The following is a 68804-nucleotide window of genomic DNA, read 5'->3' as shown; positions in this document are numbered from 1 at the left end:
GTGGTCGCCGAGATCTTCTGCAAAGGAAACAAAACACCTTTTCCTGCACCTCCCTAACTTATCATGTTTGGGACTCTTTAATCAAAAACATGATCCTAATTATGTCCTTGACTCATTGACTTGTATTTATATAAATTCTTCAACGTTACTCATCATTTTAAAACTCTTAAAGCGCTGCTTTCACGTCCCTGCATACGTTTCCTGTCGTCTTATCTGATCATCAACATCCTGTACACAAAACTGTCGCTGCTGCAAGTTCCTCCACTCTGATCTAAAGTCACCTTTCACAAGAAAATCATTATAAGAGCCTATTCTAATAAAAGATCCAAAAGAAAACAACCACTTTAATCAATTAAGTTTAAACATATAAGCAGTGAAATTTGAGCAGCTACCAAAGCAAATCATTGGTACTGTACAAATAATGTAAATATGACGGTGTATCACAAAAGATTGATATCAAGAGGTTTCATGAATTCATTAATAGCTGAGATTAAAGGAATGTTTGGAGCTCTGTTTGTCATCCTGGCTACAGACTCAAGATTAGGGATGGGTATCGTTTAGGTTTTATCCGATACCAGTGCCAAACTGGTACTTTTGAAACGGTGCCGGTGCTTAAAGAATGGAGAACACAAACTTTGTCCTAAACCTCTCATGTTTAGCTGTTTCCCACTTTTTCTTTGGTCATTTTAGCCTTTTTGGCCAGGGTGAAGGGAGTATCTGCCATCAAACAAGAAGACAGCCGCATGTAGCTATGATGATGTTTGCTAGTTCACCTTACATGCATTAATGTAATAACGTGGTTAGCCTACTCAACGTAAATTACACACGAACAACATGAAGCTACTCACGCAGAGAAGAACGGCTGCTGCTGCATCATCATCCTCATCATTTCTGCTACACTGGCAGGGCTAGGGGCCAGGACTCTCCTCTTCGGGTTCTTGGGGGATGTTGCTAACTCCGGGTCCAATAACAGGCACCACACCTGCAGTAGATGTGCTCGGTGTGAGGTCTCGCAGCAAGCTATCAAATACGGTTCATTTCTTGGCTTTTAACAAAACGCTATGCGTCGCCAGGTGTTTCATTGGATTCGAGGTGTTACCTCCTTTGACAGTATCACAGTATCAGCTTAAAGCACTTGTTGCTGCTGAGTTTGCATCTTTTGCTGTGAAGTACAGCAGGACTTTGACCGCTTCGCCTTGGTCATTTTTAATCTGTAGCTCTGCTCTAAAAGAACGGACGTACCTGGGCCCGCCTACTACGCTCGCAAAGGTAAAATGATTGGCTAGAATCTAAAGTGTATGACATCTCAGGGAAAAAAAGCACCGAAATGTGCGCTGCTTTTCGGTCTGGTTACTACCGTTTATGTCAGAACCGATACCGGGACCCATCCCAACTCAAGTTTGTTCTTATTTTCTTAAAAATCAGTGATGAATAGTGAAATGTTCTAGCTTTACTGAGAGCCTTTTTTAATAGAGTCACTTGGAGTGATTATTTTTCCAGGATAAATGATGATCATCTAAATTAGTAAGATGCCATTTCCTTTCACCATTAAAACCCAGAATCCAGGATGTCAGGCTTGAACTGAAGACTCATCTTCTATTGTTGGAAACTCACATGTTAAGCATGACAATCACATAACAGGGCAGGAGTGAAGCAAATCGAATACGAGGACTGTCTGAGACCACACAGAGGAGAGAACAGTATTGAGGGACAACACGAAATTAAGAAATGAAATGAAATTAGGCAATGTGTGTTGCAACCGTATCCTGTGCTGCTCAGCCTGAAGCAGAGCCTTACAGCAAACCAGAATATTTCACCAGAAATGAAATCAGGGACACGCCGGCCATGATGTGCCCACATCCCCCTTCACCAAACACACCCACGGTTGGATCACGTGACCCTGAATCCTCCCTTAGATAAGCTGCAATAGGGATTGCTTATCTAAGGGAGGATGATGCTGCACTGAATGTTTCTTCTTCAGTCACTATGTGTTTGTACACCTCTCTTTATTAGGTGTTATTAATCTCTGTCTCTCTTCCACAGCATGTCTTTATCCTGTCTTCCTTCTCTCACCCCAACCGGTCGCAGCAGATGGCCCCGCCCCTCCCTGAGCCTGGCTCTGTGTCAAGAGATGTATTCTAAAACACTTCTTGTTGCTTAGCAAGGGCAGCTCTGAGCTCTCGCACGAGAGTGAGCGCTCAGGGACTCGCAGCTCTGAGACTGCCCTGGTCTTTATTTATACATCAGTGGGTGTTTGTTCCTTACATTGGAATGTGGATGTTTATGTGTGTGTGTGTGTGTGTAGGTGTGGAGTCAGAGTGTGACCCCATAACCGACTTCCCTAAATGTGCTGGTCTGGAAGTCCAACAGTTCATCTAAGCACTTAGACTAAAACTTGACATAGCTACGTTTATCCTACCATAAAACAATAAGACAAGGTACGACCTCTCCCATACTCCCAGGGTGTGGGTGTGAATGCCAGAGCACTCTGGAATGCACATAGGGCCTTTGCAGACTATTAAGGATCGCACATCCTATCACTACCATATGCAAAGTTATATAATTAAAAGATTATACTGACTACTAAGTACAATTTTGTATTGACACTCTGCCAGAGGTTTCTTCCTGTTAAAAGGGAGTTTTTCCTTCCCACTGTCGCCAATGTGCTTGCTCATAGGGGGTCATATGATTCTTGGGATTTTCTCTTTTTACCATAGGATCTACTTTACAATATAAATTGCCTTGAGACGACTGCTGTTGTGATTTGGCGCTGTATAAATAAAATGTATTCAAACTCAACTGAATTGAAAGCTGAAGGCTCTGCTTCCCATTGTATGGAGCAATCACATGTGAACCAGCAGTCTGAGAGCGAAGTGCTCTATTTGTCGTACGGCACTGTAAGGTCATTAGGATAAGATGGGGCCAGATTATTCAGGACCCACAAAGTCACTTGGAGGGATTATTTTTCCTGGTTAAATGATGATCTTCTAAATGAGTGAGATGCCATTTCCTGTGCAGCTTTTTCCAAGACTCCTTTTAGTTGTCGTGCAATGTTTAAATCCTGTGATCTACATGCAAACCCATTGCCAGCTGACGGTAATAGACAGGGTGCGGCAGGAGTACAGCTGGGAACACATTTATATGGAAAATATTCTGATTTGCATTGAAAATCTTTGTTCTAACTCACAAAGGTGAAAGTGTTTCGGTCCATGGGTCGAAAGGTGACCTTCCTGAGTGCAAACATATGCAAACATCTGTTAAAGAGTGGACTCAGGCGCGGAGCTCAGAAATAAAGACAGTGCGTTTATTTACAGTGCAGCAAGGTGACAACAGTTCAAATGTGCAACAATGGTGATAGTGCGTCCTTCCTTCCGTGTAAGCCCGTGCGTGGTAGTGAGTGCTTCCTTTGTGTCCGTGAATCCTCCGTCAATCCCTGGGTGAACACACACACGACAGCAGAATGAGTACGTAGCTCAGACACGCTAGCGGCTCGAAAACACTACCAGGCTTAGTGCAATACTCCAGCGCTGTCTGTCGCTCAGCCACACCATCAAGTAGCCCTGCCGAAGGTGGTAGTAGATTGGCAACAGCCGGTGGATTGATTGCAGGTGCGGCAGCTCCGGGCGACAGCACTTCCGGGTCGGAGGTAGCCTGTTGCTAGGTTACCTCCTAACACATAAGAGCGGAGAGACACATACACACGCACACAAATATACACACTGGCAGGTCCACCGGTCAGGGCGCCGTCAGAGCCTGACAACATCAGTAACCAAAGCTGGGTTCCAAGAAAAATTTGAAGTGTTTAGAAAAAGTTATCAGTCATCAGCTGTGACTGATTTGAATAGTTTTAATCAAACCTGTGATCTGATACAGGGAGTGCAGAATTATTAGGCAAATGAGTATTTTGTCCACATCATCCTCTTCATGCATGTTGTCTTACTCCAAGCTGTATAGGCTCGAAAGCCTACTACCAATTAAGCATATTAGGTGATGTGCATCTCTGTAATGAGAAGGGGTGTGGTCTAATGACATCAACACCCTATATCAGGTGTGCATAATTATTAGGCAACGTCCTTTCCTTTGGCAAAATGGGTCAAAAGAAGGACTTGACAGGCTCAGAAAAGTCAAAAATAGTGAGATATCTTGCAGAGGGATGCAGCAGTCTCAAAATTGCAAAGCTTCTGAAGCGTGATCATCGAACAATCAAGCGTTTCATTCAAAATAGTCAACAGGGTCGCAAGAAGCGTGTGGAAAAACCAAGGCGCAAAATAACTGCCCATGAACTGAGAAAAGTCAAGCGTGCAGCTGCCAAGATGCCACTTGCCACCAGTTTGGCCATATTTCAGAGCTGCAACATCACTGGAGTGCCCAAAAGCACAAGGTGTGCAATACTCAGAGACATGGCCAAGGTAAGAAAGGCTGAAAGACGACCACCACTGAACAAGACACACAAGCTGAAACGTCAAGACTGGGCCAAGAAATATCTCAAGACTGGTTTTTCTAAGGTTTTATGGACTGATGAAATGAGAGTGAGTCTTGATGGGCCAGATGGATGGGCCCGTGGCTGGATTGGTAAAGGGCAGAGAGCTCCAGTCCCACTCAGACGCCAGCAAGGTGGAGGTGGAGTACTGGTTTGGGCTGGTATCATCAAAGATGAGCTTGTGGGGCCTTTTCGGGTTGAGGATGGAGTCAAGCTCAACTCCCAGTCCTACTGTCAGTTTCTGGAAGACACCTTCTTCAAGCAGTGGTACAGGAAGAAGTCTGCATCCTTCAAGAAAAACATGATTTTCATGCAGGACAATGCTCCATCACACGCGTCCAAGTACTCCACAGCGTGGCTGGCAAGAAAGGGTATAAAAGAAGAAAAACTAATGACATGGCCTCCTTGTTCACCTGATCTGAACCCCATTGAGAACCTGTGGTCCAATGTGTGCTGTCAGCTCATTGGTCACAAAGCAGGACAGGGGCTGGGAATTATGTTTTCAAACAAAGCGTTAATTCCATTAAAAGTTATAGACTACTTTTGATTCTCACTGTATTACGGGACTAAGTGCGTCCCTTATTAGCTCAATACGGGACGTGTACTTTTGTTTCTAAATACGGGACGATTCCGTTTTTTAAGGGACGGTTGGCAACCCTAACCATCATTCATCCACGTCAGAGAGCAACTTAGGGTTAGCATCTTAGCATGAGGGTTAGCATCAGGTGACCTGCTCTACCACCTGAGCTACAGCCACCTTATTCACAAAACACTCAAACATTGGTGTAAAGCCTTTTTCAGCTTCAGGTTTCCTGTATGATGATTTGGGTGTTTATGACAGGCCCTGCCCTGTGTGTGGGTAAAATCATTTGCATGATGGTGTAGCTGCTGTACAGTGGCATGTTGTGCTTCTCAAAAATCTCTTCAACAGTCTTTCACACAGTTCAGTTTGATGGAAACCTCCTTCTAAACTCTTCCAGTGTCGTTCGAAACTGAGCTTTACTGAGTATTACTGATCCCCGTGAATAAATTTCATTCCACATTTTGAGCCACAGTCCCAAACACTGTCTCCTCTGTGGTCTCTAACCAGTGAGACATGAGGAGATTTTCTATGCAAATCAGAATATTTTCCATAACAATTCTTTTCCCAGCTGGACCCTGTTTATGACTATTCATCTTTTCAACCTGTTTTTTGTTCTTATTGTTTGATCATTGAAAAATGTGAACTCTATCACTAAAAAGGTGACTGCTTCATTTAACCAGGGGTATGTTGAGGAATGGGATGGGTCCGGGCAGCTCATGGTGAGTGTGTTTCCCAATTTTATTTCTTATTAAATATTCTGGTTTCCTGTGGCGCTGCTTTGTTCTTGCAGTAATTTGCATCATGTCAAGATCAGCTGAGCCAGGTTTACGTAACCTTTCATTTATAGTAGTTTTAGTTGCACCATATAAGGAAGATATTCTGCTTTTCGAATTTTATGTGTTTTGCATATCAGATCACAGGTTTGATTAAAACTATTCAAATCAGTCACAGCTGATGACTGATAACTTTTTCTAAACACTTCAAATTTTTCTTGGAACCCAGCTTTGGTTACTGATGTTGACAGGCTCTGACGGCGCCCTGACCGGTGGACCTGCCAGTGTGTATATTTGTGTGCGTGTGTATGTGTCTCTCCGCTCTTATGTGTTAGGAGGTAACCTAGCAACAGGCTACCTCCGACCCGGAAGTGCTGTCGCCCGGAGCTGCCGCACCTGCAATCAATCCACCGGCTGTTGCCAATCTACTACCACCTTCGGCAGGGCTACTTGATGGTGTGGCTGAGCGACAGACAGCGCTGGAGTATTGCACTAAGCCTGGTAGTGTTTTCGAGCCGCTAGCGTGTCTGAGCTACGTACTCATTCTGCTGTCGTGTGTGTGTTCACCCAGGGATTGACGGAGGATTCACGGACACAAAGGAAGCACTCACTACCACGCACGGGCTTACACGGAAGGAAGGACGCACTATCACCATTGTTGCACATTTGAACTGTTGTCACCTTGCTGCACTGTAAATAAACGCACTGTCTTTATTTCTGAGCTCCGCGCCTGAGTCCACTCTTTAACAGATGTTTGCATATGTTTGCACTCAGGAAGGTCACCTTTCGACCCATGGACCGAAACACTTTCACCTTTGTGAGTTAGAACAAAGATCTTCAATGCAAATCAGAATATTTTCCATATAAATGTGTTCCCAGCTGTACTCCTGCCGCACCCTGTCTATTACCATCAGCTGGCAATGGGTTTGCATGTAGATCACAGGATTTAAACATTGCACGACAACTAAAAGGAGTCTTGGAAAAAGCTGCACAGGAAATGGCATCTCACTCATTTAGAAGATCATCATTTAACCAGGAAAAATAATCCCTCCAAGTGACTTTGTGGGTCCTGAATAATCTGGCTCCATCTTATCCTAATGACCTTACAGTGCCGTATGACAAATAGAGCACTTCGCTCTCAGACTGCTGGTTCACATGTGATTGCTCCATACAATGGGAAGCAGAGCCTTCAGCTTTCAATTCAGTTGAGTTTGAATACATTTTATTTATACAGCGCCAAATCACAACAGCAGTCGTCTCAAGGCAATTTATATTGTAAAGTAGATCCTATGGTAAAAAGAGAAAATCCCAAGAATCATATGACCCCCTATGAGCAAGCACATTGGCGACAGTGGGAAGGAAAAACTCCCTTTTAACAGGAAGAAACCTCTGGAGGAGCCAGGCTCAGGGAGGGGCGGGGCCATCTGCTGCGACCGGTTGGGGTGAGAGAAGGAAGACAGGATAAAGACATGCTGTGGAAGAGAGACAGAGGTTAATAACACCTAATATTGCAGCTTATCTAAGGGAGGATTCAGGGTCTCGTGATCCAACCGTGGGTGTGTTTGGTGAAGGGGGATGTGGGCACATCATGGCCGGCGTGTCCCTGATTTCATTTCTGGTGAAATATTCTGGTTTCCTGTAAGGCTCTGCTCCTTTGTTCTTCAGGTAATTTGCATCATGTTAAAGTGAGCAGAGCCAAGTTTATGTAACCTTTCATTTAGTGCTGTTAACTCTATGTTTGATCTGCAAAGGAAAATGTTCTCATTGTTGTGTTTTGCATGTTTTTAAAATAAATTACAGCTTTAATCCAAACAGTGTAAACAGAGTCCTCCTCACTGGAATCCAGATATTCTAACATGCTGCTCTGCTTCAGGCTGAGCAGCACAGGATACGGTTGCAACACACATGAAATTTCATTTTGTTTCTTAATTTCGTGTTGTCCCTCAATACTGTTCTCTCCTCTGTGTGGTCTCAGACAGTCCTCGTATTCGATTTGCTTCACTCCTGCCCTGTTATGTGATTGTCATGCTTAACATGTGAGTTTCCAACAATAGAAGATGAGTCTTCAGTTCAAGCCTGACATCCTGGATTCTGGGTTTTAATGGTGAAAGGAAATAGAATAGAATAGAATAGAATTCAACTTTATTGTCATTGCACATGCACAGGTACAGGGCAATGAAATGCCGTTTGCATCCATCCAGAAGTGCTTTAGTGATATAGATATATTACAATATATATTAGCAATAATATAGATATGTGAGTATATTACAGAAATGGGTCTATTATGGTATGTTATAATGTACACGGTATGAAGTATGTTATGAATATGGGATTCATGTGGGATTAGAGCTCTGGGTAGCTCCCCAACTGGGTCTAGAGAGTATTTTAAATTCAGGGAATTTAAAATAGAAAGTAGCTCGTCCACAGAAGGACTGGTAGCTCCCCTTACGATAAGGGTTCAGATCGCGCGAACAGGTGTGAAATGTGTGTGTTTAGTTAGTTTGTTTGTTTGCTTGTTTTAATCAATTTTAAATCATGCTTTTTATTTGTTTTTGTTTCTAATGTCTCTGTAAAGCACTTTGAATCACCTTGTTGTTGAATTGTGCTATACAAATAAATTTGCCTTGCCTTGCCTATAACTATAAGTATGTACAGGCTGTAGTGAGTACAGGCTATGAACAGGATATAAATATGAAATAAAAAACTATACAGAAATCTGAGATATACAGCTATACAGAAATGTGAACTATGCAGGTTATAAACAGTTGTAGGATTAAAGATTATTGAATGTACAGAATGATTATTTACACAGAGCTATACAGTAGTGCAGTTAAGATAAGTGAGGGTGTAGATAGTTTCTACAGAGGCTATATAAAGTGCTGGTGGTTGTGAGTGGTGGTTCAGTCCATGTTATTATTGTGTGTTTGAGGGTACAGTTGTCCATTGTGGGTCTGTGTATGTTCAGTCCATGAGTTTAACGTGGGTCAGATGTCAGGAGGCAGAGTTCAGGAGTCTGACAGCTGTGGGGAAGAAGCTGGTCCGGTACCTGGTGGTCTTAGTCCGGAGGCTCCTGTAGCGCCTCCCAGAGGGCAGGGGGGGTGAAGAGTCCATGTGAGTCCATGTCACATGGGTGACTGGGGTCTTTGATGATTTTCCCAGCCCTTTTCAGACATCGCTTCCTGTAGATGTCTTTTATGGCAGGAAGTGGTGCTCCGGCGATGCGCTGGGCAGTTTTCACGACCCTCTGCAACGCCTTCCGGTCCGAGGCAGAGCAGTTCCCGTACCAGACTGTTATACAGTTGGTCAGGATGCTCTCGATGGTGCAGCGATAGAAGTTCACCAGGATGTCTGAGGACAGGTGGTTCTTCCTCAGAGTCCTCAAGAAGAAGAGGCGCTGGTGAGCCTTCTTGACCAGCTTGGAGCAGTTGGTCATCCAGATGAGATCCTCGGAGATGTGGACTCCCAGGAACTTGAAGCTGCTCACACGCTCCACAGCTGTCCCCTTAATGTGGATGGGTGGATGTGGGTCAGCATTCCTCCTGTAGTCCACGATGAGCTCCTTGGTCTCCTTGGCAGCAGGTTGTTTCTGTCGGACCACTCAGCCAGACGATCCACCTCCTCCCTGTAGGCGGCCTCATCGTTGTCACTGATGAGGCCAATCACCGTGGTGTCATCTGCAAACTTAATGATGGTGTTGGAACCATCAGCAGGTCTGCAGTCGTGGGTGAAGAGGGAGTAGAGGAAAGGGCTCATCACACAGCCTTGTGGTACACCGGTGTTCATCGTGATTGTAGATGAGCAGCGGTTATCCAGCCGGACATGTTGGGGGTGGTTCAATTCAATTCAATTCAATTTTATTTATGTAGCGCCAAATCACAACATAAGTCGCCTCAAGGCGCTTCATAGATACAGAGAAAAAAACCCAACAATTATATGACCCCCTATGAGCAGCACTTTGGCAACAGTGGGAAGGAAAAACTCCCTTTTAACAGGAAGAAACCTCCGGCAGAACCAGGCTCAGGGAGGGGCGGGGCCATCTGCTGTGATTGGTTGGGGTGAGAGAAGGAAGACAGGATAAAGACATGCTGTGGAAGAGAGACAGAGGTTAATAACAGATATGATTCAATGCAGAGAGGTCTGTTAATACATAGTGAGTGAGGAAGGTGACTGGAAAGGAAAAACTCAGTGCATCATGGGAATCCCCGGCAGCCTACGTCTATTGCAGCATAACTAAGGGAGGATTCAGGGTCACCTGGTCCAGCCCTAACTATATGCTTTAGCAAAAAGGAAAGTTTGAAGCCTAATCTTGAAAGTAGAGATAGTGTCTGTCTCCTGAATCCAAACTGGAAGCTGGTTCCACAGAAGAGGGGCCTGAAAACTGAAGGCTCTGCCTCCCATTCTACTTTTAAATACTCCAGGAACAACAAGTAGGCCTGCAGAGCGAGAGCGAAGTGCTCTAATAGGCTGATATGGTACTACAAGGTCATTAAGATAAGATGGGGCCTGATTATTTAAGAGCTTGTATGTGAGGAGCAGGATTTTGAATTCAATTCTGGATTTAACAGGAAGCCAATGAAGGGAAGCCAAAACAGGAGAAATCTGCTCTCTCTTTCTAGTCCCTGTCAGGACTCTTGCTGCAGCATTTTGGATTAGCTGAAGGCTTTTCAGGGAGTTTTTAGGACTTCCTGATACTAATGAATTACAGTCGTCCAGCCTGGAAGTAATAAATGCATGAACTAGTTTTTCAGCGTCACTCTGAGACAGGCTATTTCTAACTTTAGAGATGTTGCACAAATGGAAGAAAGCAGTCTTACATATTTGTTTAATATGTGCGTTGAAGCACATGTCCTGGTCAAACATGACTCCAAGGTTCCTCACAGTGTTACTGGAGGCCAAGGTAATGCCATCCAGAGTAAGAATCTGGTTAGATACCATATTTCTAAGATTTTCAGGGCCGAGTACAATAACCTCAGTTTGATCTGAATTAAGAAGCAGAAAGTTAGCGGCCATCCAGGTCTTTATGTCTTTAAGACATTCCTGCAGTTTAACTCATTGGTGTGTGTTATCTGGCTTCATGGACAGATAGAGCTGGGTGTCATCTGCATAGCAGTGTAAATGTATGCTATGTCTTCTAATGATACTGACTAAGGGAAGCATATATAATGTAAACAGAATTGGTCCTAGCACTGAACCCTGTGGAACTCCATAATTAACCTCAGTGTGTGAAGAGGACTCTCCATTTACATGCACAAACTGGAGTCTATTAGATAGATATGATACAAACCACTGCAGTGCAGTACCTGTAATACCTACAGCATGTTCTAATCGCTCTAATAGGATATTATGGTCGACAGTATCGAACGCTGCACTGAGGTCTAGCAGGACAAGCACAGAGATGAGTCCACTGTCAGAGGCCATAAGAAGATCATTTGTAACCTTCACTAAAGCTGTTTCTGTGCTGTGATGAGCTCTGAAACCTGACTGAAACTCTTCAAATAAACCTCTGCAGATGATCTGTTAGCTGTTTGACAACTACTCTTTCAAGGATGTTTGATATGAAAGGAAGGTTGGAGATTGGCCTATAATTAGCTAAGACTGCTGGGTCTAGAGATGCTTTTTGAGTAAAAGTGTAACTACAGCCAGCTTGAAGGCCTGTGGTACATAGCTGATTATTAGAGATAGGTTGATCATATTTAAGATCGAAGAATTAATTAATGGCAGGACTTCTTTGAGCAGTTTTGTAGGAATGGGGTCTAAAAGACACGTTGATGGTTTGGAGGAAGTAATTATTGAAGTTAACTCAGAAAGATCAATTAGAGAAAAAGAGTCTAACTTAACATCAATGGTACTAAGAGTAGCTGTAGATAATATTACATCTGTGGGATGATTACTGGTAATTTTTTCTCTAATGATAAAAATTTTATTTGTGAAGAAGTTCATGAAGTCATTACTAGTTAACGTTAAAGGGATGGTTGGTCAGGAAGTCCAGAAATGGCATCTTACTAATTTAGAAGATCATCATTTAGCTGGAAAAATAATCACTCCAAGTGACTCTATTAAAAAAGGCTCTCAGTAAAGCTAGAACATTTCACTATTCATCACTGATTTTTAAGAAAATAAGAACAAACTTGAGTTGGGATGGGTCCCGGTATCAGTTCTGACATAAACGGTAGTAACCAGACCGAAAAGCAGCGCACATTTCGGTGCTTTTTTCCCCCCTGAGATGTCAGACACTTTAGATTCTAGCCAATCATTTTACCTTTGCGAGCGTAGTAGGCGGGCCCAGGTACGAACGTTCTTTTAGAGCAGAGCTACAGATTAAAAATGTCCAAGGCGAAGCGGTCAAAGTCCTGCTGTACTTCACAACAAAAGATGCAAACTCAGCAGCAACAAGTGCTTTAAGCTGATACTGTGATACTGTCAAAGGAGGTAACACCTCGAATCCAATGAAACACCTGGCGACGCATAGCGTTTTTTTTAAAAGCCGAGAAATGCGCCCTATTTGATAGCTTGCTGCCAGACCTCACACCGAGCACATCTACTGCAGGTGTGGTGCCTGTTATCGGACCTGGAGTTAGCAACATCCCCCAAGAACCCGAAGAGGAGAGTCCTGGCCCCTAGCCCTGCCAGTGTAGCAGAAATGATGAGGATGATGATGCAGCAGCAGCCGTTCTTCTCTGCGTGAGTAGCTTCATGTTGTTCGTGTGTAATTTACGTTGAGTAGGCTAACCACGTTATTACATTAATGCATGTAAGGTGAACTAGCAAACATCATCATAGCTACATGCGGCTGTCTTCTTGTTTGATGGCAGATACTCCCTTCACCCTGGCCAAAAAGGCTAAAATGACCAAAGAAAAAGTGGGAAACAGCTGAACATGAGAGGTTTAGGACAAAGTTTGTGTTCTCCATTCTTTAAGCACCGGCACCGTTTCAAAAGTACCGGTTTGGCACTGGTATCGGATAAAACCTAAACGATACCCATCCCTAAACTTGAGTCTGTAGCCAGGATGACAAACAGAGCTCCAAACATTCCTTTAATCTCAGCTATTAACGAATTCATGAATTTCTTCACAAATAAAATCTTAACTATTAGAGTGAAAAAATACTGATACCAATACTGATGACCATGAACTTTTACTACAGAGATCAGAGCATGCAGCAGGTATTAAAGTTTCTGCACCGCAGTGACTTCAGTGATGTCTGTCTAACAGACTCCAATTTGCCTTCTTCACATTCTCAGGTTAATAATGGAGTTCCTCAGGGTTCCACGCTGGGACCAGTTCTGTTTATATTTTAAATGCTTCTTCAAGGTATCGTTACAAGGCATCGCATACTTCTTGGGTATGCAGATCAACCTAGCTCTTTGTAGCCAATTAAATTGCAGGAATGTCTTTAAGACAACACTGAGTCAGGAGTCAGAACAGACTCTACCTGCTGAGGAGACTGAGATCTTTTGGAGTGCAGGGGGAACTCCTGAAGACCTTTTTAGACTCTCTGGTGCTGTCGGCCATCTTCTATGTTGTTGTTTGTTGGAACAGCAGCTTATCTACAGCTGAGAGGAAGCGGGTGGATAAGCTCTGTTCCAGGATGTTCCTCGACCCAGTTCAGGTAGTAGGAGACAGAAGAACTCTTAGACTATGTCTCCCTCTCCATGCACGAAGCAGATTAACTGAAAAGCCTTCAGTTAATCCAAAATGCTGTATTTCTCCTGTATTGGCTTCCCTTCATTGGCTCCCTGTTAAATCCAGAATTGAATGTAAAATCCTGCTCCTCACATACAAGGTCTTAAATAATCAGGCCCCATCTTATCTTAATGACCTTGTGGTACCATATCACCCTATTAGAGCACTTCGCTCTCGCTCTGCAGGCCTACTTGTTGTTCCTGGAGTGTTTGGTCCCAACTATATGCTTTAGCAAAAAGGAAAGTTAAAAGTAGAGATAGTGTACAATGGTGCAGCTGCCATACAATGGCATGTTGTGTTGTTCAGGAACTTTCAACAGTTCTTCACACAGTCACAGTCAATGGAAACCTCTCTTTAAACACTTACAATATAATACTGTTGACTCAGCATCACAAACACTGTCTCGTTTGTGGTCTCTGACCAGAGAGACATGTGGAGATGTTCCATGTAAATATGAAAATTTTCCATACAAATATATTCCTGCTGTGTTCCTGCTGCACCCTGTTTTACATGTTGTTTATTCACATCCTGGTTTTTTCTTTTTCTCATACTTTTTCCATTCCAAACATCCAACATCCTGCACGTGAGAAGGAGGATACTCTGCTTTTCCATTGGCTGTGCTTTGCATGTACATCACAGGTGTTACTGAAACAGAGTGAATCCAGCAGCTCTGTGTTTGATCCTCCATCAGCTCTTCACTGTAATCCAGATCTCCTAACATGATGCTCTGCTCCGGACTCAGCAGCACACTGTGTGAGTACAACACACTGATCATCCTTTATTTATACATGAAATCAGCTGCACATGTTCAGTCTAATCCTTTTCTAGCTTTCCACTGTGCTGTACTGTGACATGCTTTTCTTTCTGCTTTATTGGATCAGTTCATCTAACATCCTAAATACATGTTTGCATCACCTCAGCAGGACAGTTAGGCTTCACAGAGTCCTGAGAGCAATTCATGGCTGATCATTTACTTTGAAGAGTTGAAGTCAAACTGTCAACACAAATAAGTTTATTGACAAAAGTTGGAAAGATGAAGAGAATAAATGTGTCATTGAAATCTGCTGTTTAGAAAGAGTTTCCAAAGAATCCAGGTGTGAATGAAAGCAGCAGCTTTCTCCTGTTTGCTTTTCATTTCTGTTTCATGTTTTGAGGTGAATTCAACTTGATATCAAACACACAGTCTGACACTGAGCTTTCTTTCTGTCTCTTTCAGTGCTGGCAGCAACCTGTTCACTCATCACTTCAGGTAAATGCTGTTTTACTGCTTCTTATATTCTGGTCACAAAGAGCCTTTCTGTGAACTTTCTCATTATTAGAGCTCACCTCTTCTTCTTCTGTCTGTAACTACTAAATATTGTATTTGTGTGATCTAAAATCTAAACTCTATCCTTCACACACACCTTTTTAAAATCTTATTTCTGTTCCCAGTGAAAATGAAATGAACCCTGTCTGGTGGCTGCTGGGCGGGTGGGGGGGGGGGGGGGGGGGGGGGTTCTGGATGTTGTGGGGCTCCTTGTTGACATGTGAGGAAATCAGGGATAGAGGCTTTGGATTGCAATCCTTTAAATCAATTTTGATTTAAAGCAGACCTTCTCAAAGTGTGGGGTCCGCCCCCTAGGGGGGCGCAGAGCCATTGCAGGGGGGTATGAAAAGGGGGGGGGGGGGGACGGGGACAAAACCACTGCTAGCACGGGGCGGCCACAGAAACGCAAAGCAGGAGATGAAGCGTCGCTGAATAAGTTTCCAAACCAACTTCATTCTGAGCCAAAGACGAGAAAATATGGTGAAGCAAATCTGCCCTTTGGCTTCACCTGCACAGGTGCTGAGGTCAGTCTCCCTGCAGAACTGGTTTCCCTGCGTCGGGAGCAGCGCTGGGCTCTTCAAATCACAGACAAACAGGATCCCACATTCTTGATCTTTAGTTCAAACACTTGTTGTAATGACTAACTACTCCTGACATGTTGGAGATGTTTGCTCTTTATACAGTAAAGTTACAGCAGGATACAAATAACATCAGGCTGATCCTGCCACGATTTGTTCCCTCGGTTCAAATCACGGACTAACAGGATCCCACAGCTGTTTATGTTTTTGAACCCATTTTGCTCAGAGAGACATTTTTTGACAAATGTATTGATGCAATGTTGAATATAGATATATAATAACATGATAGATATTATGTCTCTGCACTCTTTACAAAATGTGATCTTTGTTGTCCACCCTGGAGCTAAATCAGCCAGCAGCTTCAGCAGACAGAGGTTACTGTAAGCTTCGCTGACACTAACCGTGTTTCACGTCCATCAGGGAAAACTAAAGTAAGATGAGGGACCAGCTGTAGCTTCACCTTCAGCAAGAAAATGATCAACACATTCCCCATTAATTTATCAGAAATGTACAATTTATTTTTTATTTCAGGCTTTATCAGAGCTCAAGTTTCCTTTCCTTCCAAGGTGACCCCCATATCCACAGGGAGAGTGGTCACCTCTAACGGCCTCAGTGTTCATCGCCTGAGCTGTGGTAAGATGGAAAATAGTGTCCAAGAATTCACTGCAGATCAAATTCAGACTCTCAGGCTAAATTCAACAAACTTAACAAGTATTGGATGAACTGTTTATAGTTTACAGCCTTTTTATGCACAGCTGCTTATTTTCAGTTTAAATTGTATTTTCCTGATCAACAAACCAACAGTGCATTTATTCTTTAAAAAAGCTCTGAGGATGTTGGACTGTGTATAAAAGTTCAGAAACATTTGATGTAGATTAGAAACAAAAACACTGACTTAAAGTTTCCTCCTTGATCAGAGTTAATGTAATATCCACTGTGGTGGTGTACAGAGGTACAATCCTCATTATTTATGGATCTGCAGCATCTGAGTCTGAAACTGAAGCCTGAAACCTGGATTATTGCATGTTGTGTTGAGTTGTTCCTTTTCTCTCATACTGTGTCTGTATAACAGTGGGTGGAATGATCATTGTGAGGTCAGCTGAGTACAGATGTGGAGGTGAAGTAATCTGCTCTCACGGTGACGCTGTGAACAACGTGAGGAACAGGTGAGCACTGTGGGATGGTAGAAGTGAGCCTTTGATTCAAAAGAAGAAACAAACTAAAACCTGTTGAACAGCTTTACTCAAACTAACAGGAAGTAAATGATTACCTGAAAGTAACTTGTTTCATATCTTTGAGCTGAAAACCAGCTGTTTCTGTCTCCCTGCAGCTGTGATGGAAAAACCGAGTGTGACATACAGTCAAACATTACTTATGATCCTGGAGTCTGCAAATACCTGGAGACCACCTACGACTGCTTCCCACGTAACGACTCTGTTAAACCTGTGATTAGAAATGACTGATGAACCCAATCTGTACATGAATGATTACAGTTTCTATGGGATCTGTGTCTGTTTCAGGCCAAAGTGTAATATGTCAAAACTTCCAGTCAAACCTTCAGTGTGGTGAGAACACAGCTTCTATGTCTTTCTACATTTAATGCAGTTAAAAATATCACCATGGTTACAGTTTGACTCTATGAACTCTTCCTCAGATGAAGGACAGGTTATAGTCGTCTCCTGGGCGAATTATGGTCGCCGTGACACGACCACGTGCCCTGGCACATATACTATCGTAAATCTCAACAACGTTAACTGCGCCTGGCCAGGAAGCATGAACTATGTAACTACCAGGTACAGATGCTGACTCTGTTTCTTCAGCTCTCCATCTTCTCTCAGATGATGCAGTGAATTTTTGCTGATTCACCTTTGACCTGCATTCACAGGTGCAATGGGAAAAACAGCTGTACTGTTGATGCAAATATCTCAGAAGACCCGTGTGTAAACATTTATAAGTACCTGGAGGTGTTTTACACTTGTAAGGGTAAGTAACTCAAATAATAAACTTCTAAAGATAATCTTTTAGGGTCGGTACATTCAGACTTGTTTTTGAAGTGAATGAAAATGAAAATTCTTCATCATTTTTAAAAGATGAACCTTTCTGTGCTGAAAAGAATCATCAGAAAATCATCAGTCACGAAGATTTCGTCAGTTTGTTTTAGATCCTGAGTGAACACCTCGTGATTTTATCATCAAATAAATACAAATATTATAAAATAATGATAAAATAAAAATAAAACCAGTCAAAGTGACATTTAAAATGAAAATCAGCTGACATTTAAAAACAGAATTCAAAAAGTGTTTACAAAGTCATTTGAACGAACAAAAGGTACTTTTGTATAAGTCGAACAGAAAATCAAGCAGGACAGAAAACATTATAATGTGGAGACAGAAAGAAAAAGATTCGATGAAAAACAGAAAATGACAATAACAAAGACGAAGAAAACATCACAAAGTTGATTCTGTTCATCTGGACGAGCTTGTACTCGCCACAATATTACTCATCGAGTGAATAACTTAATTATAAAAAAGTCCTGACACGTTTTGTGCCTCATTGCTTCGTTTAACGCTCAGCTCTGTCATCACGATAGAAATGCAACTGTTTCTCCCAGATTTGCCACTAAAAACAGGCCCGCAGCAGAAACCTCACTGGGAGCAGCGTTTGAATAAAACGTATGACGACATTATGTCAGGGCTCTGTGTGCGGGCAGGCGGAGAGGAGGATCCAAGCGCAGGACTCGAACACAGAATTGTGAATCAGAACCTTAGCTTTATTGCTGACATGAAAACCAAACGTGAAGTGACTACTGAAACCGGAGACCAGGAACACACAGGCATAACCTGAAGGTACGACGCGACACCGAGCATGGGAAAACACAGGGCTTAAATACACAGGGTAGTAATGAGGGAATGGGCCACAGAAGGGGGACACAGCTGGGGGAGATCAGGGCTAATGAGACGGGGGAAACAAAGCTGCACACACTAACATAAGACAGACTTTCACAATAAAACAGGAAACATGAATCACAACTCAGAGACACGGACTCAACACAGAGAGACAGAAAATGACACATGGAACTGAACTATACATGAAACGACAATTCCTAAAAAATGGATAACAGAAACATGAAACTCTAATAATAATAATAATCATCACAACCACAAGAGAACAAGAAAACAATCCATGATGCAAAATTACACCAAAACATAATAAACTCAAAATACTGGGTCCAACGGACCCAGAACCGTGACAGTACCCCCCCCCCCTCCAAGGGCTGGCTCCCGACAGCCCAAACAAAAAAAGCACAAAGCACCAGGCCAGGATAGAGGGACAGAGACCAAACAAAAAACAAGGAGCACCAGAGTCCAAAAACGCAGGAAAGCACATCAAAAACAAAAACCAGAGCTCAACAAGAGTCCACAAAAAGTTCAGGGGGCCGACCGTGCACACGGCAACGGCGGCGACGGGCAAACAGTTCGGGAGGCCAACCGTGCACATGGCAACGGAGGCAAAACCAATCAGGAGGCCGACCACTTTGAAGGTAGTGGCGGCCACTGAGCAGGTCCGGAGGTCGGCCGCGATGCCAGCGGCGGCGACGAACGCTTTCCGGAGGCCGTCCCCGAAGGCCATGATGCCAACTTAGAGGCCCGGAAAACGGCCGGCAGAGGCGAGGCGGAACGGGTCGAGCTGGCTCTGACGGCGGTGTGGTAACCGCAGGACCAGACGAGGCCGGACCAGGCGAGGCCGGACCAGGCGTGGATGAAGACACGGAGGCCGGACCTGACGGCAGCGGGACGGCTGCAGGCAGTGATGCGAATGGTGATGATGTAGAAGTCGCGGGGGATGACTCAGCAGACGACAGCTGAACAGACTTCCCCGGACCATCAGCAGATGTGAGGATGTGCTGGCTGGGTCCTCCAGGACCCTCAGTTAACGAGGCGTGGTGCTGGATGGGCTCCTCGGACCCTCCAGCTGACGACACTTGAGGCTGGACGGGCTCCTCGGGCCCATGACCAGCAGCTTTACAGCTGTGGCTCCAGCAAACATCAGCTGATACTAGAAATTAATATTAAATAAATTCTAACAACAGCTGATCAAGCTGAAGCATGCTGCTGTTGTTTAGCGCGACATCCGCTGGTTTCCTCTTTCTGGCACAAAGTGGGCGATAAACAAACAAGAGAGAAAAGCCGATCAGCTGATCATTGATCAGTTTCATGACTGAAGTAGCAACAGGAGAGAGAGGGAGAATGAGAGGAGAAGCTGTGCAGTGTAACAGAATAACTCCAGCTTTGTGTCTTTTTCCATTCGAGCTGAAGTCCGGGACAAACTGTTCCTTTTCACCTCAATACGAAACGTGTAATATTTCCTCTGAATGCGAGACGATTGGCAACTCTACTAACTAACCTTATGAACAAAATAAAGTTCACTATCAGTAACATCACAGCACCCACCCAGCTGTATAGAAACCCCGTCATGCTAGCTAGTACGAGTTATTGTAACTGACTGTACCATAACATACCATAATAGACCCATTTCTGTAATATACTCACATATCTATATTATTGCTAATATATATTGTAATATATCTATATCACTAAAGCACTTCTGGATGGATGCAAACTGCATTTCGTTGCCCTGTACCTGTGCATGTGCAATGACAATAAAGTTGAATTCTATTCTATTCTATTCTGTAAAAAGTCAGCACAGCTAAAATAAACTCCACCTAAACTTGGTTTATATCTGACCCAGATAGACTGCAGGTCATAACTTCTTACCTGAAGTTCAGTTCACCTGACACTCGGACCGGCGGCCTCCTCGGGTCTCTCCTCCTCCTGCCTCACCTTTCCCTCATCCACCTGGTGGAAGCTCTGCCACAGCCACCACCAAACAACTGAGTTATTTTTACAAATCTGCCAATCCACCAGCTTTCATTGTTTATACTGTTACAACAACAAAAAAAAAAAGAAAAAAAACCCCATCGGCCCATAAAAACGAAAAATCACCATCGGGCATACCGGATGGCCAGCCCAGCTCTGATTGTAGGGTAGCAAACATCGTCGGAAAACACGTTTTCAACACTGCAGGTTACCTGGTGTAATGCTTTACTGAAACATGGTCTGACTCCTATCTAACTATATAAAGAGTAACTGAAGGTTAAGCCAGGCGCTCACACCTCCGCTCTGCTGCGTCTCAGCCACCATCTCTCTGGCAGAAAGGGCGCTAGAGCAGAGCAGGGGAGAGGCGAGCTGGAACAAACTATTTCTTTTGGGGGGTGATTTATACGTTTGTCTTTAGAATATTACGTCTCAACCAAGTACTGTATGGTTTTTCTATTTTTAGTAGTGTGTCACACAAACAGCAAATATTGTCAAAAAAAGTAAGACATCTTTGGGGTGCTTTGATTCCTTTGGGCTATATATGAGCTAAAAACGCCCGTGTTTAAAACTAAGTATGTTCCCTAAAACGGTGACAGCGCTACAGACCCATGACAGCCTTACCCAGTCAGCCAGTAGCTATGACCAGCACTACTTGTGCAGTTAATAAGAGGACAGGTAATGTTTGTCGCATTGTTACGCACAGCACGCTCATTTGTTTCAATTCGTCAGTTGCCACAAGACAACTGACCAACGTGTACGTAATAAGCTAATACTCCTGGGTGCTATAGAGTACAGTGTACGCTGTTCACCATACTTCATGGCTTTGCTGCATCAGTCTGCCTCTCTGAGTTAATTTGTGTTTCTCCTACAGCTCTGGACCGCCCAGGTCTGATGCAAGCCAGATCCTTTTATTTAGTAAAAATGGGATTAATAGTTAAACATTATTGTTGAGGGGCACAGACAGGACTCCGCACGCACACAAACATTACAAACAAAAGGGCACTTTGGGCACCCATCAGGAAAGGGGGGGTGCTCAAGCCCCTCCCGCCCCCCCCTCTGCACGTGCCTGGTGAAAGGGGACAATCTGGGGATCCGTGGGTCCAAGGGGAAACTCACACGTCCATATAGTGGGGAAGTCACACAACTGTCACACAGGAGAGGAAAATTACTCACAGTCTGAAAAACAAGCACAAATTCACGGAGCTGAGAGAATCACTAACGTGTCTCGCACAACCGTCCAGCGACCAGAAGCACAGCGTCCCGGCCTTAAATGGTGGGAAGATAATGGCAGCTTAATTGCGAACAGGTGTGTGGGCCAAGGGTGGGAGCCCACAGTGAGCTCCGCCCAGGCAGAGCGGTGAGGAGAGAGTGAGAGAGAAACAATACACATGTAGCCTTGCGGGGCCGGCTGGGTAGACACGGGGACGTGACATGTTCACTCCGTCAGCTGTTGAACACCTGCTGCTGATTTAAGAAACACGCCCATGTTAACTGGTGACAGTCACAGTTTAACGTTTTCAGCTGTGTGCGCCCTGTAAAGTAACACCATCAGGATGTTCTACATTTAATGACGCACATCGATGGATTGGTGCAGGCGTATCTCAATAAGTTCTGCTCAAATAACTGGATTATGGATTCCTCATAACCAGGTGTGTTATGAGGAATGTTGTCACAGTTTATTTATAATGTGTTGTTATAAGCTGATTAAAAAACAGAGCCATCCAGTTACTATGTTACAGCGCCACTGTCAGGGTTCCTGGGCCGCTGACCCAGCGTTTTCAGTTTGGTCTTCTGTCAGTGTTTAGTTTTCATGTTGGTTTCCTGTTTTATTGTGTTAGCCTTTTGTCTGTGTGTACTTTGTTCATTTCTACTTCCCAGTTTCTCATTAGTTAGTTCAGCTGTGTTCTTACCGGTTTCTAATCATCCTCATCATCCAGTCGGTTTCCCTGAGTTCCTGGTATTGTTCTCACCTATTCTGCGTGTGGGCTTCCGTGCTGGCTCTTTAACTGGCCAGCATGTCGTGGAGTGGGTGGGAGGTGTCGTCCAACATCGTCCTTCTCTTGGACAACATCCACGTCTCAGACACCACCTTAAGGGAGTCCGGCTCCATCCCCACAACATTACTGGCCTTGCAGATCAGTTTATTTAGTCTGTTAGCATCTGTGAACCTCAACCTGTTGTCCCAGCATGCAAGAGCATAGAGGACAGGACTGGCCACAACAGACTGATAGAAAATCCTGAGCACTGTCCAAAACACGCTAAAAGACGCAGAAAATACAGATATCTCTGGCCTTACTGTAGAGTACCCAGTCTAGTTTATTTAATGTGTACTCTGAGGTATTTATAGTCCTTCACCGTGTCCACGTTGACCCCCTGGTTTGAAACACAGGTCGCAGCTTTCCTGGTCCTCCTAAAGTCCACAATCAGGGCTTTTGTCACACTGAGCTGCAGATGATTCTGCTCGCACCATGTGACAGAGGAGTCGACCACAGCCTGGTACTCCATCTCATCACTCTCACTGATGCATCCAACCGCTGCAGAGTCATCAGCAACCTTCTGAAGATGGAGGTCTCTGTGCAGTGGCTGAAGTCTGTGGCGTAGAAAGTGAAGAGGGGAGAGCATGGTCCCTTGTGTTGCCTCTGTGTTCCTGATCACATTGTCAGACACAAAGTGTTGAAGACGCACATATTGTGGTCTTCCTGTCAGGTAATCAACAATCCAGGACACCGCAGAGGCATCTACCTGCATCACTATCAGTTTATCACCCAGGAGGGTCGGCCTGATGGTGTTGAATGCACTGGATAGTCAAAAAACACGACCCTCCCAGTGCTCACCGGTTGGTCCAGGTGGGCGTAGACACGACTGAGCGTGTTTGGTACAGGAAAGAGGGATGACGTCTTCCACAGCACTGGTGCACAGGCCTCGAGGACACCGGGACTCGCCCTGTCTGGTCTTTCAGGCTTTTTTAGTGGAGTCGTTCATTTGTCTCTGAACCTGGTCCTAGGTAAAAGTTACAGGTGGAGCAGGAGTGTCAGGACTTTCACAGTATGCTCAGGTGCAATGAGGAGAAAGAGGGAGAGAGAGTGGTGTGGCTTTGGACTGTAGGCTGACTACAGTTAAGTCAGTCGGGGGGTGAGCGTTAGCTGCAGTGTCAAATCTGTAGAAGAACAAATTCAACCTGTTGGCCCTCAGCTCTGCTTTTGAATGGCGTGAGTCCAGTGACGCTTTTCAGGACTTTTCAAGCTCCTTAGACTACCGTGACCTGGGTGACTGAGAACCTACAAAGACATATCTTCATGCCACTCCAGAGCTTTCTCATGTTGTTCTGCTGGTGTTCCCACTCCAGCTTTCTCCTGCAACTGTCCATAGCCTCTCTGATCGTGCCCTTCAATAAAAACGAAACCCTTTCCACCTCCTCTCTGTGGCCCTCTTTTTATCGTTGAGGAGAGCTGTGATGTTCTTTCACCCACGGCTTGTTATCCGAATAACAATGTATAGTCCGAGCTGAGATAATGGAGTCTGAGCAGATGGTTATGTAATCACTGATACACTCAGTGTCCTGTGGGGCTCACAACGTATCTGCCTGTTGCCTCATAACAAGTTCTCTCTCAGCTGGTAAAACAGACGACATACTGTGTGAAAGTTGGAAGTATAGCATTCAAAGTGATGTAGTGGAAGTCATCCAAGGTGGCTATGAAGGCATAGAGTGCTGAGTCTGTAACCAGGTATCGCAGAAGGAATAATGTCAAATGAACCTCATCAGCTTAAATTCAAATAGACTCAGTAGTGGAACACGGCTAGGTATTTTCTTTGTCTTTTGAGGAATTATTAATCTGATTATCGACCTTCTACCTTTACAATTATTTTGCAGCTCCTTCCTGCCCTGCTGGTTGGACTTGGTTTGGAGGTCGCTGTTTCATCTTTGATAGCAGTCAGAAGAACTGGACTGATGCTGAGGTACATCAGAAATAACAGCAGCTGTATGTGTACATGTTATATGTGGGACATATAAAAAGCTTCCTGCTGTGAGAATCATTCAGTGAAAGAAGACTTGCTTTATATTCATATTCACACACAGTTGGAAGTGCATGAGTAAATACACAGGACTTCTGTTCTTAGCTGATTATTGCTGCGGCGTCACAGCCCTGCACTAACAGCTTCATGCTGATACATGCAGTGCAGTAATGTTCATGCAGTGATGTTCAGAATTCAGAGCAAACATTCCCTCCTCGTGTCTCTTCTATTCATCAGCTCTCTCTTTGCTGCCTTCATCAAACTCACTTTATCTTTGATTTTAAATGCATTCTCACACTTTTCATCTTCTGTGCACCTCATCTTCCTCCTCAGAGTTCCTGTCAGACACTCGGTGGAAATCTGGCCTCATACCACAGCACAGCTGAGTACACCTTCATCAGAAAGCTCATTTACACAGCAGCAGGGTCGTATCTGACAGCTTGGGTTGGAGGCAACGACAGAGAGACTGTAAGTGTTTCACAGATAAAGAGGATGAGCTGCAGCTGTTTCTGATATTTCATATGTTTCTCTTCATATTCATCAGTTTGATTCAAAGGTCAACATGTGACAGACTGATTAATCAGGACTTTGTTCCTGGAGACAGATGTTGCTGTTGACTTGACTTTTCTTTTCATTTTTTACCTGCACAAACAAAATGAACCTTCGTTGTGTTCGAGTGGTGTAAGAGGTCTCATGTCTGCACTCTCAGCATAGATGCATCAAAGTACATCAGAACAAACTGAACTTTATTCTTCCAGGAAACTGTGTGGAAGTGGAGTGATGGTTCCCAGTTTGACTTCAAAAACTGGGGTAATGGACAACCAAGCAACTCTGGACGAGGAGAAGATTGTATGGAGATAAACCGTGGAGGTACAAACTGAAAGTGGGCCTGTTGATGAAATGTGTTTGGTTTTTATATTGACTGAAGTCATGTGATCTTAGGTCTTTATAAGGACTGTGTTTGTTCTTTTTACATTAGAGAAGAAGAAAACATTTACAGCACAGACCTCTGATTTTATTTCTTTGTTTTGATTCTTTACAGGAGGAGATTTTGTCAACGACTCAGGATGTAACTCACAGAGAGGGTTTGTTTGTGTCAGAGGTCCATAACTGCTCCTTCGTGTCCTGACACGTCTGACATGATGATGTCACAGCCTCACTGCTGATGTCACTTCCAGCAGGATGTCAAGCCTCGATGACATCACTGCTGGAGGGTATTGATCAATATGATTTCCTATCACAATAAACATGAATAAATAGATATCCTGAGCAGCAATCAGTCTCACCTGTTTTCCTAATTTCATTCTCACTTTGTGTAATATACTGAAAATAATTTAGTAAAGCCACACACACAGGTTTGTGTAAGTGACACAATATAGAATATAATTTAGAAAATTCAAACAGTCTAGCTGGTTTCACTTCCTAGCTGTAAAAGCACGCTTCTGCAAAAGCATGCAGTTTCCTGTCAGCACTTTTTTGGCACAGAGTGTACTCAGAGTTAGGCCTTTCTCATATGAAGCAATATAATCAGCATATAAACATTTAAGATAATAAATTTAAACCTCAACACCTCCCAGCCCATTGTTTATTCAGTGGGCTGGTTTCACTCATTATGCAAATGTATGTTTATAAGAATGGGGAAACCTGCAGTCAGCTGAGACTGAAGAAGTCACTTGGATGCAGTGGCGGTCCTAGCCTGTTTGGTGCCCTGGGCGAACACCCCCTCTGGTGCCTCCCCACCCCGTCCCCTGTACTCTCTACCCCACCCCACACCCACACATAAATATATTAAGGATTGTACATTAACATATTTTACTGTAAAAACTGTTATTTTAACAAATAAACAACTGACAATGGCTAATTAACCTCTGGGGTCGACGGACGCGCCGGTGCATCAAAATCACATGACCAATTTAAGACAACACAGCTACAAGATGCAGCGACTCAGAGTCTCCATTTCAACTTGGGTCGAAACTGCGGTCTTCAAACTATACGCCAGTTTTTGAATTGTGTCGATGGGCCACGTAAAACCAGAGTTATGCTAAAAAATACACACAATGTTTTTTTCTGAACAAAACAGTGGTGTTTACAGCGGGAACAACAGTAAAAATGACGTTTTCTACGGACAGCGCTAGCAAACACTCTCCGCTTGCGAGTGAAAATGTCACGACTGGGGCTGCAGCCGTGTGAAGTTCGGAGAAGGAGGACTTTGCAGCACTTACTTGAGAAGCAGGGAGGTTTATTAGAGAAGACAGAACACAAAGTGGGGATGGCAAAACAGAACTGAGGATAACCTAAACTGGGAAAACTAAACTATAGAATGGCAAACCTGAAACACGAGAGGAGAACTGCAGGGAGAGCACATAGTGGAGACACAGAGAGGTTCACGGAGCAACGCAGAAACACAGGGTGACACAGAGGATGAACACAGACGACGCGACGAGGAACAGAGGCAGACACACACTATAAATACACAGAGACACACTGGGAAATCACACACAGGTGGGAGACACAGCTGGGCCTGATTAACCTGACGAGACAGGGGAACACTAACACCAGGGACCAACAGGGGGAGCACAAACCCAGGAACCCAGCATCCAAAACCCCAAAACACAAAACAGCCCATAAATAATAATAATAATAATAATAATAACATCAATAAATACACTAAACACAAAATCACTGAGTAAGGACTCAGGACCATGACAGAAAAAAGAAAAAGAAATAACACCCCTTCCCTATTTGTGCTAGATTTTAACATGTCAGCCAATCAAAAAAATGATATGGCAACATGTGTCACTTGTTGTTTAGGCAGAAGGGGAAGTTTTTAGGAGTGACACCCGCAACGGAAAGCGGGCGAGCGAAAAAAAGAGAGAGAGCAAGTTTTCATATGTGAGACATTAGTGACGTTTAGCGTGTTTGAAGGCTGTAGTTAGTGTGTTGTGTAGTTATTGTTTTGTATTGTGTGTCAGTGAGACTGCTGAAATTCATATTTGCCCCAAAAAAGCCATAAAAGGCAGATTCCAGTGTAAACGCTGTTCCCACATGGAAAACTGGACTGATGCACCTCCTGCTGTCAGACCTGCAGGGTTTAGGCCTGTGCTGTTATCTTCTGTCTTATACTGAACACAAACTATTTTTTTGGACTGGCACAAATAATTTGTGTGCCTTCTTATTTGATGCAGCACAGCTGATTGTTCTGTAAATAGATTTAAATGGTTATATAAAAAAACGCCTGAGGACATGGCTGCATTTTTAAATGGTAAATGGCCTGTATTTATATAGCGCTTTACTAGTCCCTAAGGACCCCAAAGCGCTCTACATATCCAGTCATCCACCCATTCACACATTTTTAGGTAAATAGTACCATATAACTTTGTTGTTTGCAAAATTTGTGCATATCTTTAGAAGTGTACAATTTCTATTTGCATTTCAAGTTATGAAAATGATTTGTTAAACATGTTTGTGGGTTTTACAGTAAAAAATACAACCTTTTTCTACTCGGATTTTGAATTTTTTTGTCTGAATTTAGATCAATTGTGTATATATAATAATATAATATAATATAATATAGTATGCCAAAATGAAAAAATAACTCAAATGTCAGATATTTGAGGTTGTGCTGAAAATAATGATACCAAACAAGGCAAGAAAAACATATTTTAAAGGTGAAATATAGAGGTAAAATCAAAAGTAGTCAAAAACAGCCAATTATACCCTGGACTCCAGAGGGTGAATATTGTGCTGAACACAGTCCAAAAGATTCAGTAAGCTACATCAGTTTCTACGGTTTACTATCATAGCCAAGTGGCTAACAAACAAAGTTTAGTCTGTTACTGTTACTATTTTTAGAATTTCTTCTTGGACCAACTGTAACCCACATAATTTCCTTAGGGATTAATAAAGTATTCTGATTCTGATTGTTCCAGGATAACCTGCCATTATCCAATCACACATCTGCTTACCTGTATCTTTTGCTCGTTTCCCCTCCTCTTTTTTTCTTGTTTTTCTAAACTGAAGACCTGATGGCTTTAAACTTGTCTTGTCCACCTTCCATTGGTTTTAATTTTGCACCCATCCCCCAACCCGAGGATCACCACAACATAACCTAACCCAGGATTCAAATCAGGAATACATAATGGGCTTGGATTTAAAACATTATGAATGAAATGTGCTCTATTTGGAAGCAGCTGACCCCTCCCCTTTTGACAGGTTGTGTGTGAGACTTTAAATCATCAAAATGTAAATTTTAAATTGTTATTGATCCCTTTACCCCGAGTCCTAAAGTGTATATTTATTTTCTTACTCTTCTTATATTTATTGTTTGTTTACTTGCACTACTGTAACTGGTCGTCTCATCTCTCTATAAACTGGACTGAATGTAGCGGAGATGACAATAGTGTTTACTTTGACTTCACCACAGCAGCGAGCAGGCGCACCGAGGGCTCTCGCGCTCACTTTATAGAATTTAAAAAAAACATTGGTGCAAATCATAACTCTGTATCATAACATCTGGTGGTTTTGTGATTGTTGGTTTGTTTTTATTTTGTTTTATTTTGCGAGTTGGTTATTAGCTGCTGCTCCAGCCAGAGAATCCCCCGTCGCCCCACCCTCTCCTCCCTGTGCCGCAAGCAGCAGGCGCACCTCGCAAACGGAGGGCGCCCTTACACCCAGCAAATGGGCGGCAGAAAACCGACCGGTGCCTATGCCAACTTCAAAATGCGCTGGCTGATGTTGGGGCAGCATGAGTACGAGCAACTTCTTTTTGGAGATGCCCGTGATACCACCCTCACCGCGATGCCGCCCTGGGCAACCGCCCATGTCGCCACTATCAAAAACCGCTACTGCTTGGATGAGTGACAAAGCGACCCACTGAAAACGCTACGTCCAGATGAACAGAATCAACATTTGGGGATCAAGGACGTCATTCCTGTTGGTCTGGACAGACATCAGTTTGCACACATGTGGAACCGTTCAACAGAGGATGTGGTCGCATTAGCCCTGCATTAAGCCCTGACCCACCCTGAACACAACTCTCATTTTAGGATGCTATTTGTTGACTTAAGCTTGGCTTTCATCATGGTGAGCCCAGTTCAGCTGGCTGTAAAGCTTCGTAACCTGGGTTTGTCGACACAGTTGTGCCACTGGATCAGAGACTTTCTCTTCAACAGGCTTTAGGTGGTGAGAATGGGGAGCTGGACATCTTCCACACGGATCCTGAACATGGCCACGCCACAGGGCTGTGTGCTCAACTTGGCTCTTATGCTCTTATGTGATCAGTGAGATGCTGGGGTATAAGTTGAACAGCCACAAGGAGCAATACCCTCAATGGAGAAGGAGAAAGGTGCAACAAAGAAGGTACCTAAGAAGTATAGCAAGCTGTCCATACCTGAGGCCTTGGAAACTGCCAAGCAAAGACTCACAGCCTTGGCTAGATGCTTGAGGAGGTACACCAGAGAGATAGAATGCAGGAGAATAAACGAGCGGTTCTCCACAGAACCAGCCAAGGTGTACTCTCAGTGGCAGGTGAACAATATGAGAACAGCACCACTGAGGCTGGAGACAGAGCAATACTGGAAGAGCATATGGGAGAAGGATGCAACCCATAACGGCAATGCTCACTGGCTAGAGGATCTGAGGGCTGACCACAGCGACCTCCCTGAACAGGGTCCAGTAACCATCACAGTGGCAGATATCCAGAATACCAGAGGCGCAAAACACCAGCTACTGGTAGACAGAACAATCAGCCGAGACTGCAAGACCAGACTGACCAACCTGTGCACTGCCTGGATTGATTACAAGAAGGCCTATGACTCAATGCCCCACAGCTGGATACTGGAATGCCTAGAATTGTACAAGATCAATGGGACCCTAAGAGCCTTCATCAGGAACTCAATGGGGATGTGGCGTACAACACTAGAGGCCAACTCCAAGCCCATAGCACAAGTCACCATCAAGTGCGGGATCTACCAAGGAGATGCTCTGTCCCCACTGCTGTTCTGCATAGGCCTGAACCCCCTCAGTGAGATCATTAACAAGACTGGCTACGGATACCGACTACGGAACGGAGCAGTTGTCAGCCACCTCCTGTACATGGATGACATCAAGCTGTATGCCAAGAGTGAACGAGACATCGATTCACTGATCCACACTACCAGGCTATACAGCAATGACATTGGAATGTCGTTCGGACTGGAGAAGTGTAGTCGGATGGTAACAAAGAGAGGGAAGGTAGTCAGAACTGAGGGGATTGAACTACCAGAAGGCAACATTGCAGACATAGAGGACAGTTACAAGTACCTGGGGATCCCACAGGCAAATGGGAACCATGAAGAGGCCGCTAGAAAAGCTGCAACCACCAAGTACCTGCAGAGGGTCAGGCAAGTCCTGAGGAGTCAGCTGAATGGTAAGAACAAGATCCGGGCCATCAACACGTACGCCCTGCCCGTGATCAGGTACCCTGTTGGGGTAATAGGCTGGCCAAAGGAGGAGATAGAAGCCACTGACATAAAGACAAGAAAGCTCCTTACCATGCATGGAGGGTTTCACCCCAAGTCCAGCACCCTGAGGCTGTACGCTAAGCGGAAGGAAGGGGGCCGGGGACTGGTGAGTGTCAGCACCACAGTCCAGGATGAGACAAGGAACATCCAAGAATACATTGGGAAGATGGCCCCAACTGACCGAGTGCTCAGTGAATACCTCAGGCAGCAGAAACCCAAGAAAGAGGAGGGAGACGAGGAACCATCATGGAAGGACAGGCCCCTGCACGGTATGTACCACCGGCAGATAGAGGAGGTGGCTGATATCCAGAAATCCTACCAGTGGCTGGACAAAGCTGGACTGAAAGACAGCACAGAGGCACTAATCATGGCAGCACAAGAACAAGCTCTGAGCACAAGATCCATAGAGGCTGGGGTCTATCACACCAGGCAAGACCCCAGGTGCAGGCTGTGTAAAGATGCCCCAGAGACAATCCAGCACATAACAGCAGGGTGCAAGATGCTAGCAGGCAAGGCATACATGGAACGCCATAACCAAGTGGCCGGCATAGTGTACAGGAACATCTGTGCCGAGTATAACCTGGAAGTCCCGAGGTCAAAATGGGAGACGCCCCCAAGGGTGGTGGAGAATGACCGAGCTAAGATCCTGTGGGACTTCCAGATACAGACGGACAAAATGGTGGTGGCTAACCAACCGGACATAGTGGTGGTAGACAAACAGAAGAAGACGGCCGTAGTGATCGATGTAGCGGTTCCGAATGACAGCAATATCAGGAAGAAGGAACACGAGAAGCTGGAGAAATACCAAGGGCTCAGAGAAGAGCTCGAGAGGATGTGGAGGGTGAAGGTAACGGTGGTCCCCGTGGTAATCGGAGCACTAGGTGCGGTGACTCCCAAGCTAGGCGAGTGGCTCCAGCAGATCCCGGGAACAACATCGGAGATCTCTGTCCAGAAGAGCGCAGTCCTGGGAACAGCTAAGATACTGCGCAGGACCCTCAAGCTCCCAGGCCTCTGGTAGAGGACTCGAGCTTGAAGGATAAACCGCCCGCAGGGGCGTGCTGGGTGTATATATATATATATATAATGTTCTTCATCTACACCCCCCCCCCATTTTTGCACATGTCGAGGAGCGTGTCAGGCTACAGGCTACTGTGTGTTATACTTGTATAACTATGCATGTGACAAATAAAGAACCTTGAACCCTTGAACCTTGAACCTTTAGATGAACTGCTGGACTTCTTCACTGTGTCATCTAGGGTGAACCATCTAGGGTGAGGGGTCTTCCTGACCAAGGATGTACCTTTTGTGCTTTCATGTTATATGACCCTTTGATCAGCAGGAACACACACACACACACACACACACACACACACACACACACACACACACACACACACACACACACGCACCCACTGAAGTATAAATAAAGACCGGGCAGTTTCTCAGTGCGAGTCTCAGTCTGGAGGCCGCCCTTGCTAGCAAGAAGTTCTGTGTGTTTCTCTTCTCTGAGTCTTTACTGAAGAAGTGTTTAGAGTATATTTCTTAACATAACCCATAAAAATACATTTCACAATCGTATAAAACAAAATAACAGGATAACAGAAGTATCACCGGCTAAACATTTCCCTCTAGTGGACAAATTAATGGTAGCGCATTACATTTTCACTTGCTTGTGCTTTACAGACAAATTGTCATGGTCCGGAGTCTGCGACTCCGTGTTTATGTTTAGTTTATTAGTATTCTGTGGTTTTGGTTGCCTTGGGTGTTTGTACTCTTCTGTTTCATGGTTCATGTTCCTATGTTCTGTGTCCCCCAGTCTGTGTTAAGTTGGTGGGTTATGTCATTGCGTGTATGTGTTTCCTGTTTTATTGTGAAGGTCTGCGTCTTATGTGAGTGTTTTCAGTTTGCCTCCCTAGTCTCGTCAAAAAAACAAACAAAAAAAACAAAACACCTGGGTCACCTGTATGAAGAAAAAAAACAGAAGAGAAAGCAAACAACAAAGAGCAACATAATAAAAAAAAACAGCACCATCACAATAAACTAGCTAGCAGTAGATATCAGTAGATACTAAATAATAAACGATATTGTGCAGCACGCAAGATCGACAGCGCACAATGTGCTTTGAGGTAGCAGCCAAGAAAGCTGTAGTCCGCGTCTGTGAATACCCGTGTGTACACCTGTGTGCATACCTGTGTGGATCAGCATGCTTGCATTCCAAAGGTTTCTCCATGTAACGATCTGCTAGAGGGTGTGGGGGAGCCACAGCCCCGTCCTCCAGGGTATGAAGCAGGTATGGAGGAGATCAAAACTCCAGACATCCAGAGGCCCCCAGAACACAAGAGACCAAGGAAGACCAACAGAGGGGCAGCCGCGCCACTGTCCCAGAAAGAGCTGAGGAGAGTCCCAGATGAGGGCTCACTCAGCAGCCGCGGAGCAGAAGCCAGGGGGGGTTGCAGTGACGCGCCCGTGAGCTCCGCCGGCAGCCAGCCGTGCCTGAGTGACCGAGCCCCAGGCCGAGAGTGAGCCGGTGTGTACCTGGACGCCCATCCCCGGACACAAAGAGAGTGGTCACCTCTAACGGCCTCAGTGTTCATCGCCTGAGCTGTGGTCAGATGGAAAATAGAGTCCAAGAATTCACTGTGTTGAGTTCAAACTATGTGTCAGGGTTCCTGGGTCTTTGAACCAGTCTTTTTAGTTTATTCATGTTCTTTCTTTAGTTTCCACATGTTCACATTTCCAGTTGTACTATTTTAGTCCTTTGCTGGTGCATTATGTTCTAGTTCTACTTCCAGTGTGTCATCAGTTAGATTAAGCTCAGCTGTGTACTCACACAAAAAAAGCTGGAGTTGAAATTGTATTTTCCTAATAAAAAATAAAATAAAATAAAGAAATCTGAAAAAAACGCTCCAAAAATGTGGGTCTGTGTAAAAAAACTTCAAAACAGTTAATGCATTTCAGAAGAAAACCTTATATTAAAGCTGAAATTTGCACTTTAAAAACATTTTTATTTGATGTCAAAACCACTGTGGTGGTGTACAGAGGTACAATCCTCATTATTTATGGATCTGCAGCATCTGAGTCTGAAACTGAAGCCTGAAACCTGGATTATTGCATGTTGTGTTGAGTTGTTCCTTTTCTCTCATACTGTGTCTGTATAACAGTGGGTGGAATGATCATTGTGAGGTCAGCTGAGTACAGATGTGGAGGTGGAGTAATCTGCTCTCACGGTGACGCTGTGAACAACGTGAGGAACAGGTGAGCACTGTGGGATGGTAGAAGTGAGCCTTTGATTCAAAAGAAGAAACAAACTAAAACCTGTTGAACAGCTTTACTCAAACTAACAGGAAGTAAATGATTACCTGAAAGTAACTTGTTTCATATCTTTGAGCTGAAAACCAGCTGTTTCTGTCTCCCTGCAGCTGTGATGGAAAAACCAAGTGTGACATAAAGTCAAACATTACTTATGATCCTGGAGTCTGCAAATACCTGGAGACCACCTACGACTGCTTGCCACGTAACGACTCTGTTAAACCTGTGATTAGAAATGACTGATGAACCCAATCTGTACATGAATGATTATGACCTTCCTTACAAGACGAACTGCCAACTCTTTGAGCCACGACAATACAATATATGCATACGTCAAATCAAAACCACAATGACTTTTAACACAGTTTGAAAACAACATTGTCTCCGACTCCACGGCAGGTGCTTCCTGTCAATCTTCTGACCCTCGCTTCTCGTCTGGAACATCAGGCCCACATTGTGCAAGAAACTGTTCTTTTTTGCAGAGACAATTTTTGCAGTTGCAAGAAAACATGATTAACCTCTCACCTATAAATGAGTCTATCTACCGTGTGTGTGTGTGTGTGTGTGTGTGTGTGTGTGTGTGTGTGTGTGTGTGTCGGCATGAAATGCACTCAGTTTCACCTCACCCACTAACGCTCACAGTCAAACAGAGGCCACCCTCAAATGTGTTAGCAGTTTACTAAAACTATATATATATAATAGATGGAATAAATGCTGTAAATGAATGCCACTACTTCAAAGCTTAATGAAAAGACATAAATGAATGAAAGATAACAATGAATCATCTGGAATAAAAGGTTAATATGATAACCGTAAACATTTTAAGGCCATCTTAAAGCTTTCTGTTACATTGTTAAAGCAATGATTATACCGCAGATTATATAATGACAAAAGGCATTTTATTCCCTTTTACCCTTTACACTTGTCAGGGTAAGTAGCTAGTAGTAGTAGTAGTATCTTTTTGGGTCTGTACATTCAGATATTTTTGAAGTGAATAAAAATGATAATCTTTCATAATTTTTAAAAGATTACATTTTCTGTGTGAAAAGATTGATCATCATCATTTTGTTTCCAGATCCTAAAAGATTGAAATCACATTTATGAAAAAGATCTTGAAAATATATCAGCATCATTTTTTACATCAGGTTATCATGTCAGATAATAAAAATGAAAATTGTACATAAAAATTAATAAATAAAGTTATTAAAGCTTAGAGTTCAACCTCTTTTTCCTGCACGGAGCATCACTGTTGATTGTTTTCACTTATGTCTGTGTTTTATTCACTGATGTTTCCTGAACATCGACAGAATGTGGAGAATTCACAGCTGTGAGTTTATGTCCAGAACATCTTTACGTTGTGTTTACCAACTGAAGATTAGATAAGTCCAAGCTACCGCTTAATACCACAAGATGGTGCAGTAAATCAGTGTAACAGTTCTTGAACAACCATCTGAAGTTAAGAGATGAACACATGTGAATAGACCTTTTAAAATGCCGACCCCTGGTGGTTATCATTACTGTCTGCAATAAAAGTACATTTAAAGTTTACAAAGTCCTTTGAAAAAGCACTTAGAAGTAAAATTCAAACGGAAAGTCAAAAGAACAGATAAAATTATAATGTGGAGACAAAGCTAAAACAAAAAACTTAGATGCAATACAGAAATTGACAAAACAAAGACTAACAAAATAAAACAGAAGGGAAAAGGTCACAAATTGATATTCTTACATTTCAGTGGAAGTTTGGTATAGTCAAGATTGAAGGGAAGATCGAATTGGATCCTACTCTGAAATAGAATCAGAAGACTTTATTAATCCCAGAAGAAACGACGTGGTCACAGTTGGTCCAAGACAGTAAGCACAGTAGCAAACAAGTTAAATTACCAAATTAAATCATATTGTGGCTAGCTGAGGAATTATATAGATTGGGCCTCACAATTATATGGCTCTTTAGATTATCCTCTTACCCCACTGAGGCACAAGGGGAACCTCATTTCTTCACATTTTAGAAGACACCCTAACACTATGTTTCCAAAAGGATATAAAACCCTCCACATAACTTTGCTCATGATGTAACACTAAGACTAGACTAAAAGAGTTACACAACAATAACAGATACAGCTAAACACAATTTTCTTAAACTTAACATAAAGCACAGTTTACCAGAAGCCTGATGGGAGATTACATTTAGCCACTCCCAACACACCACACAACCCTCACTTAGTTGGGTTTTGAGTCTGGGGTTGGAACTGGGGCCCTGACCCACCATCACATGGCATCAAGGGCTGGAAAGGTCCAAGACAATCATGACAACCCACTGGCTCATCAGTTTAGGAAAAAGGCCTTTCTTCCTCTCTGGGCTTTAAACCTACATTTGCTGCCCAGGTGCAAGACCTCCCCCCTGCAGCAAATATTATAAACTTGTTTCTCCCATGATCCTACCTCAAGGGGGCCATGTCTGGTCAGCTCTTGTACCTCACGTGACCGTTCATGGAGATTGTGAAGGTAGTCCAATCTGGGTTCACTGCACAACTCCCACTCAAGGAGAGGCCCAGTTGCCAAGTCCACTGGAGTACGAAGCTCATGTCCAAACATTAGGGCTGCAGGAGTACGCTTAGTAGACTCTTGGACTGACATGCAGTAGGCCATTATTACAAGGGGGAGGTGCCTGTCCCACTTTTGCTGCTGGCGGGAGGTCAAGGTTACAGTTTGACTCTATGAACTCTTCCTCAGGTAAAGGACAGGTTTTAGCCAAATCCTGGCCTAATTATGGTCGCCGTGACAACACAACGTGCCCTGATGGAAATCCTAATTCTCAGCTCGAAAATGTTAACTGCTTCTGGTCAGGAAGCATGGCAAGCTGGGTGGCCAGTGTGTGGGTAAAGTGCTCCACCAGCCCATCACTCACTGCATCCTCAAAATTTCAATCTTAATTGCTGTGTAGTTCCTTGGGTATAACAAAGTGGCAGAACATCTCATTGACCAGACGCTCAGCTGTGGTAGCAACACTCTGGTCGGGTACAAACCTCATTAAGATGGAGCCAACCAGACTTGCAGCATCTCCAGTGACCCAGCCAGCTGACCCTCTGGTTTCTTAAAATTCAAGAGCGAGGTGAGAGAGGCGTGGTCAGTGGGCAGAAGTAATTTCTTCCCATAGAAATATGGTCAGAAGTGGCGGAGACCTAGCAACTCTCGACGGGTGATGCAGTAGTTACTGTCTGCTCTGCTGAGAGAATGGCTGTAGTAGGAGATGGCCTGCTCATCATTCTCACTGCCTCCCAGACCCGTGTTGTTGGAATCCATGTCCACAATAAATGGGCACTGCAGGTCTGGATAGGCCAGCACAGGGACCTAAATCAGTGCAGATTGAAGCCTTTTAAAGGGTGTGGCACAGTCCTCGGTGAGATGGAATGCACAGCCTTTCTGTGTGAGCTGGTGCAGGGAGCTTGCAATGGTAGCAGAGTCCTTGATGAGCCGCCTGTAATACAATGCCTGGCCAAGGAAGCTCCGCAGCTCTGCAACGTTGCGAGGAATGGGCCAGTTCCTCAATGCGACCACCTTTGAGGGGTCAGTGGAAACCCCTCCTGTGCTTACAACATGGTTATACTTCAGGCTCTCCAATACTGGCTTTAGAGGTGGGAACAAGCTGCCACACTTCTTCCGTGGTGTGAAGTTCCACAGCCTTAGTGCCCAAATATAGAGTAGCTCTGGGTACATCCACTGTGGCCTCCTATTTGGTCAGCATGTTTGGACCAATGATGCAGGGGTCTTGTATGTTGGCTAAACAGAACTTGTGGTCAACAGTGCAGGTAGAAACAGTTATCTGGAGAGATCTTTTTCCTACCACTCTGGCCCGTTCACCAGTGACTGCTGTGATACGGAGATCTGTGGGCTTCAAATCCTGTGGACTTGGGCCATCAATACCGGGAAGGGTACTAGTGCAAACCAGGGACAGTCTGGATCCGGCTTCTAGACGCCAACCCAACCAACCTGCAATTGTGGCTTAGTGAGGTTGGGAGGGTTTGTTGTGGGTGGCAGTTCCTACTTTATGCCACCCAACCTTACTTTGACTGTGGTGCTGGGGTTTATGCACTTGGTGCTGGACAGTAGCATGCGATGTGGCCCAGCTAACCACACTGGTAGCATTCACCTCTAGCTTGCCAGGGAGCTCTTCAAGTCCCCCATTGTAGCCATCGAGGGGGCATACTGGAGATTTGGTGGGTCATTTCTTTGTTGTTGCTCCCCTCACAGTCTGCCTGGTGCACTCAATGACTTGTGCTGAAGGTATATTCCTCTGAGCCAAGCACATGTTCAGCTCGTACTGCTTCAATTAGGGCTGTTGTTAAATTTTTTGGTACATATAGGTGAATGTGTTCCTGCAGTCTTTTTGGTTGGAGCCCTCAAACAAAGGCCTGGACAGCAAGGCCTTTGTGCTGCAGTCTCAAAGGTGGGATACCCCTGGAATTTTTTATAGTCGGAGGTCAGCAGTACGAGACTTCCATTGCCTGTCAAAAATTCTGTCCCTACTGGGGAGGTAGAGTGGCAAATGGTTCCTGCCGCCAATGACTCCTTGATACATTTCTCCATCGCCTCCCTCCCTCCACTCATACAAAGCTTGTATGAGTGGAGAGCATGGCGCCAGGAAGGAGACCAATGGTACAGTCATAGGGGGAATGTGGTGGTAAAGATAGGGCTATATTGTTGCTAGGTATTTCTTGGCCTGGAGAAAAAGGTCAGTAGAGCAGGGGGTGACACTTCCGGGGACCTGAAGGAAAAGTAAACTTGAGACAGTGGGCATGGCAGAATAAACTCCAGTTCACTGCCTTATTGTTGCTACTGTCCCAGTATCTGGGGACGTAGGTGTGGAGAAAGTTTTAGTTTCCCAGTGGTCGGTTGTCAATCAATCAATCAATCAATCAATCAATCAATCAATCAATCAATCAATCAATCAATCAATCAATCAATCAATCAATCAAACCTTTATTTGTCACATGCAATGTTACATATACATGTTACCTGCAGTGAAAATTTGACCCCCTTCTGACCATACTTACATTGCACAAACCTCACATTGGGAAGACAGGTCGGAAACAGGTAGGAAGGTAAGAAAACACTGAAAGTAATACACAAGGGGAGAGGATCCCACACTGTGCTCCTACAGGAGAGCAGTTTGAGAACAGAAAAAAACACCTCAGCACAGAAAAGCACATGGATCTTCATGTCTTACACCATAGAAAACAACATGTGACTTGCAACAGGGGTGGTATCGGGTATGGAGTTAGCTGAGGTACACAACAGCCCCATACGATCCTGCAGCCATCTTTCCGGCGCTGAACACAGCCATCTCCTGGCTGGCCCCGGGCAGCCGCATGAAGATAATGGTTGTTTGGGTTTGGTTTAGTGCGAACAAAGCTCATCCAATTTTCCAGCTGATCTAATGTCCATCACTGGTCCCCAGATCTATCGATTCCCTGTTGCAGAGTCGTGAGCTTCTCCAAGATCTTATCCATGTTATGTTCAATAAGCAAAGTCTGAGTACTCATGGCCTTGCCCATTGCAGTGCCGGCCAGCCCTTGTGGGATTTTGAGCAGCTTCTTTATTCTTCGATAAGCCAGGTTTGAGCCAATTCTGATCAGGCAAAACCTGATGGAACCTATCATGGTTCCGAATAGTTGGATGTCTTTCAAATGTCCTCTCTTGAGAACGTTGCCAGGCACACGACACTCCACTTTGCCAGCTGTTGCATGTCCAGCAGCAAACGTCTCTGCAGGATGATTGGGCTTCCTCGAGCCCAGGCTTCTCATCGATAAGAAGGTGTCAATTTCATTAAGAGAGCAGTTGATCAAATCCATAATTCCTTAGTTTTTACAGAAAAAGACTGAGAGAGTATCAGACGAGACTAGACAAAGACAAAGAGCCAAACAGGAAAGATAAGAGAGGGAAAAAGATGCAACCACCTCTGTTAAGAGCCAAAAGAGCGAAAATTAGAGGGGATTAACCGTACAGGTTCAGTGTTGTGGATGATCATTGCAAAAACCTTGTTGTTCAGAGTGGTGGTGGGTATGGGAAGCTAAAGAGGTGTCAGAGAAATGTCCACAAAAGCACGTAGGAGATGTGAGGTTTGTTGGTGATAGAATCTTACAGAGAGCAAAAATCAGGGCTTAGGAAAAGATGAACCACCCACCAGTATTTCCGAGATTCCCAGCAGGCGGGATCTTAAGGCTGCTACGAAATTGCCCAGCACAGCCGCAATAGAGATATTCCCAAGCGTGGAAACGCCTCTCCCTCTCCTCTGGGGCGAGCCTTGAACACCTGATCTACAGGGACCCCAGGACCACTGCCGCCTCTTGTACATGCTCCACCCACGTGTCACTGTAGATGATAACATCATCCAGGTAGGCAGCAGTATATGCAGCGTGCGGCTGCAGCACCCAGTCCATGACACGCTGAAAAGTGACCGGGGCTCTGAACACGCCGAACAGAAGTGTGTTAAATTGGTGCACATCTGCAAAACGTTGTTGCAATGCAGCAACATCCGCTTTCTGGGCCTGTGTGAGATGGTTATCAAAATGGAGGGAGGTGGGAATTGTGGAATTTGGCACCTCCGGACCCAACTCATCTCTTTCTTTCACCATGCTCACCAGAGAAGTGGTTTCAGCCTTTCTCCATGCTTTGTTTGTGTGGTTCCTCCCTTGTCCTAGTCAACATCTCCCACTTGCCGTGTGACCACAAAGAGTCCTTGCCCCCTTGGCGAGTAACTCCGAGTATCACCGGCCACTCGGCCTTGGCACAGAAGCTCATTAACCTATTTTAGTTGCTGGTACTGGAATATTTTGGATGGTTTCTACACTTGGAGCTGAGGAGTTTGTCTGCAGAAAGGTCACTTTTTCTGAACCTACTTACAGTGGTATGAAAAAGTGACCCCAACACTTTCATTTAGAAACTGCATTTTCTGTTTACTTGTATCTTTGTCTGATATTTAAATTTCTTTGATGATCTGAAACATTTAAGTATGACAAACATACAAGAAATCAGCAAAGGGACAAACACTTTATCACACCATTAGACTTGGATTGTAACCATTCTCAGTCACATGTTTAACTTTTGCATGTTGCTGTAGCTGGTATGTTCAATGGTATGTTGTGTTTTTCATGGACTAGTTCAACATTTCTTCACACAGTCACAGTTGATGCAAACCGCTTTCTCAATAATACTAAAGATTTTTGAAGCAATAATGATGCTTTCCCCAGTAACCAACTCAATTACACATTTTAACTCATTCTCCAAAATACTGTCTCCTTTTCGTGCTCTCTCTCACATGGACATTTTCCATGCAAATCCAAACAAATGTGTTCCTTGCTGGCCTCCTGCCGCACCCTGTCGATTACCATACATTCGACCTAGTTTTTAAAAAAAAAATTGTTTTGTTTTTGTGATTCTTGCTGGGGTTGTGGCGCAGGAGATCTAGTAATTGGAGCATTTGGTTGTCCAATCCCTGGCCGCTCCAGCCTGCATGCCAAAGTAACCTTGGACAAGATACTGAACCCTGAATTGTTTCAAGTGCATTCATTGTTCGTTCTAGTTTTATTTTCTTGATTGTCTTATGATTCTGTATTCTGTGGTGTTTGCATTTAGCTTCCTGTTTTTCTTAGTGTCCATAGGTCTTGTTATCTCCTTACTGATACAATTTCCTTGTTTTTTATTACATTCCTTTACTTCTGAGTTTCTGAGATCCTTTTGTTTGTATTCTGTTCACTCAGTCTTCTTTATTTTAAACTCAGTCGAATATGCATGCAGTGTATTTGTCATCTGTTACTTCCTGTTTTAATTTGGTGGTCTGGAGTCTCTTGTGCTTGTATTTAGATCTACTTCCTAGAGGCTTGACCTTTGAATTTGACCTTTCAATAAAAAAATGTGTAAAATCTGAGTGCCTGATAATGAGATTGGGGCCCTTCCACTCCCTGGCTGGATCAGCTCTGTCTCATCAGCAGCAGTATACAGTGAGGTCAATAAGTATTTGATCACCCTGTGATTTTGCGCGTTCTCTTACTTAGAAATCATGGAGGGGTCTACAGTTTTCAGCATAGGTTAGATTTCCACTGTGAGAGACAGAATCTAAAAAGAAAAATCCAGAAATCACATTGTATGATTTTTGAACAATTTATTTGTGAATTACTGTGTCAAATAAGTATTTGATCACTTGAGTCAAAAAATAATAATATTTAGTACAGAAGCCTTTGTTAACAATTACCGAGGTCAAACGGTTCCTGTAGTTCTTCACCAGGTTTGCACACACTGCAGGAGGGATTTTGGCCCACTCATCCATAAAGATCTTCTCTAGATCTGTCAGATTTCGGGGCTGTCGCTGAGCAACATGGAGTTTCAGCTCCCTCCAAAGATTTTCTATTTGATTTAGGTCTGGAGACTGGCTAGGCTACTCCTGAACCTTGATATGCTTCTTACGGAGCCACTCCTTGGTTTTGCTGGCTGTGTGCTTTGGGTCATTGTCATGTTGGAAGACCCAGCCACGACCCATCTTTAATGCTCTGACTGAGGGAAGGAGGTTTTTACCCAATATGTCACAATACATGGCCCCATTCATCCTCTCCTTAATACAGTGCAGTCGTCCTGTCCCCTGTGCAGAAAAACACCCCCAGAGCTTGATGCTTCCAGCCCCATGCTTCACTGTAGGTATGGTATTATTGGGATGATACTCATCATGCTTCTTCCTCCAAACATGGCGAATGGAGTTAAGACCAAAATGTTCTACTTTTGTCTCATCTAACCACAGGACCTTCTCCCATGACTCCTCTGGACCATCCAGATGGTCCCTGGCAAACTTCACATGGGCCTGGACATGGGCTGACTTAAGCAGGGGAACCTTCCATGCGATGCAAGATTTTAAACCATGACGTCTTAGTGTATTACTGATAGTAGCCTTGGAAACGATGGTCCCAGCTCTCTTCATGGCATTGACCAGCTCCTCCCGTGTAGTTCTGGGCTGATTCTTCACCATTCTTGGCATCATTGAAACCCCACGCCTGGCCCCAGTCCGAGGGACATTGACAGTCATCATTAGCCTCTTCCATTTCCTGAAAATTGCTCCAACAGTTGTTCTTTTTTCACCAAGCTGGGTGGCAATCGCCCCATAGCCCTTTCCACTCACTGTATATGGACCATCCAGTCTCTGCCAGATGATCTATCTCTCAAAGCAGAAACCAGGCCTAGTTTGTGTTCCTTAGATTTATAGTTTATGAGTGCTAGTAAGAGCATTTCTCCTTGTGTTTCCGAGTGTGCTTCCATCCTCTAGTCTCAAGAAGTGGTTTCCTATCCACTGGGATACTCACCTCAACAATTCACCTGCCTGCTCATCCTTTGATGGCTCCCTCCTCTATGGATTCACAGAGCTGTGGACCTTCTCGCCCCCTGCTTCCCCACTTAAAGGTCACAACCTCACCTCATCTGAAACCTGAGCCATTTCCAGCCACTCCCTTGCTCCTCTCATCGCCTCATAAGCCCTCTGAGTGAATATTTTAAGAACTTCAAGGTACATCACAGTAAATGTCTTTCTGAAAGTGCTATGAATAATTTTAAGGATATAATTCCTCCACTGTTATCTTCCTCAATGTCTTGTGCCAACACCAAGTTTACTGCTCCATCGAGTGTTTTGCGTTTGGGTCCAACATCCTGCGTGCTGCACAGCCGTACCTCGACAGTCTAAACTGGGAGGCAACTACAGAGAGTACCGCAAAGGAACACAAAAACAGGGAACCTGAGAGGACACATGGAACAATAACGTATTATAAAAATGCAAAGAGGAGGGCTGTGTATCAAACTCTAACAGCAGTGCACAGTCACATACCTGCATTCATGACAAAGACCAACAAAGTAGAATGGTTAATTTTGGTGAACAACCAGTGTGAGCCCTGTGTGAAAAGACGGCATAGTTCGCTAGTCTCTTTCCTGGTAACGAAGTCTCACATGGAACGAACATCTAACCCAACATAAGGATGACAGAAGTAACCCACAGCAAATGATATTTAACCAAAAATAACCAAGTCAATTTCTATTAATGTTATGGACTAGCAACATGATTTCTTTCCACAACATTTACATTCGTTACCTCTGTGGGAATCCTTCATCACTCTGAAGATTACTCACAATTCTTTGCCCTTCATAGTCAATGCAGGGTGACATTTGCAATAGTAGGTGATGCCATTGTCCCATTTAGCAGGATTTAACTTCAAACCTTTTTAACTACACTGCTTCGCCAACTGGATGTAACTAATCAATTAGGTATGAGCCTCCTATTGGACAAATACTGAATGGTGATTATCTTTCAGTTGGCAACAAGTTGCCCAAATGATGCAATGAGTTGCTTCTCATTTCTTAAACAACCTTGTTGAAAGACACATCTCGTGGTCGTGGAAAAGATGATAGTGTGTGTAAAAAGGGTCAAACCATTGTCATGCATCAAGCAGAGAAAACAGCTAGTGGACAGTGGGGACAGAGCATCTTAGAGGTAGGAATGTGGCCAGAAAAAAATGTAATTTGCGAGGGAGCATAAAGATTGGATTCTGGAGCACTGGAAGAAGGTCATGTGGTCTGAGTCCAGATTTACTCTCTTCCAGAATGATGGCACATCAGGGTAAGAAGAGAGGCAGGTGAAGTGATGCACCCACCATGCTTGGTGCCTACTGTACAAGCCTGTGGGGGCAGTGCTCTAGGACTGCTGCAGTTGGTCAGGTCGAGGTTCAGCAATAGTATGTGCTCCAAGAATGAGGTCAGCTGACTACCTGACTATACTGAATGACCAGGTTATCCCATCAATGGATTTTTTCTTCCCTGATGGCATGAGCATATTCCAAGACGATAATGCTAGGATTCATCGAGCTCAAATTGTGAAAGAGTTGTTCTTCCAGCATGAGACATCATTGTCACACATGGATTAGCCACCACTGAGTCCAAACCTAAACCCCATTGAGAATCTTTGGCTGTGCTGGAGAAGGCTTTGTGCAGCAGACTCAGGTTGTTGGTAAAAAGTTAATGCAACACTGGATGGAGATAAATCTTGTGACACTGCAGAAGCTTCTCGAAACAATGCCACAGCGAATGAGCGAGTAATCAAAGATAAAGGCGGTCCAATGAAATATCAGAGTGTGTGACCTTTTTTTTGGGTGGAGACTTTTTGTTTAGCCAGGCAGTGCATGTTACAAAAGCAAAGACTATCAATAATTCAGAACACAAACACTGCATCACCGACCCAGGACCCTGACAGAGGCCATGTTTCCATATTGCACATGTACTGTAGTGATGGAAGTGAAATGAATGAAGAAATACATAAAGGCAACACGTGAACAAGAGGAGCTTCATAGAGCTCATCTTAAAAAAGCAAATGTGTTTGCCACAAGATCACATTCAGGTCACAATTGTGATGGGAAAAGCTGTCAGACAGGACAGGCTTTAAAAAAGAAGACGCCTCTTGGATGAAAGTGGAAACTCCAGAAACCTTTTGCATGAAGGTGTAGCTGTGTACAGTGACATGTTATGTTTTTCAGTATTTTTCCTATTTTGTTTTGGCGCTCTCTTGTCCTGTGTCAGTGTGCACAGTTTGGCTTCCCTCGTCCCGTTAGCCTCAATTAGTCCCAGCTGTGTTCCCTCTTGTTTCACATCCTCGCCTTAGCCTAGGTGTATTTAAGTCCTCTGTCGTCCTCTGCTTGTTGTTCTGTTGGCCTCTGTGTTTCCCTGTATTCCATATTTTTGAGTCTCCAGTTCTCTCCTGAGTTTTTGTGTCTTTGAGTGTTTTTGCCACAGCAATAAAGCTGCCTCTTTCAGTTCATCCTTTTGTATCTGCGCCCTGTAATTTGGATCCTCACTCTACCTGCTGCACAGCCGGACCTGAAAAGTTCTTCACGCAGTCAGAGTTGAAGTAACACTTCTGTCTAAATACTGTGAGTGTTTTTGAAACTCTGTTTTCCTCGTGAACTGGCTTCAGAACACATTTTCACCCACTTTCTCAAATCTTTCTCCTTTGCGTGCTTTGACCAGAGAGACGTGCGGAGATAATCCATGCAAATGTGAAAATTTTCTATACAAATGTGTTCCTGCTGCACTCATGCTGCACCCTGTTTTTCTTTTTTAATAATCGTTTTATCACTACAAACATCAAGCAGCTAAAACATCCACCTGCTGCCACCCCATTTAAACCACTGTAAACACTGGTGTGTTGAACACCCACAGCTGTTGCTGCATGTGTGTCTGTGTCGTCCACTTGGTCTCCGTCCTCTTTGTTCCCTCTTTAGGACGCTGTTAATGAACAGGGGAGTGTCACTTTCTCTCTGAGCTGATCAGGCTCTTTGAACTGTTCTGTGCTCTTCATTTAAATCCAGACGTGATCACATTTTCAAACTGTAGCTCCTAAACTTTGGAACAGCTCTTCACGACATCTGAATCATTACAAAAAAAGTTGCAATAATTTGTATCGTGTTTTAAGAAAAAAGAAAATTCTTACCAGTTGCTAAACTGATTTAACCAATCAACAAATATGAGATGTGAGCCTCTCCCAGCTGTCACTGGGTCAGCTGATCCAGGCTTACATAACTTTTAATGTAAAGTAGTTTTATTTCCTTATTCATTTACATCTGAGATAGAAGATAATCCACATTTTGGGTTTTTTGCACTTTGCATATACATTACAAGTTTTATTCAAACAGAGTGAATCCAGCAGCTCTGTGTTTGATCCTCCATCAGCTCTTCACTGTAATCCAGATCTCCTAACATGATGCTCTGCTCCGGACTCAGCAGCACACTGTGTGAGTACAACACACTGATCATCCTTTATTTATACATGAAATCAGCTGCACATGTTCAGTCTAATCCTTTTCTAGCTTTCCACTGTGCTGTACTGTGACATGCTTTTCTTTCTGCTTTATTGGATCAGTTCATCTAACATCCTAAATACATGTTTGCATCACCTCAGCAGGACAGTTAGGCTTCACAGAGTCCTGAGAGCAATTCATGGCTGATCATTTACTTTGAAGAGTTGAAGTCAAACTGTCAACACAAATAAGTTTATTGACAAAAGTTGGAAAGATGAAGAGAATAAATGTGTCATTGAAATCTGCTGTTTAGAAAGAGTTTCCAAAGAATCCAGGTGTGAATGAAAGCAGCAGCTTTCTCCTGTTTGCTTTTCATTTCTGTTTCATGTTTTGAGGTGAATTCAACTTGATATCAAACACACAGTCTGACACTGAGCTTTCTTTCTGTCTCTTTCAGTGCTGGCAGCAACCTGTTCACTCATCACTTCAGGTAAATGCTGTTTTACTGCTTCTTATATTCTGGTCACAAAGAGCCTTTCTGTGAACTTTCTCATTATTAGAGCTCACCTCTTCTTCTTCTGTCTGTAACTACTAAATATTGTATTTGTGTGATCTAAAATCTAAACTCTATCCTTCACACACACCTTTTTAAAATCTTATTTCTGTTCCCAGTGAAAATGAAATGAACCCTGTCTGGTGGCTGCTGGGCGGGTGGGGGGGGGGGGGGGGGGGGTTCTGGATGTTGTGGGGCTCCTTGTTGACATGTGAGGAAATCAGGGATAGAGGCTTTGGATTGCAACCTGGTGGGGGGCTCCACTTCTTTAAGGAGCAGGTCTGGAGGGGGGGTTCCAACCTCAGAAGGAAACGCACCCCTCGTCCTCGTCCACACCCAGAAATACTTTGCAGTGTCAAATACTATGAATCTGCAGAAATACAACGATTTAGCAGAAACACTGTGACTTGGTAGAGATACTATGATTTACATGAACTCCTTTGACTTAGCAGAAATACTATAATCTAGCAAAAATAGTCAAACGTAGCAGAAATTCTATCATTGAGCAGAATTACTATGATTTAGCAGAAATGTGTGAATGCCTGTGAGCGTTCTCACAAATATGAAATAAACACATGTAAGCTGAGACTCTCTAAAGAAACAGCATTGTTGTTGTTCGGCTTTTCATTTCGCCATTTGTTGATTCACTCGAAGAACAAGTAACGTAATATAGTACAGTTTTATTTATATAGCACATTTAAAAACCAAAGCAAAGTGCTTCACAGTAATATGGAGAGTCAGCATAAGTCAATAACAGGGTACAAATCAGGCACTAACAGACCAGAAGAGCTAGATAAATACAAAACCCACTAAGAAGACAAAAACAGCAGGAACATTAATAATAAAAGCATAAATTTAATAAAAGATTTAAAAGTTAAAAATTTAAAAGATTTAAAAGGGTATTAACTGGTCAGGAAAGCCAAATCAAATAGATATGCTTTCAATCTGGATTTAAAGGATTGGATTGAGTCAAAATGGGTCAAGTGATCAGTTTGATATCAATCTTTTGTGATACACCGTCATATTTACATTATTTGTACAGTGCCAATGATTTGCTTTGGTAGCTGCTCAAATTTCACTGCTTATATGTTTAAACTTAATTGATTAAAGTGGTTGTTTTCTTTTGGATCTTTTATTAGAATAGGCGCTTATAATGATTTTCTTGTGAAAGGTGACTTTAGATCAGAGTGGAGGAACTTGCAGCAGCGACAGTTTTGTGTACAGGATGTTGATGATCAGATAAGACGACAGGAAACGTATGCAGGGACGTGAAAGCAGCGCTTTAAGAGTTTTAAAATGATGAGTAACGTTGAAGAATTTATATAAATACAAGTCAATGAGTCAAGGACATAATTAGGATCATGTTTTTGATTAAAGAGTCCCAAACATGATGAGTTAGGGAGGTGCAGGAAAAGGTGTTTTGTTTCCTTTGCAGAAGATCTCGGCGACCACAGGGGGGTGAGGATGATGGAGGCCTGAGGCCTGATGGACCACAAGAGAGGGACCCAGAAAAACCTAATCTTACGCATGGAGTGTTCTCGAGTGGGAGCTGGCATTTTATTATTGGACCACTTAGATGACATGAGGTTGTTGTCTGATTTGCTGAGCCAGAGGATGGGTGTCAAAGAAATGGAACAAGTAAAGTGTAGTGACCCTCTTTTTAGCAAAAGAGGGTCAAAAGGGGAAGTGTGGAGATCAGGGAAATTATTTTACTGCTATTGTTAATAATCATCATCATTACCATTGCACTAATAATATAATCTACAGTATTGATATTGCATTCAGAGGTTTAAACAGTGTGTGTCTTTCAGAAAGACTAAGTGGCAGGCTGACAGGAAGTTGCAGGTTTGCAGAGTGTGCCTTTTGCAGAACTGAAACCGAAGTGCAGGTTGACAGGAAACAGCTGCCATGAAGATAGAGACAATGTTCCTTTTTAAACTGTGTTAAAAGTCATTGTGGTTTTGAATTGACGTATGCATATATTGTATCTGATGACGCATGAGATACAAGCCCTGATGGTATGAAATATCTGTTTATGCTTTGATTAAGTTGGAGATCAGCCCTGTCTGCGAACGGAGCTGGTCTTCCCACGCGTGTATTTCATTAAAATCAATTGTCTGACCAAGCTCTTGTTGGACCATGGTTGTTTGTACTCTCCTTCCTCAATATTTGAACCTTAACAAGGGCAACCTGCACGTGGCGAATAAAGCCTTGATTGATTGATTGATTGATTGATTGATTGATACCAAAATTAGGGGGAATTTACGACTGTGCGCTATGTGCTTCGAATATTGTGTGTGGTTTTTGTTTTATACAGTTGTCAGTCAGGCCTCTAACTATGAAACAAATTACACTCCAAAAGACCCCGGGCTTCTGAAAAGATGACCCGGGCTTAAACCTAGCATTTATTTTACATTATACATTTACATTATTACATTATTATACATTTATTTTTTATTTCAGGCTTTATCAGAGCTCAAGTTCCTCCTCCTGTGACCCCCATATCCACAGGGAGAGTGGTCACCTCTAACGGCCTCAGTGTTCATCGCCTGAGCTGTGGTAAGATGGAAAATAGTGTCCAAGAATTCACTGCAGATCAAATTCAGACTCTCAGGCTAAATTCAACAAACTTAACAAGTATTGGATGAACTGTTTATAGTTTACAGCCTTTTTATGCACAGCTGCTTATTTTCAGTTTAAATTGTATTTTCCTGATCAACAAACCAACAGTGCATTTATTCTTTAAAAAAGCTCTGAGGATGTTGGACTGTGTATAAAAGTTCAGAAACATTTGATGTAGATTAGAAACAAAAACACTGACTTAAAGTTTCCTCCTTGATCAGAGTTAATGTAATATCCACTGTGGTGGTGTACAGAGGTACAATCCTCATTATTTATGGATCTGCAGCATCTGAGTCTGAAACTGAAGCCTGAAACCTGGATTATTGCATGTTGTGTTGAGTTGTTCCTTTTCTCTCATACTGTGTCTGTATAACAGTGGGTGGAATGATCATTGTGAGGTCAGCTGAGTACAGATGTGGAGGTGAAGTAATCTGCTCTCACGGTGACGCTGTGAACAACGTGAGGAACAGGTGAGCACTGTGGGATGGTAGAAGTGAGCCTTTGATTCAAAAGAAGAAACAAACTAAAACCTGTTGAACAGCTTTACTCAAACTAACAGGAAGTAAATGATTACCTGAAAGTAACTTGTTTCATATCTTTGAGCTGAAAACCAGCTGTTTCTGTCTCCCTGCAGCTGTGATGGAAAAACCGAGTGTGACATAAAGTCAAACATTACTTATGATCCTGGAGTCTGCAAATACCTGGAGACCACCTACGACTGCTTCCCACGTAACGACTCTGTTAAACCTGTGATTAGAAATGACTGATGAACCCAATCTGTACATGAATGATTACAGTTTCTATGGGATCTGTGTCTGTTTCAGGCCAAAGTGTAACATGTCAAAACTTCCAGTCAAACCTTCAGTGTGGTGAGAACACAGCTTCTATGTCTTTCTACATTTAATGCAGTTAAAAATATCACCATGGTTACAGTTTGACTCTATGAACTCTTCCTCAGATGAAGGACAGGTTATAGTCGTCTCCTGGGCGAATTATGGTCGCCGTGACACGACCACGTGCCCTGGCAAATATACTATCGAAAATCTCAACAACGTTAACTGCGCCTGGTCAAAAAGCATGAACTATGTAACTACCAGGTACAGATGCTGACTCTGTTTCTTCAGCTCTCCATCTTCTCTCAGATGATGCAGTGAATTTTCGCTGATTCACCTTTGACCTGCATTCACAGGTGCAATGGGACAAACAGCTGTACTGTTGATGCAAAGATCTCAGACGACCCGTGTCGTGGCATTTATAAGTACCTGGAGGTGTTTTACACTTGTCAGGGTAAGTAACTCAAATAATAAACTTCTAAAGATAATCTTTTAGGGTCGGTACATTCAGACTTGTTTTTGAAGTGAATGAAAATGAAAATTCTTCATCATTTTTAAAAGATGAACCTTTCTGTGCTGAAAAGAATCATCAGAAAATCATCAGTCACGAAGATTTCGTCAGTTTGTTTTAGATCCTGAGTGAACACCTCGTGATTTTATCATCAAATAAATACAAATATTATAAAATAATGATAAAATAAAAATAAAACCAGTCAAAGTGACATTTAAAATTAAAATCAGCTGACATTTAAAAACAGAATTCAAAAAGTGTTTACAAAGTCATTTGAACGAACAAAAGGTACTTTTGCATAAGTCGAACAGAAAATCAAGCAGGACAGAAAACATTATAATGTGGAGACAGAAAGAAAAAGATTAGATGAAAAACAGAAAATGACAATAACAAAGACGAAGAAAACATCACAAAGTTGATTCTGTTCATCTGGACGAGCTTGTACTCGCCACAATATTACTCATCGAGTGAATAACTCAATTATAAAAAAGTCCTGACACGTTTTGTGCCTCATTGCTTCGTTTAACGCTCAGCTCTGTCATCACGATAGAAATGCAACTGTTTCTCCCAGATTTGCCACTAAAAACAGGCCCGCAGCAGAAACCTCACTGGGAGCAGCGTTTGAATAAAACGTATGACGACACTATGTCAGGGCTCTGTGTGCGGGCAGGCGGAGAGGAGGATCCAAGCGCAGGACTCGAACACAGAATTGTGAATCAGAACCTTAGCTTTATTGCTGACATGAAAACCAAACGTGAAGTGACTACTGAAACCGGAGACCAGGAACACACAGGCATAACCTGAAGGTACGACGCGACACCGAGCATGGGAAAACACAGGGCTTAAATACACAGGGTAGTAATGAGGGAATGGGCCACAGAAGGGGGACACAGCTGGGGGAGATCAGGGCTAATGAGACGGGGGAAACAAAGCTGCACACACTAACATAAGACAGACTTTCACAATAAAACAGGAAACATGAATCACAACTCAGAGACATGGACTCAACACAGAGAGACAGAAAATGACACATGGAACTGAACTATACATGAAACCACAATTCCTAAAAAATGGATAACAGATACATGAAACTCTAATAATAATAATAATCATCACAACCACAAGAGAACAAGAAAACAATCCATGATGCAAAATTACACCAAAACATAATAAACTCAAAATACTGGGTCCAACGGACCCAGAACCGTGACAGTACCCCCCCCCCTCCAAGGGCTGGCTCCCGACAGCCCAAACAAAAAAAAGCACAAAGCACCAGGCCAGGATAGAGGGACAGAGACCAAACAAAAAACAAGGAGCACCAGAGTCCAAAAACGCAGGAAAGCACATCAAAAACAAAAACCAGAGCTCAACAAGAGTCCACAAAAAGTTCAGGGGGCCGACCGTGCACACGGCAACGGCGGCGACGGGCAAACAGTTCGGGAGGCCAACCGTGCACATGGCAACGGAGGCAAAACCAATCAGGAGGCCGACCACTTTGAAGGTAGTGGCGGCCACTGAGCAGGTCCGGAGGTCGGCCGCGATGCCAGCGGCGGCGACGAACGCTTTCCGGAGGCCGTCCCCGAAGGCCATGATGCCAACTTAGAGGCCCGGAAAACGGCCGGCAGAGGCGAGGCGGAACGGGTCGAGCTGGCTCTGACGGCGGTGTGGTAACCGCAGGACCAGACGAGGCCGGACCAGGCGAGGCCGGACCAGGCGTGGATGAAGACACGGAGGCCGGACCTGACGGCAGCGGGACGGCTGCAGGCAGTGATGCGAATGGTGATGATGTAGAAGTCGCGGGGGATGACTCAGCAGACGACAGCTGAACAGACTTCCCCGGACCATCAGCAGATGTGAGGATGTGCTGGCTGGGTCCTCCAGGACCCTCAGTTAACGAGGCGTGGTGCTGGATGGGCTCCTCGGACCCTCCAGCTGACGACACTTGAGGCTGGACGGGCTCCTCGGGCCCATGACCAGCAGCTTTACAGCTGTGGCTCCAGCAAACATCAGCTGATACTAGAAATTAATATTAAATAAATTCTAACAACAGCTGATCAAGCTGAAGCATGCTGCTGTTGTTTAGCGCGACATCCGCTGGTTTCCTCTTTCTGGCGCAAAGTGGGCGATAAACAAACAAGAGAGAAAAGCCGATCAGCTGATCATTGATCAGTTTCATGACTGAAGTAGCAACAGGAGAGAGAGGGAGAATGAGAGGAGAAGCTGTGCAGTGTAACAGAATAACTCCAGCTTTGTGTCTTTTTCCATTCGAGCTGAAGTCCGGGACAAACTGTTCCTTTTCACCTCAATACGAAACATGTAATATTTCCTCTGAATGCGAGACGATTGGCAACTCTACTAACTAACCTTATGAACAAAATAAAGTTCACTATCAGTAACATCATAGCACCCACCCAGCTGTATAGAAACCCCGTCATGCTAGCTAGTACGAGTTATTGTAACTGACTGTAAAAAGTCAGCACAGCTAAAATAAACTCCACCTAAACTTGGTTTATATCTGACCCAGATAGACTGCAGGTCATAACTTCTTACCTGAAGTTCAGTTCACCTGACACTCGGACCGGCGGCCTCCTCGGGTCTCTGCTCCTCCTGCCTCACCTTTCCCTCATCCACCTGGTGGAAGCTCTGCCACAGCCACCACCAAACAACTGAGTTATTTTTACAAATCTGCCAATCCACCAGCTTTCATTGTTTATACTGTTACAACAACAAAAAAAAAAAGAAAAAAACCCCCATCGGCCCATAAAAACGAAAAATCACCATCGGGCATACCGGATGGCCAGCCCAGCTCTGATTGTAGGGTAGCAAACATCGTCGGAAAACACGTTTTCAACACTGCAGGTTACCTGGTGTAATGCTTTACTGAAACATGGTCTGACTCCTATCTAACTATATAAAGAGTAACTGAAGGTTAAGCCAGGCGCTCACACCTCCGCTCTGCTGCGTCTCAGCCACCATCTCTCTGGCAGAAAGGGCGCTAGAGCAGAGCAGGGGAGAGGCGAGCTGGAACAAACTATTTCTTTTGGGGGGTGATTTATACGTTTGTCTTTAGAATATTACGTCTCAACCAAGTACTGTATGGTTTTTCTATTTTTAGTAGTGTGTCACACAAACAGCAAATATTGTCAAAAAAAGTAAGACATCTTTGGGGTGCTTTGATTCCTTTGGGCTATATATGAGCTAAAAACGCCCGTGTTTAAAACTAAGTATGTTCCCTAAAACGGTGACAGAGCTACAGACCCATGACAGCCTTACCCAGTCAGCCAGTAGCTATGACCAGCACTACTTGTGCAGTTAATAAGAGGACAGGTAATGTTTGTCGCATTGTTACGCACAGCACGCTCATTTGTTTCAATTCGTCAGTTGCCACAAGACAACTGACCAACGTGTACATAATAAGCTAATACTCCTGGGTGCTATAGAGTACAGTGTACGCTGTTCACCATACTTCATGGCTTTGCTGCATCAGTCTGCCTCTCTGAGTTAATTTGTGTTTCTCCTACAGCTCTGGACCGCCCAGGTCTGATGCAAGCCAGATCCTTTTATTTAGTAAAAATGGGATTAATAGTTAAACATTATTGTTGAGGGGCACAGACAGGACTCCGCACGCACACAAACATTACAAACACAAGGGCACTTTGGGCACCCATCAGGAAAGGGGGGGTGCTCAAGCCCCTCCCGCCCCCCCTCTGCACGTGCCTGGTGAAAGGGGACAATCTGGGGATCCGTGGGTCCAAGGGGAAACTCACACGTCCATATAGTGGGGAAGTCACACAACTGTCACACAGGAGAGGAAAATTACTCACAGTCTGAAAAACAAGCACAAATTCACGGAGCTGAGAGAATCACTAACGTGTCTCGCACAACCGTCCAGCGACCAGAAGCACAGCGTCCCGGCCTTAAATGGTGGGAAGATAATGGCAGCTTAATTGCGAACAGGTGTGTGGGCCAAGGGCGGGAGCCCACAGTGAGCTCCGCCCAGGCAGAGCGGTGAGGAGAGAGTGAGAGAGAAACAATACACATGTAGCCTTGCGGGGCCGGCTGGGTAGACACGGGGACGTGACATGTTCACTCCGTCAGCTGTTGAACACCTGCTGCTGATTTAAGAAACACGCCCATGTTAACTGGTGACAGTCACAGTTTAACGTTTTCAGCTGTGTGCGCCCTGTAAAGTAACACCATCAGGATGTTCTACATTTAATGACGCACATCGATGGATTGGTGCAGGCGTATCTCAATAAGTTCTGCTCAAATAACTGGATTATGGATTCCTCATAACCAGGTGTGTTATGAGGAATGTTGTCACAGTTTATTTATAATGTGTTGTTATAAGCTGATTAAAAAACAGAGCCATCCAGTTACTATGTTACAGCGCCACTGTCAGGGTTCCTGGGCCGCTGACCCAGCGTTTTCAGTTTGGTCTTCTGTCAGTGTTTAGTTTTCATGTTGGTTTCCTGTTTTATTGTGTTAGCCTTTTGTCTGTGTGTACTTTGTTCATTTCTACTTCCCAGTTTCTCATTAGTTAGTTCAGCTGTGTTCTTACCGGTTTCTAATCATCCTCATCATCCAGTCGGTTTCCCTGAGTTCCTGGTATTGTTCTCACCTATTCTGCGTGTGGGCTTCCGTGCTGGCTCTTTAACTGGCCAGCATGTCGTGGAGTGGGTGGGAGGTGTCGTCCAACATCGTCCTTCTCTTGGACAACATCCACGTCTCAGACACCACCTTAAGGGAGTCCGGCTCCATCCCCACAACATTACTGGCCTTGCAGATCAGTTTATTTAGTCTGTTAGCATCTGTGAACCTCAACCTGTTGTCCCAGCATGCAAGAGCATAGAGGACAGGACTGGCCACAACAGACTGATAGAAAATCCTGAGCACTGTCCAAAACACGCTAAAAGACGCAGAAAATACAGATATCTCTGGCCTTACTGTAGAGTACCCAGTCTAGTTTATTTAATGTGTACTCTGAGGTATTTATAGTCCTTCACCGTGTCCACGTTGACCCCCTGGTTTGAAACACAGGTCGCAGCTTTCCTGGTCCTCCTAAAGTCCACAATCAGGGCTTTTGTCACACTGAGCTGCAGATGATTCTGCTCGCACCATGTGACAGAGGAGTCGACCACAGCCTGGTACTCCATCTCATCACTCTCACTGATGCATCCAACCGCTGCAGAGTCATCAGCAACCTTCTGAAGATGGAGGTCTCTGTGCAGTGGCTGAAGTCTGTGGCGTAGAAAGTGAAGAGGGGAGAGCATGGTCCCTTGTGTTGCCTCTGTGTTCCTGATCACATTGTCAGACACAAAGTGTTGAAGACGCACATATTGTGGTCTTCCTGTCAGGTAATCAACAATCCAGGACACCGCAGAGGCATCTACCTGCATCACTATCAGTTTATCACCCAGGAGGGTCGGCCTGATGGTGTTGAATGCACTGGATAGTCAAAAAACACGACCCTCCCAGTGCTCACCGGTTGGTCCAGGTGGGCGTAGACACGACTGAGCGTGTTTGGTACAGGAAAGAGGGATGACGTCTTCCACAGCACTGGTGCACAGGCCTCGAGGACACCGGGACTCGCCCTGTCTGGTCTTTCAGGCTTTTTTAGTGGAGTCGTTCATTTGTCTCTGAACCTGGTCCTAGGTAAAAGTTACAGGTGGAGCAGGAGTGTCAGGACTTTCACAGTATGCTCAGGTGCAATGAGGAGAAAGAGGGAGAGAGAGTGGTGTGGCTTTGGACTGTAGGCTGACTACAGTTAAGTCAGTCGGGGGGTGAGCGTTAGCTGCAGTGTCAAATCTGTAGAAGAACAAATTCAACCTGTTGGCCCTCAGCTCTGCTTTTGAATGGCGTGAGTCCAGTGACGCTTTTCAGGACTTTTCAAGCTCCTTAGACTACCGTGACCTGGGTGACTGAGAACCTACAAAGACATATCTTCATGCCACTCCAGAGCTTTCTCATGTTGTTCTGCTGGAGTTCCCACTCCAGCTTTCTCCTGCAACTGTCCATAGCCTCTCTGATCGTGCCCTTCAATAAAAACGAAACCCTTTCCACCTCCTCTCTGTGGCCCTCTTTTTATCGTTGAGGAGAGCTGTGATGTTCTTTCACCCACGGCTTGTTATCCGAATAACAATGTATAGTCCGAGCTGAGATAATGGAGTCTGAGCAGATGGTTATGTAATCACTGATACACTCAGTGTCCTGTGGGGCTCACAACGTATCTGCCTGTTGCCTCATAACAAGTTCTCTCTCAGCTGGTAAAACAGACGACATACTGTGTGAAAGTTGGAAGTATAGCATTCAAAGTGATGTAGTGGAAGTCATCCAAGGTGGCTATGAAGGCATAGAGTGCTGAGTCTGTAACCAGGTATCGCAGAAGGAATAATGTCAAATGAACCTCATCAGCTTAAATTCAAATAGACTCAGTAGTGGAACACGGCTAGGTATTTTCTTTGTCTTTTGAGGAATTATTAATCTGATTATCGACCTTCTACCTTTACAATTATTTTGCAGCTCCTTCCTGCCCTGCTGGTTGGACTTGGTTTGGAGGTCGCTGTTTCATCTTTGATAGCAGTCAGAAGAACTGGACTGATGCTGAGGTACATCAGAAATAACAGCAGCTGTATGTGTACATGTTATATGTGGGACATATAAAAAGCTTCCTGCTGTGAGAATCATTCAGTGAAAGAAGACTTGCTTTATATTCATATTCACACACAGTTGGAAGTGCATGAGTAAATACACAGGACTTCTGTTCTTAGCTGATTATTGCTGCGGCGTCACAGCCCTGCACTAACAGCTTCATGCTGATACATGCAGTGCAGTAATGTTCATGCAGTGATGTTCAGAATTCAGAGCAAACATTCCCTCCTCGTGTCTCTTCTATTCATCAGCTCTCTCTTTGCTGCCTTCATCAAACTCACTTTATCTTTGATTTTAAATGCATTCTCACACTTTTCATCTTCTGTGCACCTCATCTTCCTCCTCAGAGTTCCTGTCAGACACTCGGTGGAAATCTGGCCTCATACCACAGCACAGCTGAGTACACCTTCATCAGAAAGCTCACTCGCACAGCAGCAGGGTCGTATCCGACAGCTTGGGTTGGAGGCAACGACAGAGAGACTGTAAGTGCTTCACAGATAAAGAGGATGAGCTGCAGCTGTTTCTGATATTTCATATGTTTCTCTTCATATTCATCAGTTTGATTCAAAGGTCAACATGTGACAGACTGATTAATCAGGACTTTGTTCCTGGAGACAGATGTTGCTGTTGACTTGACTTTTCTTTTCATTTTTTATCTGCACAAACAAAATGAACCTTCGTTGTGTTCGAGTGGTGTAAGAGGTCTCATGTCTGCACTCTCAGCATAGATGCATCAAAGTACATCAGAACAAACTGAACTTTATTCTTCCAGGAAACTGTGTGGAAGTGGAGTGATGGTTCCCAGTTTGACTTCAAAAACTGGGGTAATGGAGAACCTGACAACTCTGGAGGAAATCAAGATTGTATGGAGATAAACTTTAATGGTACAAACTGAAAGTGGGCCTGTTGATGAAATGTGTTTGGTTTTTATATTGACTGAAGTCATGTGATCTTAGGTCTTTATAAGAACTGTGTTTGTTCTTTTTACATTAGAGAAGAAGAAAACATTTACAGCACAGACCTCTGATTTTATTTCTTTGTTTTGATTCTTTACAGGACGAGATTTTGTCAACGACCAAAGATGTAACTCACAGAGAGGGTTTGTTTGTGTCAGAGGTCCATAACTGCTCCTTCGTGTCCTGACACGTCTGACATGATGATGTCACAGCCTCACTGCTGATGTCACTTCCAGCAGGATGTCAAGCCTCGATGACATCACTGCTGGAGGGTATTGATCAATATGATTTCCTATCACAATAAACATGAATAAATAGATATCCTGAGCAGCAATCAGTCTCACCTGTTTTCCTAATTTCATTCTCACTTTGTGTAATATACTGAAAATAATTTAGTAAAGCCACACACACAGGTTTGTGTAAGTGACACAATATAGAATATAATTTAGAAAATTCAAACAGTCTAGCTGGTTTCACTTCCTAGCTGTAAAAGCACGCTTCTGCAAAAGCATGCAGTTTCCTGTCAGCACTTTTTTGGCACAGAGTGTACTCAGAGTTAGGCCTTTCTCATATGAAGCAATATAATCAGCATATAAACATTTAAGATAATAAATTTAAACCTCAACACCTCCCAGCCCATTGTTTATTCAGTGGGCTGGTTTCACTCATTATGCAAATGTATGTTTATAAGAATGGGGAAACCTGCAGTCAGCTGAGACTGAAGAAGTCACTTGGATGCAGTGGCGGTCCTAGCCTGTTTGGTGCCCTGGGCGAACACCCCCTCTGGTGCCTCCCCACCCCGTCCCCTGTACTCTCTACCCCACCCCACACCCACACATAAATATATTAAGGATTGTACATTAACATATTTTACTGTAAAAACTGTTATTTTAACAAATAAACAACTGACAATGGCTAATTAACCTCTGGGGTCGACGGACGCGCCGGTGCATCAAAATCACATGACCAATTTAAGACAACACAGCTACAAGATGCAGCGACTCAGAGTCTCCATTTCAACTTGGGTCGAAACTGCGGTCTTCAAACTATACGCCAGTTTTTGAATTGTGTCGATGGGCCACGTAAAACCAGAGTTATGCTAAAAAATACACACAATGTTTTTTTCTGAACAAAACAGTGGTGTTTACAGCGGGAACAACAGTAAAAATGACGTTTTCTACGGACAGCGCTAGCAAACACTCTCCGCTTGCGAGTGAAAATGTCACGACTGGGGCTGCAGCCGTGTGAAGTTCGGAGAAGGAGGACTTTGCAGCACTTACTTGAGAAGCAGGGAGGTTTATTAGAGAAGACAGAACACAAAGTGGGGATGGCAAAACAGAACTGAGGATAACCTAAACTGGGAAAACTAAACTATAGAATGGCAAACCTGAAACACGAGAGGAGAACTGCAGGGAGAGCACATAGTGGAGACACAGAGAGGTTCACGGAGCAACGCAGAAACACAGGGTGACACAGAGGATGAACACAGACGACGCGACGAGGAACAGAGGCAGACACACACTATAAATACACAGAGACACACTGGGAAATCACACACAGGTGGGAGACACAGCTGGGCCTGATTAACCTGACGAGACAGGGGAACACTAACACCAGGGACCAACAGGGGGAGCACAAACCCAGGAACCCAGCATCCAAAACCCCAAAACACAAAACAGCCCATAAATAATAATAATAATAATAATAATAACATCAATAAATACACTAAACACAAAATCACTGAGTAAGGACTCAGGACCATGACAGAAAAAAGAAAAAGAAATAACACCCCTTCCCTATTTGTGCTAGATTTTAACATGTCAGCCAATCAAAAAAATGATATGGCAACATGTGTCACTTGTTGTTTAGGCAGAAGGGGAAGTTTTTAGGAGTGACACCCGCAACGGAAAGCGGGCGAGCGAAAAAAAGAGAGAGAGCAAGTTTTCATATGTGAGACATTAGTGACGTTTAGCGTGTTTGAAGGCTGTAGTTAGTGTGTTGTGTAGTTATTGTTTTGTATTGTGTGTCAGTGAGACTGCTGAAATTCATATTTGCCCCAAAAAAGCCATAAAAGGCAGATTCCAGTGTAAACGCTGTTCCCACATGGAAAACTGGACTGATGCACCTCCTGCTGTCAGACCTGCAGGGTTTAGGCCTGTGCTGTTATCTTCTGTCTTATACTGAACACAAACTATTTTTTTGGACTGGCACAAATAATTTGTGTGCCTTCTTATTTGATGCAGCACAGCTGATTGTTCTGTAAATAGATTTAAATGGTTATATAAAAAAACGCCTGAGGACATGGCTGCATTTTTAAATGGTAAATGGCCTGTATTTATATAGCGCTTTACTAGTCCCTAAGGACCCCAAAGCGCTCTACATATCCAGTCATCCACCCATTCACACATTTTTAGGTAAATAGTACCATATAACTTTGTTGTTTGCAAAATTTGTGCATATCTTTAGAAGTGTACAATTTCTATTTGCATTTCAAGTTATGAAAATGATTTGTTAAACATGTTTGTGGGTTTTACAGTAAAAAATACAACCTTTTTCTACTCGGATTTTGAATTTTTTTGTCTGAATTTAGATCAATTGTGTATATATAATAATATAATATAATATAATATAGTATGCCAAAATGAAAAAATAACTCAAATTTCAGATATTTGAGGTTGTGCTGAAAATAATGATACCAAACAAGGCAAGAAAAACACATTTTAAAGGTGAAATATAGAGGTAAAATCAAAAGTAGTCAAAAACAGCCAATTATACCCTGGACTCCAGAGGGTGAATATTGTGCTGAACACAGTCCAAAAGATTCAGTAAGCTACATCAGTTTCTACGGTTTACTATCATAGCCAAGTGGCTAACAAACAAAGTTTAGTCTGTTACTGTTACTATTTTTAGAATTTCTTCTTGGACCAACTGTAACCCACATAATTTCCTTAGGGATTAATAAAGTATTCTGATTCTGATTGTTCCAGGATAACCTGCCATTATCCAATCACACATCTGCTTACCTGTATCTTTTGCTCGTTTCCCCTCCTCTTTTTTTCTTGTTTTTCTAAACTGAAGACCTGATGGCTTTAAACTTGTCTTGTCCACCTTCCATTGGTTTTAATTTTGCACCCATCCCCCAACCCGAGGATCACCACAACATAACCTAACCCAGGATTCAAATCAGGAATACATAATGGGCTTGGATTTAAAACATTATGAATGAAATGTGCTCTATTTGGAAGCAGCTGACCCCTCCCCTTTTGACAGGTTGTGTGTGAGACTTTAAATCATCAAAATGTAAATTTTAAATTGTTATTGATCCCTTTACCCCGAGTCCTAAAGTGTATATTTATTTTCTTACTCTTCTTATATTTATTGTTTGTTTACTTGCACTGCTGTAACTGGTCGTCTCATCTCTCTATAAACTGGACTGAATGTAGCGGAGATGACAATAGTGTTTACTTTGACTTCACCACAGCAGCGAGCAGGCGCACCGAGGGCTCTCGCGCTCACTTTATAGAATTTAAAAAAAACATTGGTGCAAATCATAACTCTGTATCATAACATCTGGTGGTTTCGTGATTGTTGGTTTGTTTTTATTTTGTTTTATTTTGCGAGTTGGTTATTAGCTGCTGCTCCAGCCAGAGAATCCCCCATCGCCCCACCCTCTCCTCCCTGTGCCGCAAGCAGCAGGCGCACCTCGCAAACGGAGGGCGCCCTTACACCCAGCAAATGGGCGGCAGAAAACCGACCGGTGCCTATGCCAACTTCAAAATGCGCTGGCTGATGTTGGGGCAGCATGAGTACGAGCAACTTCTTTTTGGAGATGCCCGTGATACCACCCTCACCGCGATGCCGCCCTGGGCAACCGCCCATGTCGCCACTATCAAAAACCGCTACTGCTTGGATGAGTGACAAAGCGACCCACTGAAAACGCTACGTCCAGATGAACAGAATCAACATTTGGGGATCAAGGATGTCATTCCTGTTGGTCTGGACAGACATCAGTTTGCACACATGTGGAACCGTTCAACAGAGGATGTGGTCGCATTAGCCCTGCATTAAGCCCTGACCCACCCTGAACACAACTCTCATTTTAGGATGCTATTTGTTGACTTAAGCTTGGCTTTCATCATGGTGAGCCCAGTTCAGCTGGCTGTAAAGCTTCGTAACCTGGGTTTGTCGACACAGTTGTGCCACTGGATCAGAGACTTTCTCTTCAACAGGCTTTAGGTGGTGAGAATGGGGAGCTGGACATCTTCCACACGGATCCTGAACATGGCCACGCCACAGGGCTGTGTGCTCAACTTGGCTCTTATGCTCTTATGTGATCAGTGAGATGCTGGGGTATAAGTTGAACAGCCACAAGGAGCAATACCCTCAATGGAGAAGGAGAAAGGTGCAACAAAGAAGGTACCTAAGAAGTATAGCAAGCTGTCCATACCTGAGGCCTTGGAAACTGCCAAGCAAAGACTCACAGCCTTGGCTAGATGCTTGAGGAGGTACACCAGAGAGATAGAATGCAGGAGAATAAACGAGCGGTTCTCCACAGAACCAGCCAAGGTGTACTCTCAGTGGCAGGTGAACAATATGAGAACAGCACCACTGAGGCTGGAGACAGAGCAATACTGGAAGAGCATATGGGAGAAGGATGCAACCCATAACGGCAATGCTCAGTGGCTAGAGGATCTGAGGGCTGACCACAGCGACCTCCCTGAACAGGGTCCAGTAACCATCACAGTGGCAGATATCCAAGAAAGGGTCTCCAGTATGAAGAGTTGGACAGCACCAGGGCCTGACATGGTTCCCGCCTACTGGCTGAAGAAGCTGACTGCACTCCACGAGCGTCTGGCAGCATAAATGAACCAGCTGCTAGTTAACGAGAGACACCCGGAATGGCTAACCGAAGGTCGGACGGTCCTGATCCCCAAGGACCCCAAGAAGGGACCGGTCCCCTTCAACTACCGACCAATAACCTGCCTCAGTACTACATGGAAGCTCCTGTCAGGCATCATATCGGCTAAGATGAACAGGCACATGGGTCAATACATGAGCGGGACACAGAAAGGAATTGGCAAGAATACCAGAGGCGCAAAACACCAGCTACTGGTAGACAGAACAATCAGCCGAGACTGCAAGACCAGACTGACCAACCTGTGCACTGCCTGGATTGATTACAAGAAGGCCTATGACTCAATGCCCCACAGCTGGATACTGGAATGCCTAGAATTGTACAACATCAAGGGGACCCTAAGAGCCTTCATCAGGAACTCAATGGGGATGTGGCGTACAACACTAGAGGCCAACTCCAAGCCCATAGCACAAGTCACCATCAAGTGCGGGATCTACCAAGGAGATGCTCTGTCCCCACTGCTGTTCTGCATAGGCCTGAACCCCCTCAGTGAGATCATTAACAAGACTGGCTACGGATACCGACTACGGAACGGAGCAGTTGTCAGCCACCTCCTGTACATGGATGACATCAAGCTGTATGCCAAGAGTGAACGAGACATCGATTCACTGATCCACACTACCAGGCTATACAGCAATGACATTGGAATGTCGTTCGGACTGGAGAAGTGTAGCCGGATGGTAACAAAGAGAGGGAAGGTAGTCAGAACTGAGGGGATTGAACTACCAGAAGGCAACATTGCAGACATAGAGGACAGTTACAAGTACCTGGGGATCCCGCAGGCAAATGGGAACCATGAAGAGGCCGCTAGAAAAGCTGCAACCACCAAGTACCTGCAGAGGGTCAGGCAAGTCCTGAGGAGTCAGCTGAATGGTAAGAACAAGATCCGGGCCATCAACACGTACGCCCTGCCCGTGATCAGGTACCCTGCTGGGGTAATAGGCTGGCCAAAGGAGGAGATAGAAGCCACTGACATAAAGACAAGAAAGCTCCTTACCATGCATGGAGGGTTTCACCCCAAGTCCAGCACCCTGAGGCTGTACGCTAAGCGGAAGGAAGGGGGCCGGGGACTGGTGAGTGTCAGCACCACAGTCCAGGATGAGACAAGGAACATCCAAGAATACATTGGGAAGATGGCCCCAACTGACCGAGTGCTCAGTGAATACCTCAGGCAGCAGAAACCCAAGAAAGAGGAGGGAGACGAGGAACCATCATGGAAGGACAGGCCCCTGCACGGTATGTACCACCGGCAGATAGAGGAGGTGGCTGATATCCAGAAATCCTACCAGTGGCTGGACAAAGCTGGACTGAAAGACAGCACAGAAGCACTAATCATGGCAGCACAAGAACAAGCTCTGAGTACAAGATCCATAGAGGCTGGGGTCTATCACACCAGGCAAGACCCCAGGTGCAGGCTGTGTAAAGATGCCCCAGAGACAATCCAGCACATAACAGCAGGGTGCAAGATGCTAGCAGGCAAGGCATACATGGAACGCCATAACCAAGTGGCCGGCATAGTGTACAGGAACATCTGTGCCGAGTATAACCTGGAAGTCCCGAGGTCAAAATGGGAGATGCCCCCAAGGGTGGTGGAGAATGACCGAGCTAAGATCCTGTGGGACTTCCAGATACAGACGGACAAAATGGTGGTGGCTAACCAACCGGACATAGTGGTGGTAGACAAACAGAAGAAGACGGCCGTAGTGATCGATGTAGCGGTTCCGAATGACAGCAATATCAGGAAGAAGGAACACGAGAAGCTGGAGAAATACCAAGGGCTCAGAGAAGAGCTCGAGAGGATGTGGAGGGTGAAGGTAACGGTGGTCCCAGCGGTGATCGGAGCACTAGGTGCGGTGACTCCCAAGCTAGGCGAGTGGCTCCAGCAGATCCCGGGAACAACATCGGAGATCTCTGTCCAGAAGAGCGCAGTCCTGGGAACAGCTAAGATACTGCGCAGGACCCTCAAGCTCCCAGGCCTCTGGTAGAGGACCCGAGCTTGAAGGATAAACCACCCGCAGGGGCGTGCTGGGTGTATGTATATATATATATAATGTTCTTCCTCTACACCCCCCCCATTTTTGCACATGTCGAGGAGCGTGTCAGGCTACATTTCACTGTGTGTTATACTTGTATAACTATGCATGTGACAAATAAAGAACCTTGAACCCTTGAACCTTGAACCTTTAGATGAACTGCTGGACTTCTTCACTGTGTCATCTAGGGTGAACCATCTAGGGTGAGGGGTCTTCCTGACCAAGGATGTACCTTTTGTGCTTTCATGTTATATGACCCTTTGATCAGCAGGAACACACACACACACACACACACACACACACACACACACACACACACACACACACACACACGCACCCACTGAAGTATAAATAAAGACCGGGGCAGTTTCTCAGTGCGAGTCTCAGTCTGGAGGCTGCCCTTGCTAGCAAGAAGTTCTGTGTGTTTCTCTTCTCTGAGTCTTTACTGAAGAAGTGTCTAGAGTATATTTCTTAACATAACCCATAAAAATACATTTCACAATCGTATAAAACAAAATAACAGGATAACAGAAGTATCACCGGCTAAACATTTCCCTCTAGTGGACAAATTAATGGTAGCGCATTACATTTTCACTTGCTTGTGCTTTACAGACAAATTGTCATGGTCCGGAGTCTGCGACTCCGTGTTTATGTTTAGTTTATTAGTATTCTGTGGTTTTGGTTGCCTTGGGTGTTTGTACTCTTCTGTTTCATGGTTCATGTTCCTATGTTCTGTGTCCCCCAGTCTGTGTTAAGTTGGTGGGTTATGTCATTGCGTGTATGTGTTTCCTGTTTTATTGTGAAGGTCTGCGTCTTATGTGAGTGTTTTCAGTTTGCCTCCCTAGTCTCGTCAAAAAAACAAACAAAAAAAACAAAACACCTGGGTCACCTGTATGAAGAAAAAAAACAGAAGAGAAAGCAAACAACAAAGAGCAACATAATAAAAAAAACAGCACCATCACAATAAACTAGCTAGCAGTAGATATCAGTAGATACTAAATAATAAACGATATTGTGCAGCACGCAAGATAGACAGCGCACAATGTGCTTTGAGGCAGCAGCCAAGAAAGCTGTAGTCCGCGTCTGTGAATACCCGTGTGTACACCTGTGTGCACACCTGTGTGGATCAGCATGCTTGCATTCCAAAGGTTTCTCCATGTAACGATCTGCTAGAGAGTGTGGGGGGGCCACAGCCCCGTCCTCCAGGGTATGAAGCAGGTATGGAGGAGATCAAAACTCCAGACATCCAGAGGCCCCCAGAACACAAGAGACCAAGGAAGACCAACAGAGGGGCAGCCGCGCCACTGTCCCAGAAAGAGCTGAGGAGAGTCCCAGATGAGGGCTCACTCAGCAGCCGCGGAGCAGAAGCCAGGGGGAGTTGCAGTGACGCGCCCGTGAGCTCCGCCGGCAGCCAGCCGTGCCTGAGTGACCGAGCCCCAGGCCGAGAGTGAGCCGGTGTGTACCTGGACGCCCATCCCCGGACACAAAGAGAGTGGTCACCTCTAACGGCCTCAGTGTTCATCGCCTGAGCTGTGGTCAGATGGAAAATAGAGTCCAAGAATTCACTGTGTTGAGTTCAAACTATGTGTCAGGGTTCCTGGGTCTTTGAACCAGTCTTTTTAGTTTATTCATGTTCTCTCTTTAGTTTCCACATGTTCACATTTCCAGTTGTACTATTTTAGTCCTTTGCTGGTGCATTATGTTCTAGTTCTACTTCCAGTGTGTCATCAGTTAGATTAAGCTCAGCTGTGTACTCACACAAAAAAAGCTGGAGTTGAAATTGTATTTTCCTAATAAAAAATAAAATAAAATAAAGAAATCTGAAAAAAACGCTCCAAAAATGTGGGTCTGTGTAAAAAAACTTCAAAACAGTTAATGCATTTCAGAAGAAAACCTTATATTAAAGCTGAAATTTGCACTTTAAAAACATTTTTATTTGATGTCAAAACCACTGTGGTGGTGTACAGAGGTACAATCCTCATTATTTATGGATCTGCAGCATCTGAGTCTGAAACTGAAGCCTGAAACCTGGATTATTGCATGTTGTGTTGAGTTGTTCCTTTTCTCTCATACTGTGTCTGTATAACAGTGGGTGGAATGATCATTGTGAGGTCAGCTGAGTACAGATGTGGAGGTGAAGTAATCTGCTCTCACGGTGACGCTGTGAACAACGTGAGGAACAGGTGAGCACTGTGGGATGGTAGAAGTGAGCCTTTGATTCAAAAGAAGAAACAAACTAAAACCTGTTGAACAGCTTTACTCAAACTAACAGGAAGTAAATGATTACCTGAAAGTAACTTGTTTCATATCTTTGAGCTGAAAACCAGCTGTTTCTGTCTCCCTGCAGCTGTGATGGAAAAACCGAGTGTGACATAAAGTCAAACATTACTTATGATCCTGGAGTCTGCAAATACCTGGAGACCACCTACGACTGCTTGCCACGTAACGACTCTGTTAAACCTGTGATTAGAAATGACTGATGAACCCAATCTGTACATGAATGATTATGACCTTCCTTACAAGACGAACTGCCAACTCTTTGAGCCACGACAATACAATATATGCATACGTCAAATCAAAACCACAATGACTTTTAACACAGTTTGAAAACAACATTGTCTCCGACTCCACGGCAGGTGCTTCCTGTCAATCTTCTGACCCTCGCTTCTCGTCTGGAACATCAGGCCCACATTGTGCAAGAAACTGTTCTTTTTTGCAGAGACAATTTTTGCAGTTGCAAGAAAACATGATTAACCTCTCACCTATAAATGAGTCTATCTACCGTGTGTGTGTGTGTGTGTGTGTGTGTGTG

General features: G+C 44.1%; 2 protein-coding genes and 1 long non-coding RNA gene across 3 annotated transcripts; all 3 read left to right on the top strand.

Moving 5' to 3' along the window:
* Nucleotides 1-14088: 14088 nt before the first annotated feature.
* LOC146685267 (L-rhamnose-binding lectin SML-like) lies at nt 14089-25563 on the top strand. Its single transcript, XM_085443697.1, has 12 exons — nt 14089-14272; nt 14736-14768; nt 15935-16036; nt 16476-16569; nt 16734-16828; nt 16924-16968; nt 17058-17196; nt 17289-17386; nt 24152-24237; nt 24628-24762; nt 25053-25164; nt 25337-25563. Exons 1-12 carry the CDS (start codon nt 14239-14241, stop codon nt 25402-25404), a joined length of 1041 nt encoding a protein of 346 aa, XP_085299823.1. The 5' UTR covers nt 14089-14238; the 3' UTR covers nt 25405-25563.
* Nucleotides 25564-46813: 21250 nt separating this feature from the next.
* LOC146685266 (L-rhamnose-binding lectin SML-like) lies at nt 46814-59370 on the top strand. The gene is made up of 12 exons (XM_085444921.1): nt 46814-46912; nt 47376-47408; nt 49935-50030; nt 50470-50563; nt 50728-50822; nt 50918-50962; nt 51052-51190; nt 51283-51380; nt 57960-58045; nt 58436-58570; nt 58861-58972; nt 59145-59370. Exons 1-12 carry the CDS (start codon nt 46879-46881, stop codon nt 59210-59212), a joined length of 1035 nt encoding a protein of 344 aa, XP_085301047.1. The 5' UTR covers nt 46814-46878; the 3' UTR covers nt 59213-59370.
* Nucleotides 59371-67474: 8104 nt separating this feature from the next.
* On the top strand, nt 67475-68440 carry LOC146685265 (uncharacterized). The gene is made up of 3 exons (XR_014917323.1): nt 67475-67527; nt 68082-68175; nt 68340-68440. It is a non-coding gene; the product is annotated as an uncharacterized LOC146685265 (long non-coding RNA).
* Nucleotides 68441-68804: the final 364 nt, after the last annotated feature.

Source organism: Copadichromis virginalis, linkage group LG20 (assembly GCF_057382275.1).
Source record: "Copadichromis virginalis isolate Kocher_CV1m ecotype Utaka linkage group LG20, C_Virginalis_male_GT1.1, whole genome shotgun sequence".
NCBI classification, from domain to species: Eukaryota; Metazoa; Chordata; class Actinopteri; order Cichliformes; family Cichlidae; genus Copadichromis; species Copadichromis virginalis.
Note: the sequence above shows the minus strand (reverse complement) of the source record. Positions and strands in the feature narration are given on the sequence as shown.

What these genes read in the sequence shown, in the direction of transcription:
- LOC146685267 (XM_085443697.1), top strand. Translation starts at nt 14,239, where the DNA reads ATGATGCTCTGCTCCGGACTCAGCAGCACACTGT. An exon ending in CACCTACGACTGCTTCCCAC is followed by an intron (nt 16,829 to 16,923) that starts GTAACGACTCTG and finishes TGTCTGTTTCAG; the next exon opens with GCCAAAGTGTAATATGTCAA. An exon ending in TATGGAGATAAACCGTGGAG is followed by an intron (nt 25,165 to 25,336) that starts GTACAAACTGAA and finishes GATTCTTTACAG; the next exon opens with GAGGAGATTTTGTCAACGAC.
- LOC146685266 (XM_085444921.1), top strand. Translation starts at nt 46,879, where the DNA reads ATGATGCTCTGCTCCGGACTCAGCAGCACACTGT. An exon ending in CTGTTCACTCATCACTTCAG is followed by an intron (nt 47,409 to 49,934) that starts GTAAATGCTGTT and finishes TTTTTATTTCAG; the next exon opens with GCTTTATCAGAGCTCAAGTT. An exon ending in TATGGAGATAAACTTTAATG is followed by an intron (nt 58,973 to 59,144) that starts GTACAAACTGAA and finishes GATTCTTTACAG; the next exon opens with GACGAGATTTTGTCAACGAC.